Genomic DNA, 69,992 nt, shown 5'->3' with positions numbered 1-69,992 from the left:
TATGATTTATTTACTGCATTCTTGCAGAAGCGGCAGATAAAGGGTATGTGCATGGGGACATACCCCGTGTATTTTTTCAATGAGAGATGAGGACAAAAAGAGTGTGGTATTGAAGATAGCTCCCACACGAAAGCAGCTGCAAATGTGACACCGTGCTGGCTGATAGACTGCATGGGGACCTACTTATTACTGTAGCTGTGCTGAAGACGACGGGAGACAAGCCCACCCTGTAGTGCAACAAGTCTCACATTTATTTGCAAAGATACAACTCTTTTATAGATACAATAATCAGGCTCATACATATTGCAAAAGCTAAGCTCATCATTGGTTCCCAGTTAGGTGCAAACCTCGCCCTTGTTTCAACAAACTCCAGATACGTGTGGCTGCTTAACCCAAACTAAGCTCCTGCTTTCTCATCCTGTTATCATACAGCTCTCTTGCTCTCACGGCCTTGAGCAGGAGTCCAATATCTTATCGCTTAATGCTTACTGCCTAACCAGCTGTATTCTATCATGTCCTCTTTTCTCTAGCCTAGTCTCCACAAAACTCCCCACATAGGTGGGATCTGCCTTCCTGCTTTCTTGTAGCTCCCATACGCAGTGCTGTAACTTAACAGACACGTGTATTTTTTCAATGGGAGCTGAGGAGACAAAGAGTGTGGTATTGAAGATAGCTCCCACAGGAAAGCAGCTGCAAATGTGACACCGTGCTGGCTGATAGACTGCATGGGGACCTTCTTACTACTGTAGCTGGGATCTGCCTTCCTGCTTTCTTGTAGCTCCCATACTCAGTGGTATAACTTCTACCGACAGTGTGTATTTTTTCAATGGGAGTTGAGGTTAATTATGGACGGATAAAGTTGTGATGGACCGGCTTGCACCTCCTCGTCCACATCCATAGCAAGCTTGAGCAAGGGGAAAACCGAAACAGCAGATTGTAACAGAAACAAGGTCAAAGCAAGAAGATAGGACAGGACATTAAACCAAGCGTTGTTAGAGGACTGAATATAGCATTCAATTTAGCATTGTATGATTGACTCTACTTGACTAATAAATGGTAACATATGTAACTAACAATAATATAAAGGTAACTAAACATAAGGTAAGCATAACCATAGTGTGAGAGAAAACTAACTGAAGGCCGAACAGATGGGGTGATATTTTAGACACAATAAGGCTGATGTTTTAAGCACAATAAGGATGGTGTTTAAACACAGTGAGGTTGGTGTTTAAGTTGTTACCAAAATGAAACTTTGAGGCCTTATGCATAGTGCGTGATGCTCAGTATTAACTATTTGCCATATATTGTAGCACGTACAAAGCATTTGGAAAGGTATAGAAGTGATGATAATGTGACAATAAATTGGAGCTGATGCACATCAGATTGGTGTCTGGTCACTCCCGTTTCGCGCAACAAAGAAGAACCCCTGCACAAAGAAAAAGAAACCCTGCAGAACAGGCTGCCCAGAGGGCTTGTGGAGTCTCCTTCCTTGGAGGATTTCAGCACAAGCCTGGACACGTTCTTGTGCGACCTGATCTAGGTGAACTGAATTCTGGGGGAGGGGGTTGTTCTAGATGATCTCTAATGGTCCCTTCCAACCCCTACCACTCTAGGATTCTATGATGTTACACAGTCTAGATGCAGTACCCAGATGTGCTGTGATGTCACAGAGCACTGTTGAGGCATCCAGAGGTGATGTGATGTTATAGAGAACTGTTGCCATGCCCACATCTGCTGTGATGTCACAGAGTCTCATTTCAGTGCCCAGATATTGTGTGAAATCTCAGAGCACTGTGTGTCCAGTGTCCAGATGTCCTGTGATGTCACAGAGCACTATTGCAGTGCCCAGATGTGCTGTCATATCACACAGCCCTGCTGCAAAGCCCAGATGTGCTGTTGCGTTACATAGTCCTATTGCAGTGCACACATCTTATGATGTCACAGAGTACTGTTGCCTTTCCCAGATGTGCTGTGATGTCCCAGAGCACTGTTACACTGCCTAGTACTAGGACGTCGCAGAACCCCACGACAGTGTCTGGATGTGATGTGATGTCAAACACTCTTGTTGCAGTGCCCAGATTTTCTGTGATGTCCTACAGCCCCGTTCCAGTGCCTAGATATGCTGTGATGTCACGGAGCAGTGTAGCACTGCCCAGATGTGCTGTGATGCGACGCACACTGCACATCCTCTGCAATGCCCACATGTACTGCTGTGCCACACAGTCCTGTTGTAGTGCCTAGATGTTCTGTGATGTCACACACCCCCTTGTAATGCCCAGATGTGCTGTGATGTCACACGGCCCTGTTGCAGGGCCCAGATGTGCTATGATGTCACAGAGCACTGTTGCAGTGCCCAGATGTGCTGTGATGTCACAGAGTACCACTGCAGTTCCCACTTGTGCTGTGATCTCACAGGCACTGTAGCAATGTCCTCTTGTGATAGGATGTTTCGGAGCACTGTTGCAGTGCCCACGTCTGCTGTGATGACAGAGTCTCGTTTCAGTGCCAAGATACTATGTGAAGTCTCAGAGCAGTGTGTGTCCAGTGCCCAGACGTCCTGTGATGTCACAGAGCACTATTGGAGTGCCCAGATGTGCTGTAAGGTCACACAGTCCTGCTGCAAAGCCCAGATGTGCTGTTGTGTTACACAGTCCTGTTGCACTGTGCACATGTTCTGTGATGTCACAGAGCACTGCTGCCTTTCCCAGATGTGCTGTGATGTCACAGAGCACCGTGCCAGTGCCTAGTGACGCTGTTTTATATCACAGCAGTGATTGAGTGCTCAGATGTCTTGTAATGTCACAGAGCACTGTAGCAGTGTGCAGTTGAGATAGAGCACTGTTGCAGTGCCCAGATGTGCTGTGATGTCAGAGAGTCCTGTTTCAGTGCCCAGATATGATGTGAAGCCTTAGAGCACTGCCACAGTGCCCAGACGTCCTCTGATGTCACACAGCACTGTTGCTGTGCCCAAAGGTGATGTGACGTCACAGAATACTGCCGCAGTGTCCGGATGTGATGTGATGTCACAGAGCCCCATTCCAGTGCCTAGATAAGCAATGATGTCACAGAGCAGTGTAGTGGTGCCCAGATGTGCTGTGATGCAATACACACAGCACAACCTCTGCAATGCCCACATCTCCTGCAGTGTCACACAGCCATGTTGCAGTACCTAGTTGTGCTGTGATGTCACAGAGCACTGTTGCAGTGACAACGTCTGCTGTGATGCCACAGAAACCCGTTTCAGTGCCCAGATATGATGTGAAGTCTTAGAGCACTGCTACAGTGCCCAAAAGTGCTGTCATGTCACACAGCGCCACTGCAAAGCCCAGATGGGCTGTTGTATTACACACTCCTGTTGCAGTGCGCACCTGTGCTGTGATGTCACAGAGCACTCTTGCAGTGTTCAGTTGTGCTGTGATGTCAAACGTCCGCGGAAGAGGAAGACGGAGCACTGGAACAGGCTGCCCACAGGGCTTGTGGAGTCTCCTTCCTTGGAGGACTTCAGCATAAGCCTGGACACGTTCCTGTGCGACCTGATCTAGGTGAACTTGATTGTGGGGCAGAGGGTTGGTCTAGATGATATCTAATGGTCCCTTCCAATCCCTACCATTCTAGGATTTGATGATGTCACACAGCCTGGATGTAGTACCCACATGTGCTGTGATGTCACAGAGCACTGTTAGAGTGTCCAGAGGTGATGTGATGTTATAGAGCACTTTTGCCATGCCCACGTCTGCTGTGATGTCACATAGTCTCTCTGCAATTGCCACATGTGCGGCAATGTCACTGAACCCCGTTGCAGTGCCCACGTGTGCTGTGATGTCCCCATGTAGTCTATCAGCCAGCACTGTGTCACATTTGCAGATGCTTTCCTGAGGGAACTATCTCCATTCCCACTCACTGGGACTCCTCAGCTCCCATTGAAATAACACATGTTGTCGGTTAAGCTCTACCACTGAGTATGGGAGCTACAAGAATGCAGGAAGGCAGACTCCACCTATAGTGGTAAGTAGGTCCCATTGTAGTCTATCATCTTGCACTGTGTCACATTTGCAGCTGCTTTCGTGTGGGACTTATCTCCAATCCCCTGCACTTGGGCTGCTCAGTTCCCATTGAAAACACACAGGCTGCCAGTAGAAGTTATGCCACTGCATGTGGACACTACAAGAAAGCAGGTACACAGACCCCAACTACAGTGGTAAGTAGGTGTGGTAGTTTGAGCCTGGCTGGATGCCAGGTGCCCACCACACCACTCTGTCCCCCATCTCCTCAGCAAGCTAGGAAAGGAGAGAAAAATAAGATGGGAGTCTCGTGGGTTGAGATAAAAGCAGTTTAATAAAGAAGCAGCAAAGCCGCGCGTGGGAAGCAAAGCAGAAGCAGATAAAGCTGTTCCTCTCCACTTCCCATCAGCAGCGATGTCCGGCCACCTCCCGAGAAGCAGGGCTGCGGTACGCGTAGCGGTTGCTTTGGGAAGGCCAGAAATGAATCTCGCCTCCCCTTCCTGCTCCTCTCCCCCAGTATATATTACTGAGCTGATGTCATAGGGTATGGAATATCTCCTTGGTCAGCCTGGGTCAGCTGTCCTGGCCATAGTCCCTCCCAAGATCATGCCCACCCACAGCTATTGGTGAAGGTGGGGGAAGGAGTGCTGGAGGGACAGCCCTGATGCTGTGAGAGCGGTAGTCATAATATTGATATCAACAGTAAGCACAGCACTGCAGGAGCTGCTGTGGAAAGTCACTACCATCCCAGACCCACTACAGTCGGACAGGAATGCAGACATATTACAAACACTATTGTTTCTGTGTTCAAACGAAACACACAGTCAGTAATATCAATCATGAAAACATCTCCTTAATTGTAGCATTCTTTTTTCATAAAGTCTATGCTCAAAAGACCTTGTAAATTCTTACAAGGGCTCCAAGTTTGCTGCATGTCCAATATGTTCATGTGGCTGCACAGCTTCTGAAGTTGTGTTCTATGTTCTGCATTGTCAGTTCCCAGACCTGTAGGCAAAACCTCAGATTGAACGTCGTATTCGTTAACTGACATCTTCAAGTCTGGAAGCCTGGTAACATGGACCTTGGATGACAAAACACATCAAGTTGAAAACATAACTCATCAGTAGTCTCTCTCTAACTCTAAGCTACTCTAAGTGAAACTTTAAACATGTACCCGTTTATTGATACCTGTAAGTAATTGGTTTTCTCCCAATGTCCCAGCAGGCACGTTCCCATGTTTAATTCTTCTCCAGATATTGCCATCTTTTTCATCATAATAGTGTCGTAAGGAACTCATAGTTCACTCCATGGAACACAACCAAGAGAGCAACCAAGTAAACAATCTGAGCCCTGATTACACAAGTTACAGCTGAAATACACACCACACAGAATAACTTCCTAGACCAAAACATAGAAGAAAACTGCTGGGGGGACACAGTTAGAAAAACTCTAAACAAGAACAAAAGCATGGCAATCAGAAAAAGGCTGAGATGTGCCATATAGAAAAGGAAGCTGCTAAAGAGAATTACTTCCAGGAATTCCCCGTTTCCACTTTATTTTTCATCTGAAATGGACTGAATGGTCAGATGGAAAACAGCATCACACATTCCAAAACACTAACTAACTGTACTCTTGGACAGGACCAAGCAGCCACAAGAGGCACGTCACGATCCTGAGATGGAGGGGTGGCCTTTCTGATGAACTTGTCCAGACAATTAAAAAATAACCAACTCTTTAAGCAAAACTCATCTCTAAGCCAATCTCCTACCAACAAGGTTTTGGGAGAATAGGAGAATGCTGAGAGGAAACACTCATTGCATGGAGGGCTGTTACCTTCTAGTCAGTCTTACCCAGAAGAATATTTGCCAGTGCCTTTATTACAGGCCAGGGAACTGACAGAACAATACAAACATGGCACTGACTGTAATATTTTCATTTCAGGAAAACCTGAAGAGTTGACTCTGAGAAAACCAATAATTAAAACAATTTCATCCCATGCCTGAGATTATTGCCATGAGAAGTTATCTCAGTTTACCACAGAATGGCTGTGGCTGGAATGGCCCTCTGGAGATAATTTCATCCAAACTCCCTGCTCAAGCAGGGACACCTAGAATCATGTGCCCAGGACCACATGCTGGTTGCTTCTGCTGATTTCCAACGACAGAGACTCTACAGTCTCTGAGAAACCTGTTCCAGGGGTCAGATGCCACCACAGTAAATTATCCAACAGTATTACCTGAATACTGTGTGGAATCAAATTGAACTTGGAACGGACAGAAGCAAAGAAAAGAACAGGTGCTCTTGGTAAAGGAGTTTAGATACAAATATTTTGTAATGCTGCAATTCTATACCTCCCATTGGGTCAGTCCCAGTTGTGTTTCCCAAGGTCAGTACTACTTTCGCTTTGTGTAGTTCTCCTTTAACTGTTTGATGAATAGAATTAGTTACCTAAGGAAAAACAAAGTCACTGCACTTGAGGTGAATTCCAACATAACTTTACAATAACTGTAATGAAACAAATCTTCCAAGCTTAAAGATGACACGAGTATTAAACAAATAAAACCAGATTTTGTTACTCATTAAGGAAGGAGCTTCCTGAATGGGACAGTACTCAAACACAGTTTCATTTACAGAGGCTACCCTTCCCCCGTTGAATCCCCACAGATGCAAAAGCAGCAATAACGTTTTCTGGAAGAAGATACTGAATTCAGAAGAATTGAAGAAAAAAAATCACATAAATCTCACTTGATTTTGCAGGAAAACAAACCAAGAAAGCTGACTTCTCAGAATCTGGCCAATAGTAGATATTTCTTGTCAATACTAATGAGGAGTTAATTTTGAAAACTAAGTTTGCAGTTCATTACTGCTTTCTTACAGAAAATAACACACAAAGAGAAATAAAAGAACATACCATTGAAAATCTGATAAATATTACCTTTGGGTTCCACTCCAGTTCATTACCAATGGGTGTCACTCTACAAATTCCCCAGCCTGAGGTGGCAGACACTGAAACTTGGCAGGTGAGTGAAGCAGCTGGTAACTTTGGACTTGACATGTTCTGCCTTCATCTATACAGTTAATTTTGACACTACAGAACATATTTTCCTTCTCTTTTGGGGCAATATCTAGCACCTGAGCCCTTCAGAGCTGGAGAGGAAACAAAGAATTATTATAGTTGTAAAGTTTCTTCACCTACTTGTGTCTAAAAAAGATTAAACTTTCACAGCACAATGTTCAGTGGTGTGTATGTGGAGCCATTCTGGCTTCCCTTCAGCACAGGCAGCATGTGAGAGCTTTTTAAACAACAATTTGTACAGCAGAGATTTTTTTGCTAGTTTTGATGGTGGGTTAACTTTAACTTAGCAGTAAAAGTTCAAAACTACTTTGTATTAAAAAGTGCACATGAATAATTTAAACCAAAACAAATCCACATTTTTACCTGTGAACAACTGTTTTCTGACATAAACCATGAAATGCCAGCTTCTCCACACTTTTAACAGCAATCTTATTACCAGGTTCCTTAAAATACCCAATAATTCCTTCAGCAAGAATTGTATATTGGTCCTTCTGCTGATCTACTATTTGACCAAAGTAGTTTGTTGCATTTACAACGTGGAGAGGCAAAATCTGAAAGTATAAAATACGTTATAAAGACAACTGATGGTTTCTTAAGTTAATGAGACGTTTTCATATTGAAGATGACCTACCCCTTTCCAGCCTAAAGAGATGACAAATACTGCTGTACACATGCATTTCAGAAGATGATGACCTCTTATTACTCCAAAGATTAGGAATAATCCTGAATGAATGAATCCTTATGAATGCTAACTGTCCATAGCCCAGTCCAGACTGGACACAAGTTTATAGAGCAAGATCTATAGGTCTTGGTGGTATTCCACTTAAATGAACACTAGTGAACTACAGTATTACCTGTCAAGCTACTAACCACTAAGGCATTTCACATCATCCAAGCTTAATTTTAAGTGTTCTCCAACCTTACAATGAGATTTACAAGAACTGACTGGGGAAGCGTGACGCCTTCCCTCTTTTTGCACAGAAAATGCTTGACATAAGCTATCAAGAACACCAATTCACAAAATGCTGGCTGCATTTCATCCAAAGGCTCATGCTAGGCACAAGTACTGAGATACAGCTGAGCGTATGAGGCTAGACAGAAAAGAAGACCAGAAAGGTAATTTCCACTTACTAAAACCCTAAAACTCTCACAATGGAACTAGAGATTCTTAAAGGAAAGCAACATGATACCGAGTTCTAAACAAAAGAGACAGTGAACACTTATCCAATTGACAATGGATTTGTAAGACATATATCCAGGCTCTGCAGTCAGCAGAAGCAGAACTAGATGAGGAAAGAGGCCACAACTGCTGTCTTGAGTGCACAAAAGGGAAGTACAAGTTTATAACAGGAGTATTATGAAATCTGTCCAGGTTTCAAGCACTCAAACTGTATCTATAGGTTATCAACGAGTTTCAACTACCAGCTGCCAACAAAAGCTTATTTATTAGGCAGAAATGGAGTGACACCAAGGAATCCACCCAGTTTTTATTGTCTATTCTCACAACCTATGATTATTTGGGAATGGGGAACGCCCATTGATTGCATGACTTGAGCGCACCTGAATTCTAGCTAAAGACAGGACAGGAAGAAAGTGTAAGCAGCTCATCCAAAAAGGAAAGCACCCAGCAGTTCTCAGATCCAAGTACTAACCTTGAAAGGAAGCACCAGTGTCTACACACCTGCCTTCAGCAATCATTATCCAAGGTGGAGACGAGACAGACTCTACAGTACTGCTGTACAGGAAGACTATCTAGTAAAGTCGGGACTGAAAAGCCAAGTGAAGGGAGTTTTGACATACAAACTGTTACTGAGATGTGAAGAGCCACTATAGCAAAGTCAAACCAGTAACCAGGAAGGTTTCATGACTATTTAACTACTAAAAATGGCATTCTGAATGTAACAGGATTCTATCAAAACTGTTTTCAAAACCACAATGACACCTTAGTAGGAAGCAACTGCTCCATCTAGAAGAGAGAATTTATATCCCATGTCTATGGACAGTGCAAACAGAAAATATTTGGTTCAATTGACAAGGCCAGAATACACTCATTTTTCAGGAAGTCTGCATCAACGTGGCAGAGAAGGAAAAATCCTTCAACTCTTGTTAAACAGGCATGATCTTCCACTGCAATGTTTCTTCACTCCAGAGGATTGTGTTTGCTCTACTACAAAAATAATGACATTTACAGGACCTTTAATCTTTGCCTATTTTGGTTTATGTTCTAAATAGATAGAGGAAAGGAATAAACAGAACAAATGCCCTCTTCCCATAGAACATGAGGCTCCAATGCAGGAGAAAACCTAAGGTAAACTCAGAACCACCTACAAAACAATTTTAGGATTATGGGAAAATCTGACACACACCTAAGCAACGGAGAAACTAAAAAAGCTAAAAATCTCCCAAATACCCAAGAGATGTGGGATATGTACTACATTAACATGAAGGTAATATGCTAAGGAGGTATTTAAGATGTGTTCTTGGTACACCAAACCAAGGGAAAAAGCAATAACTGTAACTTACCATCAGATATCCAGGTGTTTGTGTCACTGTATCTGGGATATGCTGGGGCACGTCTATTTGTAAATTAACTTGATGACAATCCAGACACACTGTTCTGTTTCTACATATTTAAAAACTGGTTTTAAAACAAAGCCCTTTTACTTGTAAACTATTTTTGATGTGGCTTACAACATCTTTTCACACTAACATTTCATCAGCCCTCAGTATTCAATTTCTGTTTCAAGTAGCACCAATGACTGGGGATTAGACAGAAGTGGTCAAAAAGCTCCTGTTGGAAAAGTTTATACAACAAAACCAAAAACCACCAGGAAACTAGTTTCAGAATAAAACAAATACTAACACTGAATTTTGTGTTACTTGCAACAAGGGTCATCCACACGAGAAGGAATATCTGAGGGCTTCATCCAAGGCCCTGTTAGAATCCAGTTAGACACAGCTCAGAGAAGTCGTCTACTTACCTAATCTGGAGGGACAGAAGACAGAGGAGAGAAAAGGATAAGCATAAGGCAATTATGGGCTAGAATACTAATCAAAAAAGAGCCTGAAGTTCCCTCAAGAACACTTGGGCAGGAATGATAATGAATTATGATATCCTGTCAGGCTACATGAGATTGGTCTCCAGAAAATGTTGGTATTTTGATTTTCGTAGCAGTACCTAAGAAGAGTGAAACTGATGCAAAAGTAACCACAAGAAAAAGAGTCATGAGCAAAAAATGGTTTCATGAAGTATCCAACAGGAAAATTGAGCAAGAAAACAGAAGCAGCCATGATTGAGGCATATACCACCTTCCTACACCAGTATGGGTGGTAAGAAAGCTTGGCAATTCCTTACCTGCAAGCCCCAAATGTTTTAAGATGGATACACAGTGGCCTTGACAATTTCTGGTATTCTTCATCTTTTAGCACCTTGGCAGTCAAACCAGGCAGTTCTGGGGGAACTTCAGCTTCTGCCTGCTGCAAATAGCGGAGGATCCCAAGTGCATCACACTCGTTGTTTTCTGTTAACAGAACGACTGACTTTGCCTTTGTGATATCTTGGTCTACAGAAGAATCCTAAAACAAATACACACATATTTTTAACAGCTTCTGTGTATCCACTACTTTGTGATCAAATGCAGTATTAACCTGGTAACGGTTTGTCAAACCTTTATCGCATTACAGAAGTTGTCAGGCATGCTGTGTACACGATGAGCAAAGATTCTTGGAGAGGAAAACTGAAATGTGTCACACAAGTGGCATCTGTAGCTTCCAAAGACTGCATGCATTCATCTGTTAAAGCTAAGCACACGGTTTATACACACTTGTAAGTGTACTACTCGAAGCATGTGAAGTGTGACATCACTTTAACAGTGGCTGTTTCCATCTCTCCATCCACTGATTTAAGCATTAAGAAAAAAGGTCCTTCCCCAACCACTTTGTCATGGTTTGCCATGACAGCCTTTTCTGGTGAGGGGGAAGGGGCTGTAAAGATGGCTCCTGGAAGAAGCTGCTCGCAGCTCTCCCCAGCTCTGAGCCAGACCTACTGCTGGGGCTGAGCCAATGAGCCTCCATCATCACTTTTTAAGAGAAGCCTGAAGAGGAGGTTTCTTCCTCCATTCTTCTTTCTTCTGCCCTTTCTTCTTCTGGCTGGTGGTGGTGCAAGGAGTAGGAACAGTGAGAGAAACAACCACGCGGACTCCAAGGTCAGCGATGAAAGAGAGGAGGAGGTGTGCTGGAACAGAGACCTCCCTGCATTCTATGGAGAGAACTGGGGAAGCTGAGGTTTGTTTGCATTTCTTTAAAGACCCTACAGCAGTGGTAGAGACTCATTTTGCTAAAGCTGGCCCCAGTCCAGGGGCAGCGATTCACTTCATTGCTGGCCCCGAGCCAGGGGCAGTGATTTCCTTCTTTATCACTATGGCCAGAGCAGGCCGTGTCCCGAAGGAGGGACCCAATATCCACAGCTGTAACTGTGGGGAGGAACCATATTGGGATTTATCAAAATGAGACAGAACATAGTTCAAAATGTCATCATGAATGCATTCTGTGTCAGACATTCCTGTCAGCCTTTCTTCTAGCTGGCAGAAGGGCAGGGTTTGGGCTATTTTTAGCAGAAGTAGTTAAATTACAAATTCACAAACCTCCTTTATTCTTACAAGTCAAGATATTTTAGTTTGTTATATCTTAATAATTAAAAACCCCACTTACCTGTGTCAAATGATGCTCACCTGATGAACCATTTCTGCCTCATCTCCTGAATTAGTGAATGTCAGCACCTTCTGAAGATTACTGTGGGTAAAAGCCAGTATTTTGAGTAACACAGCGGTTCTTTCACTGTCCATACAAGGCTGTACAACCTAAAGGTGGATACAAACCAGAGGGCTGGTAATTCATGTAATCTAGACATGCTTTACTGTGTGTTTCTTCTTTTAAGAAGCACGAAGCATTGTTATATGCCAAAGAACATTGGTAAATCCTAAATCTTCTGTTAAACTTAGAATGTACAATATACAACTCTCACAAAGGGTGTGAATTTCTGACAGCTTCCAGAAGCAAAATTAAAACCCATCACAATCAAAATCTCACATCGGTATTTTCTTATACATGTGATTTTTGATGATTTGTCAGTGTGGAAGTTTCTCACTGAAGTACCACTGAAGAAGTTTCACACTCCATAAGCACAGTGCACTACCTCAGATAGTCTTAAAAAAAGCCCCAAAATATGGACATTTGCAGTGCTGCCAAATCACTAGACTTTTCACAAAAAGTGATGTTTTTCCAGTTTCATGTCATGCTCAGAATGTCTGGTCTTAGAGACTTCCCAACATTTTCAATCCCCAAATGATTATGTTTTGAGTCACAGAAGAATTCAGATCATACTTGGAACATTTTATACAATTCTTCAGGTCTATACCACACTGACTGGAAGTTCCATGAGAAGACACCTCAGGATATACAGTAGCTTTCTCAAAATATTAGGTCAAATTAATTTCTGCACTGTGTGGCACAGAGCAAACAAGCATTTTACTAGCTCTGTCTTTGGAAAACTCACTTGTAGTTCTGCCACTCAATCAACAACCACAAAAACATTCTGAACATTCTGGTCACAAACAACTAAGACAGCCCACATTGCATTCAAGTGTCATTCAGACGACAGAAGTAATCTTACTTCCTCAGATTTTCACACTTTTAGCTGCTTCTTTGTTCTGCCCAAGTATTAACAACATTGGATGAAGCTGTCTGGAGCATCTCTGGTATGTTTTCAGTAGCTCAAAACCAAGTTGTGCCTTCTTCCACCCAGGACACAAGATAAGTGCTAGTGGCTAGGTGTGGATGTACAAAAGAGTTACAGTATAGCATGAGACAACTGTTTAGAATCTTAGTCATTGTACTATTTCAGAATTTAGGGCAAAACTAAAATCCGCAAAACAGGCCTTTCAATGCTTCAAACAGAAGCTTTTAACACCATATCACCTCTTCAATGCAGATGGTACAGGCCCGAGGAACCGTGCACCAAGCTGGAGACAAATGGATGTGCAGCAACACACGGTGAAAGGTCCAAAAGTTTCATAGAAGCAGAAACATCTTGTCTTACTTGGAGCTGTGTGAGCCATTTTCAGTGGTCCCTTACAGCCTCAGTGAGTCTATGTTTCTGTGATCTAATGCATTAGAAAATGAATGACAATGTTTTAAAAATCAAACCAGACATTTCCATTTCACTATGTAACAGCCCCTTAAAAATCAAGCTTCATCGAGTATCAAAGTGATATGACATTAACCACTTGTTAGATATTACTTGATAAATAAGTTACAGACTCCCACACTCATGCAGTCCATCTCTGTCAATGTCTAAGCAGATGGCCTAAATAACCTGGGAAGCATCATGAAGATACTCTAAGATGACATCAGATGCACCCATTCTCAACATGCACTACCTTTTGGATCATTCATTGACATTTGCACCTTAGAACACAAAACCTGCAGTACTCTAATATATACATCCTCCACTCCTGTTTCTCAAGGTTTGTAGCAACTGCTCAACTGCAAAAGTGTAAGAATTAGTGGAATATACAAGAAAGGATTATTTCCCTGATATGAGATGGCAACTACATCACATCCTTGAGCTATTGGTGGCCAACAGTAAGATTCAGTGGAGTTAGGGCCTACAACTTTTTTTCCAAGTAACTTCCTACAGAAAGAGAAAGAAAGAGTTCTACCTGAAAATCGTGTGCTTGAAACACCAACAAGGCAACACAAAGAACTGAGCAATTTAAAAGCCTTTGACCCACTGCATAATACATTTCCTTAACACACAATATGATAAGAGTTCTTCTGGGATGAGGAGTTAAATTCTTACATCTAATTCAAATGCCATCATTTGTACCAGTGGTTGATAGATCAGATGAAACTGTACAATTCTACAGTCTCTCTGAAGCATAATTTACTCAACCGTATGAACAACCTCCTACACATTCCTCAATCAAAATTAGCTACTATAGTATTTAGTATCTGAAAGTTAAGGTATGATACTAGCCTTAAAACACTAAATGTAATGTATTACATTAGCATTACCCTTTCCAGATCTTCAAGAAGTGGTGCTGTTTCCAGAATTGATGGTGGCTTCATTTTCTTGCCAAGAAAGACAAAGTTTCTTTCTTCAAGATTTTGAAAACTCTGAAACCATATGAAATAGATGACAAAGGCAATACTTAGTAGATGGGTTTGAGCTTACATCCAACTTAAAAACTATTTTTTTTGAGAAGAATTAGCCAAAGAAATGCTGCCCTTGTGTTGGTCTGAGCAGGCTGGGAGGGGATGGGCTTGCAGGGCCCCCACCCTCTGCGACCCCTCAGGCCCCACAGGAGTGGAGGCCCCTCAGTGGCTGCTGCAGGACAGTTGGGGGGATAAGGAGAGCAAAATCCCCCTTGTGCAAACTGGTGGCCCCCGAGGGCTGGGGCTTCCCTTGAGCCCCCTGGCTGAGCCCATCTCCCTGCTCTCCCCCGGGGGAATCACCCCCCCACACTCTCCTCCCCAGAAGGGTTTTACCCCCTTTAGGAGCCCTGGCCAGCAGCCCACGCGGTGCTGCAGCGCGGGGACGGGCCCTGGCACGTGCTTCCCACGCACCCGCAGCCACTGCGGGATTTGCTGGCACTGCCCCAACACCTCTGTCCTCACACAGCGCCCAGACAGGTCTCTTTCTTTGCTGTCCCCTCGGCCTTGGGGGCGTCTCCACTGGATGGTGCTGCTGAGAAAACCCAGTGCGGGCAATGAGGAGGCTGGGGGTGGGATCCCAGGGATGCTGCAGGACTCGCCGTAGCCCACAGCCGGGGCCAGGACAGCAAACCCAGCAGCAGCAGCAGACCCCAAACTGTGTCCTGCTTCCCCCCGAACCCTCACCAAGGATATGGGGCTGGTAGACCCCAAATTAAAGATTGGATTCTGCTTTTAGCCCCATGATGACATCCCTGACACCTCCTCCCTGCCCCCTGCCATCCATTAACAGAGACCAGCGAGGAGCCCCCCTCCGCGGCCGAGGGGGCTGAGCCCCCAGGTCCTGGGGCTGGGTGTCCAGCCAGGGCTGGGCTGCTGAGGTGACCCCTTCCTGCAGGGCAGAGGGAGGGGAGCCAGGCCATGCTGCAGGGACACCAGGAGGCAACGGGGCCTTTTGCTTTTTCTTTTGTATTTAATTTTGATGAACACTGTGTCAGTAACTCTCCACTTCAAAGGTTCCAGTGCACAGGTATTGCTGCACTTCTGCAGCACCGGTGCAGAGGCCAAGGAACTGTCAAACACAACAGGAAACTCATACAATCTTACAAAGTCCAACAACACTGTGTCCAAAGACACTGCTACAGCTACAGCTTCTACTGACTACTGCCTAAGCACTACTGCTGAGAACCTCCAGGGAAGGCGAGGGGCAGGACCCAGCCGTGCTCAGAGTCCTGCTGCTTAAGCCACTTTTCCCTGCAGAGACTGCAGGAGCTGCTGGATCCAATTAACGAAATCCAGCAGCTTCTGGAGTGGGAAAGAGCAGGACTCAGTCCCTGCTGCTGTTGCCAGGGCTGAGCCTTGTGATGGCCTCTGTGGCCGGGCGAGTGTCGCAGCACTTCCTCCTGAGCGAATCCGTGACTGGACCCAGTTGAAGAAGTGCTGGGTGGAGGTGTAGACCCCAGGCTGCTTTGGTCTGGCACAGCCTTTCCCCCAGCTGGTCAGGCCCACGAGCCAGAAGAAGTTGGCATGTGGAGCTCTGCAGACGAGCGGGCCCCCGCTGTCACCCTGCAGCACAGGACAGAGGGTGAGGGGGGTGTTGGGGAGCCCCAGCAGTGTGAGGGTGATGCTGGGAAGCCCCAGCAGGGTGAGGGGGGTGTTGGGGAGCCCCAGCAGGGTGAGGGGAGTGTTGGGGAGCCCCAGCAGCCCCACGTGGGCCAGGGCTGCGGGTGCTGCCGGGGCTGGCCCGTGGCTGCTCCTACCTGGCAGGTGTCGATGCCGCCCCGCGGGTAGCCAGCACACAGGTTGTAGCTGCGCACGGCCCCTCCGTACCACTCGCTGCTGTTGCAGAGCTTGACATTGATGAGGCGGACCTTGGCCTCCTGCAGCACGTCGGATGTTTCTGCAGCTGTGAGCATGGCAAAGAATTAGCCCCCAGCAGCTCTGGGCCACTTCCCCTCCCCTGTCTGGCCAGAGCCCTTCCCTGAGCCTTGGCTTTGCACCCCCAAAGAGGCACTCGACCCTTGTCTGATTTTAGGCCATGGCTCAGAATCATAGAATCCCAGATGCTGGGGTTGGAAGGGACCTCTAAACATCATCTAGTCTGACCCCTCTGCTCAAGCAGATTCCTCTAGATCAGGTCACACGGGAACGTGTCCAGGAGGGTTTGCAAGACCTCCAAGGAAGGAGCCTCCACGCCCTCCCTGGGCAGCCAGGGCCAGGGCTCCCTCATCTAAAGAGCAAAAAACCATCCCGGGTCCTGCAGCCTTTCCTGACGGGAAAGTCCCCTCAGCATGGCGGCAGCCTGAGGTAGCTCAGGCCCCTGCCTGCAGCCTGAGCCCGGCCCTCGGGCAGCCCGAGCCGTCTCCCCAGGCTCGCCCCAGGCACACAGGCGCTTTCCCGGGGGCACTCACAGCCTTCCGCGGTGTAGCCCCAGCCAGCGACGCGGCAGTCTGTGAGCTGCGACACCACCACGTCGGAGAAGTGAGTCACACAGGCCAGCTGCACGTAGTCGCTGCACTGCACGGGCTCGTCCAGCTCCAGCAGGGCGATGTCGTTCTCGAAGGCGCCGCTGCGGTAGCTCTCGTGGATCAGCAGCCGCTTGCTCTTGCGCACTTGGGCCTCGGGGCCCAGCTCAGACAGCCGGGTGGCCCCGAACACCATGCGCCACGTCGGGACGTTCCTGGGGGGCAGATGGGGAGCAGAGGGCTCAGAGGGAGCCCTGCAGTTCCCTGCCTCCAGCTCGCCGAGGGAGAGGCCAGGTGCCCCGCGAGCCCCAGGCTGCAGGAACGGCACCAGCCCAGCCCGTGCCGAGCACGGGACGGGAACTCTGCCAGTGCTGGGGGCACGGCCCTGCCCTGCTCCTACTCACCTGTACTTGTCAAAGCAGTGTCCTGCGGTCAGGACCCACCAGGGATGGATGAGGGAGCCTCCGCAGATGTGCCCGCTGCCCGCTGCCCCGGGAAGCTGGATGCTGACGATCCAGGGCCAGGCTCCCGGGGAGGCATCGCTGCCGCCCACGACGCGCAACACCCCGTGGTGCTCAGCCAAGGGCCGGGTCCCGCAGCTTCTCCTGTCACCAGAAAGTCACGAGTGTCCTGCTGGAGGGCTGGCTGCTGCTGGGGCTGCAGGGCAGCCGTCTGCCCTCCCCACCGGGCAGCGCACGGACAGCGGGGCCGGGGAACCCTGCGCCCCGGCTTCTGCCTTTGCCCCGCAGACGAGTGGTGCCAGCAGCCCAGCTCCCAGCTCCTGGGCTTTGGGAAGCTGTGGCAGGGCCATGGGGAACCAGTGAAGCCCATCATATCATCAAATCACACAGTCACAGAATGGTGGGGGTTGGAAGGGACCTTTAGAGATCATCCGGTCCAACCCCCCTGCAGAAGCAGCTCCCACCTTGATCAGGTCACACAGGAGGGTCTTGAAGCCCTCCAAGGAAGGAGCCTCCACACCCTCCCTGGGCAGCCTGGGCCAGGGCTCCCTCACCTCACAGAAAAAACTGCTGCCCCAACCTCCTGACGCCCACCCTTTAGATGTTTGTAACTATTAAGAAGATGCCCCCTCAGCCTCCTCTTTTCTGCCCAAGCTCCCTCCCAGAGCCACTTACCCACAGCTTTGCACTGAGGCACTCACAGGCCAGCAGCACAGGCCCAGCAGGACCAGGACAATCAGAACTTTCATCACGCTGACAGCACGTGGCAGCTCCAAGAGCCAAGGGCACGTGGCAGCTCCAAGAGCCAAGGGCACGTCACCCCCAGCGCTGTGTCTGATGCCGTAGTGCTGATAGTGCCTGGAAAGCCTCGGCCGGGGCGCTGATGTCACAGAGCTGCTGCTTCCAGGGGGATTCTGTGTGGGGCACCACGAGGGGCCCGAGCTGGGGGGAGGCAGAAGCAGGGGTGGACACCTGAGGTCACACCACGCTCAAAAAGCCCCTTTTCCTCCTCTTTGCTCTTGGTCAAAATTGGTTTGGGAGCAGCATGACTTGTCAGGGAGCCGAGATCTGGGTTGTAGCCGCAACCCCAAATCTCCAGGGTGCTGTTTGGCTGCGCACAAGGGCCAAAGGCCTGTGTGTGTACTGCCTGCAGGAGGGAAATGCCACTTGGCTTTCCCTGGCTCTCGGTACCACCTCCTGTCCTCTCAGGATCCAGCATTTGGTCAGCAGAGAGCCTCAGCAAAGTTGTTTCACCTTAACTGCGGTGGGATGAGGACGAGGCACAGGAGGGGGTCCTGTTCTCAGGGACTTGTAAGGGTTACTGGGTAGCTGAGTAGTTGTCGTGTGCAGTGTTCAGCGGCTTCACCGCCCCAGAGCTCCAGTAAGTTCAGTCAGTGGTGGCTACAGACTGATGTCACTTGACTAGCCAACAGCTATGTTGGGTGACTTGGACTCTGGTCTTTTTGGATTGCAGTGGGAACTCAGGCAGCTGACACAGCCCCTGTATTTACATGCTCACTGACTCACAGCGTCAGTAAGCACCAGGGGACATCCCACTAGGCTCATCCCAAAGCAGCCTCCATTGCTCCTTCCCTTGATGAAAAGCTGAGCCTTCCTTTTCTGGTAAATAAGCCAGTCATTGCATGGTTACTGAGCCCCTCTCACTTGCTGGCAGAATTTGCAAGCCTGGGACCTAGGACTTCCCTGAGAGATGTGACAGTTTCCCTGGCTCTTTCATCACAATGGTGATGGAGAACATCTGAGGGGAGAAGGAGTCCCCTGACCTCTGACAGGAAAAGGAGATACTGGAGAGCGAGAGATGCAAACAAGGGAATAGAGAAACGTACTGATAGAAGTCAACCAGCTCGCTGAGGAACAAGAAAGGCAGCATCAGCTCTGTGAAGCAAAGGCACTGTAGAGCTTTGTGACTGGAGTGACTGATGAAAGGCACCATCAGAACTGCCATATGGCTGGTTTCTCAGTGGCAGAGGCCTGTTTTCACTTGAGGCTGCTGCAGAGCTGTGAAAGCCCCTCTTCTTCTCCAAGAGAAGGGGAGGAAGTTCCTGAGTTCTCGCTGTCATCTTTTTGAAGTTACAGCCTGCTTAGGAACAGCACGTGAGTCTCCTTCTCTGGAGACATTCCAAACCCACCTGCACGAGTTCCTGTGTGACCTACTCTAGGTGGTCCTGCTCTGGCAGAGGGGTTGAACTAGATGATCTTTTGAGGTCCCTTCCAAACCTTAAGGTGCTGTGATTGTGCTGAATGCTCCCTGCCTCTGGGCAGCCCAGAAGCCAGTAGCCTGGACCTGCGTTCCCCACAGAGGGACACACGGACGCTCACAGGCCGGGCCTTTGTTCAAACAACCGTTTACTCAACTACTTCTTCAAACAAGCAACTATGTACAAGGTCAAGCTCCCAGAGACACCTCAGGGAGCGAGAGCAATCGCTAATGGGAAGTGCTGAGTCTCTCTTGCCAGGCTCCTGGCAATGGCCCCTTCAGCTGCATCGGCTCCCACTCCCCTCAGCTCTCTGCCTCAAGACCTCTTTCATCCTCACGGAAGAGCCGTCTTGTGAGCCGATCTTGCAGCTGCTCACAGTCACGCAGTGCCTCGGCGTGGGCAGCCGTATCGTCTGTCAGGTGCTGGAAGAGGTTGATGGGTTTGGCCTCTCGGAAGGCAGGAGGCAAGACGATCTCCTCGGGCACGTTGTGGTTGCCAAAGAAGAAGTGGTTGAGGCGCTTCTCCTCCACTCTGCGGCGCAGGTACCGCATGATTTCCTTCAGGCGCGGCAGCAGATACCTCCTGCGCCAGTCTGACAGGGGAGTGGTGGTCAGGAGGTGCATCACAACCGTCTTGATGATATAGGTGGAAAAGCCCGTTCCTGGCACCATGCGAGCGCAGAGCTGCAGGCAGTTGAGGTGGTAGCTGCCAGGCGGGGCGTTCCTGGCCACGTGCCTGAAGAACTTGGCCTCTGCCACAGCGCAGGTCTCAGGCCACGTTGTGCTTGGGGTGAAGAAACCTGCTGCAGTCTGGCTGCTCACAAAGATGTCTGAGTCACCTTGCTGCACGCCAAAAAGCAGCTTGACAAAGAGAGGTCCTCGGGAGGCGTTTGACAGCTTCAGCTTGCAGGAGTGTCTGGAGAGCTGCAGCTGCATCCGGTAGCGGCGAGACTGAGGCAGCTCCCCCCAGGCTGACATCACCAAGTTCTGGAACCAGAGGGCAGTTTTATGAACATCGAGGTAAGGGCCAGTGCAGAGGGTGTCGAGGACACTGGGACCCTGATTCCTCCTCCGTGGCTCCTCAGGGTAGTGGAGGAAGCACGGCGCGTCTCCTGCCGGCTCCTCTGCGCTGCAGGTGCACTCCGGGGACACACGGACGCAGAAGTTCTTTCCCGGCAGTTCCTGTGCAAAGTCTGGCTCCAGGTGGAAGGAGTAGCCATGGGGGGCCTTCAGGGGCACGAGCATGCGGTATGTGACGTCGCTGTCGCAAGGATTCCAGCCTTCGAAGGCGCTGCCCACGCCGATGGCTGGCTGCAGCTCCGGGGAGGAACTGTTGGCCAAGTGCCCTTGCAATAAACGGAGGAGGTCATCCAGCAGCTCCTGCACCGTGCTGCTGGTGTAGCACAGACTGAGCACTGTCCACTGGATGCGCCTCTCATAAATCAAAGCGTGGTGCCTCTCTTCAACAGTTTCTCCTTCGCTTTCTACCTCCTGGCAGTGTGTGTCACTGCCTGAGCTCTCCTCACTGCTGCTGTCGTCTGTGTCAGGGCTCCTTCTCCTGGTCCACCAGTACAGTCCCAAGAGCAGGACCAGGACTGCAGCAACGATCAGGTCTTCCCAGGAAATGACGGGCTGCCTCGGCTGCCTCGGCGGCACCAGGAAACTGGAGTTGATGCCACTCAAATATTTGAGCCACTCAAATATTTCTCTCGCCTGCTGGATCAGCTGCTCTTCTGTCGGCTTCAACACGGCCTCGTTCATCCTGGCATAACACTGCTGTGCCTCTGGGATGAAGAGCGACAGCAGATTGGCGAAAAAGCGCACGAGCGCCATGATCTGCAGGGAGAGAGAGCGAATGGGTTCAGTGGGGTGGGAGGGAGGGAGCTGGCAGCGGGGAAAACAGGGGCCAGGAGCGGGGGCCGGTTGGAGAGGGGCCGAGGCAGGCGGGAGGCACAAGAGCTGTGCCAGCCCTGCCGGCGGCTGGGCCCTGGGTGCCGGGGCAGAGCGCAGCCTGCCGCCGTCCCCCTCCTCCTGCCGCCTGCGCGCTCACCGCTGTCCCAGCGCGTACTGGGCCCGTGCTGCCCCTGGTGCCCCTTTATAGCCGCCCCCCGCTGGCACGGCCTCTGATGTCACAGACACCCCACAGCTGCCCCCCACACCCACAGAGGACTGACCCATCCTGACCTCTACTCAGTACAGTCAGAGGCTGACAAACTGGGCGACCGCGAGAGGCACAAACTGGGCGACCGTGGTGTTCCTTTTGGAAGCCATAGCACCGAGGAGAAAAGAGAACCGAGGGTCTCTTGAAAGAACATTGGAACGGTCTGTGTCATAAATGCAGCCCTTCAGTACCCGTGAGTATAAGGTTGGCACTGTGACGTTAATAAACCGATGTAACTCCTGTGAACGGTGTGTCAAATGGGCCTGTTCACAGCAGCTTGTAGATTCCCCGTCACTTCACATGGATTGAATCTTTTTCAGTACAAAACCAGGGTTTCTTTTGTAGTCTGGACGTATTTCAGACACATTATTGCATGTACATGACTGGTATTGCCTAAGAGAGTGTGAGTGGTGAATCCCCAAACAAGGCATGCAGAAGAACTGCGGGGAAGGATTTCTTCCCTGTGAGGCTGCCCAGATGGGTTGTGGAGTCTCCTTCTCTGGAGACATTCAGAGCCCACCTGGGTGAGTTCCTGTGGGATGGGTAGGTCACTGTTTGACAGACACAGCTGAGCCATGTGAAAGAGAATGCTCAACATGAAGAATATGGTAAGTAAGGAATGAAGTGCCAGAGGCACGGAGTTGCTGACATTGGTGGTTGTCATGGTTTGGCCCAGCCAGCCCAGCAGCACCACGACAGTCTCTTGCTCGGAGCCTCCATCCACCCCCACCCTTGTTAGGATGGCAGAGGCCCAGCGAAATGGGAGTAAAAAGATCACCAAGGTTGTTGTGGATGGAGACAAGGGCAGGGAGGGCTCGCTGCCAGTTACAGTTCTGGGTAAAACAGACTCCAGTGCTCGACTGAGAGAGGAAAGGAGGAAAGGTTATTCTACAAGAAACAGAACGGAATAAAAGCAAAAAGGGAGCAGGATGGTGAGAAAATTACAACCAGAGCTTTAAGATCTCCCTTCCCCAGCCCTCCTTTCTTCCCAGGCCCAGCTCACTGCTCCCCAGATCTCTCCCTCCTCCCCCCTCAGCGGCTCAGGGGGGCAGGGAATGGGGGATGTGCTCACTCTCTCACAGATGGGCTCTGCCACTTCTCTCTGCTCAGATGAGTACAACTCCTGGCATTCTTTCCCTGCTCCAACACGAGGTCCCTCCCCCAGGACACAGTCCTTAATGAACTTCTCTGGGATGGGTTGCTCCCAACAGCCGCGGCTTCTGCCCATACAGGGTCCCTCACACGGGACACAGTCCTTGGTGAATGTCTCTGGTGTGGATTCTTCACCAGGGTTGCAGTTTCTGCAGTTACAGGGTCCCTCTCTCGGGACAAGGCCTCTTCTGGGCATAAGTTAAATGAGCTGCTTTGTCATGGGTTCCTCCCCACAGTTACAGCTGTGGATATTGGGTCCCTTCCTCGGGACACAGCCGGCTCCTGCCATAGTCACTGTCCCTGGCTCGGGGCCTTTAATGAAGTGAATCGCTGCCCCTGGTCCAGGGTCAGCTTTAGCAAAATGAGTCTCTGCCCCTGATGCAGGGTCTTTAAAGAAATGAAAATAAACCTCAGCTTCACCAGGTCTCTCCATAGAATACCGGGGAGTCTCTGCTGCAGCACACCTCCTCCTCTCTTTCATCGCTGACCTTGGAGTCCGCGTGGTTGTTCCTCTCACTGTTCCTACTCCTTGCACCAGCAACAGCCAGAAGAAGAAGAAAGGGCAGAAGAAGGAAGAAGATGGAGGAAGAAACTTCCTCTGCCTTCTTAAAAAGTGATGGTGGAGGCGTCTCATTGGCTCAGCCCCAGCAGTGGGTCTGGCTCAGAGCAGGGGACAGTTGTGAGCAACTTCTTACAGGAGCCACCTTTACAGCCCCTTCCCCCTTACCAGAAAAGGCTGTCATGGCAAACCATGACACCCGCTCAGCCTTTGTGCTGTGTTCCACTAAAGACAGTGTTTCCATCAAGCCAGCATGATGAGAAAGCTGTAAACCAGTACCTTAGAGTTTCTTCCTAGATGATGTGCATCTTACCTATGAAGTATTTGGTTGAGAAATAATGTTGAGCAAGTTCTTACCACAAAAGTCATTGGAGGATGTGTTTATTTACACAGCCACAGCAGGTGGGCTGGTCTTTAAAGAAAGGCAACATTGCAGGAGCTGTACCTGCTATGGCTCAGCCTGGTGTGCTGCACATTTGGTGGGAGGTAAGAGAAACCAAAACATGAACCAGTTGATGTTTAACATAGTGCAGACTCATCTGGGAGAGAAGATTTAGCGGCTTGTTATCACCAGATTGAACAGGAATTGTTTTACAAATGACCTAACCAAAAAGAGAACATGCCTAGTTCTTGGCCAGGTGTGAAATCCACTTGACCAGGCCCAGGCCACTGTTTGTGGAGCTCTATGAAATCAATGATAGCCTCATGTTGGCAGCTGGAATGCTGTGTGTGTACTTCACAGCAACACACAGAGTCACAGAAAGAATGGACGTGAAATAAGGGAATCTGTCAGTAGCTGAGCTGATGCTCTTCACATCTAAAGGAATTCTCACATTCACTTGAAAGGCAACAGTCACCTGGCAATGATGATGTCACAGTGTCATCACCCAGGAGCAATGATATCACCTGAGAATGATGATACCACAGTGCCAGCACCTGGCAACGAATGTGTCCCCTAACAGCAGTGGTGTCAGCTGAGAATGATGACATCACAGTGCCCAGGAGAGTATAAAAGGGGGGTCCTCCCAGGTCCTGCTGCCAGATCTGGCCTGGGCAGCCACCTGAGAGGAAGCTCTTGATGGGGCTGAGGGAGGAAGGCAAGCCAGAGGCTGGAGGTTCGCAGCTGCTCCTGGCTAAGCCACTTTCCAAGCTCATCTGAGGGACAAGGAATCTTCTTCAGCTGCAGAGCAGGAGCCAGAACACAGGACTGCCTTCTGGAGGGGCATTGCAGAGCTCACCATCCTCATCCCCTGTGGAGCAAGGGGCAGCAGCCGTAAGCAATAGGGGTCCTGATGCTTTGGAGTACTCACTGCCAGGCGTGGGATGGATTCTTGTCCCCAAGGTCGATCAGGCCTGGGGCATTTGGCCACTCAAGGAAGCCCCAGAGATGGCTCTAGGTTGAGGGAGAAGAGAGGCTTGTGCATCTCGTGGGAGGCATGAGCAGCCCGTGGGACCAGGAGGCAGGTCTGCTCACATGCTCAGGGAGTAGCCGATCGCCAGCACTGGGGTCAGGAAGGAATTTTCCCCTGGGGCACGTTGGCACAGGTCCCCAGGGGTTTTTTGCCTTCCTCTGCAGCATTCAGCATGACTGCTTAAGTGTCAGGGCTCCTTTGGTCCATTTGGGCTGGGCTACTGCCCGCTGTCGTGCACCACCAAGGCAGCCTCTCGTGCCCTCCAGCTGACAGGAGGAAGGCTTTTTTTCCCCAAGGTGCACTAGCAAGTGTCCCTGGAGGGTTTTTTTGCCTTCCTCTGCAGCACTGAGCATAGCCTTTAGCTCCTTTGAGCCATTTTTTGGCAAGTACCTACATCGGCTACTCCACAACAGTGGCCCTGGTGCCCACATCCAGGGGGAGGAAGCTTTCTATACACTTCTTGTGGGCCATCCTCGGGGCTTGCTTCTCATCTGCTGTGGCACTGAGCACAGCCCCTTGTCAGGGTTCCTCTGGCCCATTTTGGTTTCTTGCCTGCTGCTCTTGTACCTCCAGCCTCTTCTCCAGCCTGGAGAACACTCTTGTGCATTTTGCACTTTGTGGCCTCCATCCTAAAATCATTTGCAGCAAAACTGTGTGCTGGGCAATGTTTTCTCTCTTCTCTGTCAAACCTCCTCATTGCTTTTGGATGGGGATGGTCTCTCGGCCATGCTGGAAGCCTTCATGTTCCAGGGGCATCTGGTGGTGTTGCTCTCAGCTTCAGATGCTTTGGGCCCAAGACTTGCTGGGCTGAGTCTTGCTGGAGAGCTCCCATGCTTGCTGCTGGCAGGGGAGCAGGCTGCAAAGGGAAGCAAGCCCAGCTGGATCTCCCATTCAGAGCCTGCCCACCTGCTTGGTGGCATGCAGCACCTTGCAGCCTGGCATAACTGTGTCTGCTCTGACTTCCACCACTCCCTTTCACATCCTGGGCTCTTACCAAGCTTCTTTTGCTGTGTTTGAGGTCCTGCCCGGTGGCAGAGACCACATGGCATCAGTCAGCAGCTGGGAGGAATGTGCCTCTTAACCAGGAGATGAGATCTGAGTGTATCCCTGCTTTCTCTTTTGCTTTGGAATATTCCTTGATCACTATCATCTGACTTTCACCATCTGGAATGCACCAAGCCAAAGCAGCTCTGCTAGCAATGTGCATACCCATCTGCATGGCAGCTCTCCTCATCTGCTTGTGCTGCTTAGGGACAGAAAAGATGTGAAGGAAGATTTTTGGCGTCTCTTTCATTGCACCTGACCTGTGAGAAGTGAGATGAAGAAACATGGTGTTGATTGGAGAGAGCTGGGCTTCCTCCCCAGAAAAACTGGCCATCACTGCAGTTCGTTGGAGTCTATTAACTGACAACCTCCATCCCTTTGGTTTGGGAGTCATTGTTGAAGCTTGATGGTGGGTCTGGAACAATGACAGGATCTTCAGCCAAGCACCCAGGGAAGGGAAATGTACTGTGTGAGGAGGATTTGTTCTGTGAGTGAAGCTGCCTCATCATCCACAGACTTTTCTCATCAGTTTTTGCCTGTTTAAAAAGCTCAGGCTGGGATAAAAGTTGAACATTTAAGGTACCAGATTTCTCTGGCACTGCTGATCCTTTCCATTGGCACCATTTCCTTTCCATACCATGGACTTACACTGGGTAAGGATCTCATTGGTTTAGTTTCAGCTATATTCTGGCCATAAGTTTGTAGTGGATGGGGATTTTTGCCCTTCCTTTGGTGCTCAGTTGAGCATTTCAGAAGGTACAAGATTTCTCTGGCACAACTGATCCTTTCTTTTCATGTACCATGGGTTTATGCTGGGTAAGTATTGTATGAGTTGAGTTGCAGGTATGTTCTAGCCATAGGTTTGTAGTGGACGTGGGGACTTTTGTCCAGGTGCTCCCTGGAGTTCAGGAGTTGGTCAAGGACTGAGGTAAGTGCCTCTGCATCACAGCATTTCCCTTCTCAGGTGTCAGCTTCCTCTCTGAGAATGCTCTGCTCTACAAAAGCTGCCTGTGTTTACCAAGTCTTGGCTCCTCCTTTAGCAAGTACTTATCCTGGGCTTCATATTAAGAAGACAGAGCCTGGCTCTTCTCAGTGCTGCCAAGTGGCAGAAAAGGCGTCAGGCAGAAACTGAAACACGGGATATTTGGTCTCAACAGGACGTTTTGCTGCTGTGGTTGAACAAAAGAAAGTGCAGGGACAAAAAGGAGGCGAGTTGCTGAGCGAGGCTTTGGAGTCATCTCTTTGGAGAGTTTGAGACCTGACTGGACATGGCCCTGGGCAACCTGCTGCAGTTGGCCTTGCTTTGAGCAGGAGGGTTGGGCTACAGTCTGTGGAGGTCCCTTCCCACCTCCTCTGCTCTAGGAGTTTGTGGTTGCCATTGTGGTTTGTCATCAGGCCAACAGGAGACCTGTGCTCCATTGTGCTGGGTTTCTTTTGTCAAAAGCCACCCTGTGCTCATAGGAGATTCTTTTTGCTCTGCCTGCTGTCAAAAAGCTGCAGAGTCCAGCAGTAGCAGCTCCTCCTTCCATGCCATTAGTTTGAAGCCTCCTCAGAGAAGCAGGTGAGTATGCTCAATTACAAGCTAGCAATGTCTAAGGAAGGTCTGGTGAGCCACAGCTGTGGACTGCTGCAGAGTCCTGAACCAAAGCCTCCCACTGAAGAAGTAAAGCATAGCAAGGGAGAAGGCTCCTTCTCCCAAGACCCAGAGTTCTCAGTCTAGCTCTGAAGGAAGTAGCCAGCACCCTTGAAACCTTCATGGCACAGAGAGGAAACAATGACTTCTGGCTTCAGTGCAAGAGCCAAGGACAGACACCTGTGCAGTGCTTCACTTGGAAAGCCACTGCAGATGGTTCAGTGAAAGGCCTGCTTGAACCTGCAGAATAACCCAGGTGCCTCTTGAAATGATGCCAGCTTGTCCTAGGTGACACTGAAAAGCGTGACAGCCCGTGGATGCCAGCACAGAACTTCTTTCCAGGACACCACAGATCCCAGCACAGCTGCTGCAGCGCTGCCATCTCCCTGTGCCCATTCCCACAGCTTTGTTCCCCCTCTCTTGCTTTCCTTCCTACTTATTCCTTGGAGCCAGAGAGTAATTAACTGACCTTGACTAAGTGTTCTCCATTAGAATTCGTTTTCCAGGAAGTCTGAGCAAAGCCCAGTGAGATGGACTTTGGGTAAAAATGGACATGACCACACTGGACAAACTTTCCTGCCCTGTTTTCATGCAGTTGGAAGTGTGATGCTTTGCTGGTGAGGTGTTGGTGACAACAATGGGTCTTTCAGCACAGTAACTGATTTTCCAGTGCAAATGAGCCCAGGGCAGCAGTGTGCTCCCAGCAGGGAGGAATGCAAGGAAAACACGTGTGTGATTCACTGTTCCTACTTAAAGAAGGTTTTCTTCTGGTTTGATGGGGCACATTCTACAGAGCTTTGGAGTCTTTAAACCTTTTTGTCTTATCCTCTTGCGTAGTTCAGATACAGGACAAGAATGGCAAAGCACTGGGCAATATACTCATTTCTTTCTCTTTGCCAAGCTTTTGTTGTATGTTTCTTGGCTTTTCATATGCAAGCAAGGCTCAAGGGTAGGACTGGCTTTCATGACAATAATTCCTTGGGCAGAAAGTAAGGTTTCAACAAGAAGAGCACCTTGGTTTTCTCATTTCCCTGGCAGGATGCCATTTGTGGCAGTGGGATTTCTGACACTCATGAGTAAGGAGACTGCTGTCCTGCTGCAGTTGCATGTTTTGGAGAGAGTAAACTTCTCCCTGGGAGCCTGTCTGCAGCACAGCAGTGTTCCTCCACAGTCCTGATGGAGACAGACTTCTGTTTTGGAAAGACACAGAAATGCATCAACACCTGTGCAGCAAGGTCTTGGAGGGGGCAGCAAAATCATACTGAGTGGCTAAAACAAAGCAGAGGAGCTCTGTGCCCTCATTTTGCCTTCAAAATTCACCAAACCAGGTCTTCAGGAAAAGAAACAGACTGCAGGGATATTTCTTTAGTTTCAGACTGAAACAGAGATCTGAACACCACACTTGGAGGGTCCCAGAGTGTGTGAGAAGGTTTGGACTGAGAGTCACAGGGAACAACGAAAACTCTTGTTTTTTAAACCAGTCTGGCTGCTGTGACATCAGCTGTAGCCTGGCTTCTGTGACATCAACTGTGGCAAGCAGAAGAGGTCACCTGCCCTCCCTTGCCTAACAGGTGAGTAAAGGTGTAAAGGGCTGACAGAATGGTTGTGCTTAGTCTTAGATGCAATCTATGAACTGTAAAGCTACTGTCCAAACTCAACAAGGAGCAAAGGTAAGTTCACTTTGTTCTTTTGAAACTCTAACATGTGGATTCTTTGGGTGTTGGTGTCTATTTTCCCTTTTCACCTTTAAGTGCTCACGCCAACCCCACATTTTATGCAGTAGGAGTTAAAGACATTGGCATTCTGGGCATTCCCTTGGCAAGTACCAATCACCAGGTTCTTAACAAGAAGAAGACTCAACAGATCCATGGCCAGCTTGGATTGACAGTGCTACAGCTGCCAACAGCTGCATACAGCACAGCAACAGCTTCTGGTCAGATCAATACCTTCAGTCACTGGAAACAAACTCCAGCATCTGTTTCAGAGTGTGCCCGTCTGGTGGGGTTCCAGGAGAACTCCCAGAAAGCCTGCACAAGGCACGCTGAAATCTGGGGCATGATTCACCACCTTCCAGTTGATTTCGATGGACATCCCTTCAGATGGCCATGGCCCTTGTCCCCTCTGTGCTCTTACAGGGCATCAGTCTCCAGAACACACTTGGAGGGAAGGAGGAAATCGCCTTCAGCCAAGAGCCTTTGCATGTTTCTATTCTGGAGCTTGTACTCGCTGCCCTTCAGCTGTGTGGAAGCAGAGCAGCACCCCGCAGTGCAACCTCCCCTGCACTGTCTGTCCCTTCTTCCCCAGTAAGGGAAGGAATTCAAATGCCATTGAAACAAATGGAATGACAATTCCTTCCTTCTGGAAGAATTCCTTTCTACTACCCTTCTGATTTCATAGACCCAGGCTGTTATTTTTGACCTGCTTTCAGCCAGAAAGCTTTCTCCTCACATTTGATGTGACCCTCCATCCATTTCCAACTCTGAAGCAGTTCCTGGGGCACTCTGCCCTGCTGCTTTTTCTCTGCCTTTGAGGCTTGAAGACATTTCTCCAGCCACAGTCAAGGCTTTGCCCAGCTTCACCCCATGGATGAGCAGCTCTCCATCCCCTTCTGGCTGCAGATCCCCTTGCACAACTGCACCTTTCTGAAGATTGAAATAAAAATGCATCTTGTATTGATTGGCTGTTGTGTCAGTGTCTTTGACCTTCTTGTGGAAAGAGTTCCCTTGATAGACTGGGTCCTCTGGAGAATACCCTGTCCTGGGCTTTGTGTGCTGAAGGCTGCCCTTGGAATGCCATTCACTGTCTTCATTTTGCTTCCTCCTTCCTTCCTGACCTTAGAATAACAGACACAGGCACTATGTGATTCTTTCTATCCAGATCACTCAAAAAAAATAAACCCCATGTAGTTCCAACACAGAAACTGTCATTTGACTGGAAACCAGCAGCAGAACTGTTTGAATTCAGTGCTGCACTAGGTACATTCTGTTCTGACAAAACCGCCCTCTGGTAGGCAGAGCACTCAGGTCAGGTACAGTGTGAGATGTGTACATGACCATAGGGTTTGTGCAGATGGGAAGAGCTAAAGCAATGGGTTCTCCAGACCCTTCATTGCTGCCATCCAGTGCAGCACGTTCATTAAACTTGAAGACACAGGAGACACTGCACTCCTCAGCAGCTTACACATAACCATCCCTCATGTCCTTGTTCATTGAGATCTCTGTACTTTACTGGAGTCTTTGGAAGTGTGGTTATACAGTGGTTGAGTTACTTCAGCTTTTCCCAAGAGCTGAAGGTTTTGAGATTGTTACAGTGGTCCTTAGGAGCAAAACACAAACCCCAACAGCAAAGCAAAAGGAGTGCATCACAGTCTTGACAGAACTGCATTCATAGAGCTTTTCTGTCTTGGTTCTGGTTTCAAAGCTTGGGGCTAATATTCCATGTGAGGCATATTGGGCTTTATACCTGTGAAACACATCAATACCATCTTCCCTTAGAGACACCAGAAAAGTTCACTGTCAATGAAATTAATTAGTTTGTATCCCTCATAAAAATGCATATCCTAAGTAGAGCTCATTCAACATCGACATAAATGACTTTCAATCTATCAAGGACTGTGGTTTTACTCAGATTATGACATTCTTTCATAGAATCATGATCATTCCCTTTAAAAACAACCCAACAACCTACTACCAATTCTCTACAAGAATTATGCTTTTCCAAGCTTCAAATCTCAGCTGTAACCTTAGGAGTGTTGACATCACACTGTAAGAAGTGGAGGAGAAGTCTGTATTGAGAGCAGAATATTTTCACATCCCCATTTTTTGTGAAGGATGCAAACTCTAGTGTTGAAGACATTGTTGATGTTAAGGTTTAGAGAAACATTAAAGATGAGAGGAGTTTTTTATGTGTCTGTGGGCGAAAGGGCCAGGTTACAAATGAAGATGATGGAAGATCAGAAGCTCTTCAGTGTTGTCTGATTTACCTTTTTGTTGCACTATGATAAAGACCTGGCACATGGGCTTGCATCATGATGTGAGAGAAACAGTGTGGTATCAGATTGCAGCACATGTTGCCATTCTGGCTCTGGAGTTCATCTGTAGACAGATCCTGTGGTGGGACCTGCTCTTTGCAGGTGGCTGTGAGATGAGATGCCGAATGACTGAAGCAGGACAACAAGACAGCAGAAGTTGTCTTCTTTTCAGTTTACCTGAGACTTGTTCTGGAGGGAAATCATCTTGAGGTAAATTGATCCATGGAGGCTCCAGTGTTCTGGAATCTCCTGTGGTAGTCAGCTCATCTTCCACAAAATCTTCTTTCCTGCATGGGTGGGTGCACGCCAGAAATCTCTGCCTGTTAAAAACCAAACAAGCAGCTTTCATTGTAAACAGTGTCAGCAGAAATAAGTGCAGTTCCTTATTAGAAATGGTGCTGATCTTAAGCATGGAAAGGTGAAGTGGCCAGTCATTTTTGCTGCCGTTCCCCAGGGCTGTGGGTGCCTCTGGCATGGTGGGACCTGGCCCGTGGCAATGCCAGACTGCTCCTGGCTTAGTGGGAGGAGGAAGATGGGAACTGAGACACAATGGGGCAGGGAGGAGGCAGGGCAGGCACCGACTGAGAGTGGGCTGAGCAACCTCAGGGCCCAGGTTTGTGGTGAGAACCCGGGCTGGGTTCCTATTGCCCTTTGTCGGGACTGGAGACACCAGCAACACCAGCTGCAGCTTGGCAATGTGACCAGCCAGCCTGGACCCTGCTCTCACACACACTCATTGCTCCTGGAGGGCACAGCCAGGTCCCTTTCTGGCCTCTTACCTGAACAGCTCACCCCAGTGTCCATGCTGTGACCACAGTTGTGCTCACCCCATCCGCTGTGTGTACATTGGACAGGGCAGGCTCGGAGCCACGACACTGAATATCAATCAACCAAATGGGGCCAGATCCTGGACCGAGATTTCCGTGCCGAAAAGCTTGAACAGCAGACCCACATCCCAGCTGCTTGCAAACCACTGCAGCATCTTTCAAGTCCCAGTTGACACTACACACAGTTCCCCACTGTCCCTCGTGTTCCACCTCCACTCTCCCAGCGCAGCGGCTGCCGCCATCCACCAGCCTCAACTCTGCAGCCCTGAAACGCCAACACGGGGCTGGTCAGGAGAGCACCGAGCTCCAGACTACAGCTCTGGGGTTCCCCCCTGCCCAGGCAGAGGTAAAGGCACCTGAGGGACAGCCCTCCCCATCCTGGGCTGTCCCTGGGGCAGTCTGGGGGTCCCTTTTCTCCCCAGCTCTGCAAAGGGCTGAGGCTGCCCAGCAGCAGACCTGCTGTACCATTCACAGCCCCACAGCCTGCAGCACATCCCCACTAATTCAACCCCCCCTTTCCCATGTCCCCTCTCTCCTCCCCAGCACAGCAACCCCCGTATGGCCCCGTGCCCCAGCCCCACACCTCCCTCTCCCACCCACACAGGCACAGCATCCACTCCCTTGAGCACCTTCTGCCCCTCGTCCCAGCGGCACCCGTGAAGAAACCGAATTGCCAGAGGTATCCCGATGAGCACGCTGGTGCCCACTGGCCCTGGGCTGTGGGACAAGGGAGCCAGCACTTACCCCTGCACAGCTGCAGCCCGAGGAGCAGCCACAGCACCCGAGGCCACAGGAGTCCCTGCGTGCCCATCCTGAGCCTCCTGCCCCGCAGGCACAGCCCTGCTGCTCCCCACTCCCCGGCACGGCTCCCGCACCCTCGTGGGGCTGCTGCTGATGGGAGGGTGAGATCTCTGAGAGATGCCAACGCAGCTGCAGGAGCCAATCCAAGCAGCAGCACCTTTTGAGATGTGATCAGGAGCTCTCTCCCCTCTGACACAGCTCAGCCCGCCAATGAGCTTCTCCAGTGCCCTTCATGCCCATATATGAGGGACACCACGGTCCCAATGCAGGTGCCATGGCTGCTGCCATGGGGCAGAGTTATGGGCCGAGGCAGGCGCAGAGGGGAAATGGGTCTCCAGGCCCTCAACTGGGAGCACTGGGAGCACTGGGAGCACTGAGCATCCCGAAGGCTACACTCATCAGAGAACCCACAAGGGCAGTGTCCAGCAGCCCCGAGCTGTGGGGCTGCTCTGGCTCTGTGTCAGGGTGGAAAGGGAACAGCCCCTGCCCTGCTGCAGCCCCTGTGGGACAGCCCTGGGCTGGGGGCAGAGCTGCAGCCCCGGCCTGCAGGAACATCCCTCCTGGAGAGCCTCAGGACAGGGCCCCGGCAGGAGCCGCGCTGGGACACGTCCCCAGCCCGGCAGCAGGAGAGGCCCCAGCGTGTCCCCAACCGTCCCCGTGTCCCCCAGGGGCCGTTGTTCCCTGCAGGCAGATGCATCGGGAGCTGCAGCTGCAGCTGCACAAACCGCAGCCCCCGCGGCCTCGCAGCACTCGCTGCGCTTCCCCCACAGCGCCCGGCCAGGAAGCCTGAGGTTTCCTCCTGGCACCCAGCCCAGGCACAGCCCCACGGGCCCCGACACACCCCCAGCCCCACTGCTCCTGCCGGGGCTGCTCCTTCGGCCTCGCAGAGACGCCAATCGCAGCTCCTGGCCCCTGGGACGGCCTCGCTGCACATGGATGCTCCACACTCAGCCCCACGGCCATGGGGGGCACTGCAGGGATGTCACCTCACACCCATATACAGGCACCCCTGACATGTTCTCACTTTCTCACTCCCTTCTGCTGCAGCAACTTCTTCCCCTTCTCCAGTCCGTTCATCACAGAGGCCTTACCTCCATCACTCACTGGCCAGGCCTTGGGCAGCAGCCCGTCCAGCCCAGAGATGACTGGCCTGGCCCTGCCAGATACAGGGGAAGCTCTGGAAACACCTCCTGCTCAACAACAACCTGCAGCTGCTCAATAACTTGGGCAACTTCATCAACAGGTTGTGTGCCAGGCTGGCAGGGGGCTGCTCCTCGTGCCCAGGCTGTGCTCTCCTCACACTCTGCTCCCCCCATTTCACAGAGCGAGCGTGTTTGTGTGTAAGTTCTTTGGTGGCATCATCCCTGACACGATCCAGACTCCAGATGACAAGAGGGTCTTGGTCCGTGTCACCCTTGAACTGCACCAGTGCCACCAGCTGCTGGAAAAAGCCCAGTAGATACCCAAAAATCTTGAGGCTGGTCACAAGAGCTTGGGGAGGAGTGGTGATCCCCCAGCGTGGTGATCAATGGCACAGAGTCGAGTTGGAGGCCTGTGGCCAGTGGAGTTCCACAGGGATGGGTTCTGGGGCCAGTCTTGTTCAACAGCTTCATCAACCACCTGGATGAGGGGACAGAGGGACCCTCAGCAAGTTCCCTGCTGGCACCAAACTGGGAGCACTGGCTGATTCCCCAGAGGCTGTGCTGCCATTCAGCAGGATCTCAACCAGCTGGAGAGTTGGGCAGAGAGGAACCTCCTGAGGTTCAACAGGGACAAGGGCAGAGTCCAGCAGCTGGGGAGGAACAACCCCCTGCACCAGGACAGGCTGGGGGTGACCTGCTGGAGAGGGAGCCCTGGCCCAGGCTGCACAGGGAGGGTGTGGAGGCTCCTTCCTTGGAGCTCTTCAAGACCCACCTGGACACTGTTCCCCTGTCACCCGATCTAGGTGGGACCTGCTTCTGCAGGGGAGTTGGGCTGGATGATCTCTACAGGTCCCTTCCAACCCCACCATGCCGTGATTCTCTGATACTCATTGAATTACAGACGGTCTCATTAGCTACAAAATACATCTTTATTAAAACCAGAAACAGACTTGAACCCACAGAGGGGATGGAAGAACACAGAACCAGGCGGAAAAGAGGGCAGTGAGGAAAAGGCAGACACAGAAGAAGAGTGAAGCCTGGAAGGGAAACAAACACACAGCAAAAGCCCCAGCAGTGGCAAGACTGAGGTCTGGGCCCAAGAGGTCACGTGCTCGATGTTCTTGGTGCAAGCACAGAATGGAGCTGGATGCCTGAGCCGTGAGCAGGAGCTGCAGGCCCCAGCAGAGGCGACAGATGCTGCGCTGGTTCTCCACTGGGCCGTTCCTGGAGCACACCCCCAAGGCCATGAAGCCCCCGAGCAGCAGGTAGCCTGCGGGAAAGCAGAAGCATGGGGCAGGCAGCGCCCGGCCGGCTCAGCCGGGCTGACAGGAGCTGCTGAGCTGCACCCGCAGCGCTGCAGGGAAACCTGACGCCGGAGCCCACGTCTCTCAGAGCACCAGGGCAGTGGCTGCGGCAGCCACGGGGGCAGGAAGCCCCGGCTGCTCCGGCAGCACCTTGCAGCTCCAGGAGGAGACACACGCAGTGCAGAAACAGCCAGTCCAAAGGGCTCGGTGCCTACCTAGGAGGTACTGCCAGTAGGCTGCACATCTCCTGCAGGATCTTGAAGATCAGCTGCCGCAGGCTCTGTGAGAAACACCACCCTCGGAACAGCAACAAGGACCCGGCACTTTCCTGGCAGAGGAGATGGCAAGTTGAGGACAGGCAGTGGGCAGCCGTGGCTACCTGCCTCCAGCTGCTGAGCCCTTGCCCTGCAGAGCCAACGGGCACTGCCCACGCAGCCCTCCTTGTCCCCAGCTCACAGGGTGAAGGAGGTGACTCACCTGCTCAGCCTGTCCCCACAGAACAACAACCACAGGCCAAGGAAGTAAAGCAGGAACAGCTTAGGGTCAAAGCCTGGACACAGAGTGTGACCAGGCAGAGAGGAACCCCGGCATGGCTGGACAGGCCACATGGCCAGAGGGACAGGGAAGGGACAGAACCTGCCACAAGTGCCCCAGATTCCCCTGCTTTCTATCCCGTGGGCAAACACAGGCTTCTGTGAAAAGCTGCTGCAAGTATCCCCTGTGGGCTTTAGGAGGAGCTTCCATTTAAACATAAGGAACATATTTCCCTGTTAATGTGAGGGAGCCCTGGCCCAGGCTGCCCAGGGAGGGTGTGGAGGCTTCTTCTCAGCAGGTTTCTAAACCCACCTGCACACATTCCTGTGCCACTGACCAAGCAGAACCTGCCTTAGCAGGGGGTTGGGCTGAAGGATCTCTAAAGGTTCCTGACAAGCCCCATCATTCTGTGACTCTGTGGGGGGCAGCCAGGCCCTGCCTCCAGCTGCCACAGTCACGGCTGGACACGGCCTTCTCTGCAGAGCCCCACACAGCCCAACACAGCCACATCACTTCACAGGCATCACACAGTCACAGCATCATTTCAGCTGGGAGAGACCTTTCAGCTCCTGGAGTGCAGCCTCTGTCCCAGCCCCATCACCCACCAGCCCATTGCCCTCCATGCAACACCCACCCGGCTCTGAAACCCCTCCAGGGACGGTGACTCCAGCAGCTCCCTGGGCACCTGTTCCAAGGCCTACCAGCCCTATCAGCAAAGAAATTCCTCCTCACATCCAGCCTGAACCGCCCCTGGCACAACTTGAGGCTGTTTCCTCTTCCTCTATTGCTTGTTATCAGGGAGAATAGACTGACCCCCACCTCGCTGCAGCTTCCTTTCAGGTAGATGTAGAGAGTGAGAAGGTCTCCCCTGAGCCTTCTTTTCTCCAGGCTAAACAGCCCCAGTCCCCCCAGCCCTTCCTCATCTGAGACGTGCTCCAATTCCTTTCCTAGCTTGGTAGCTGCTTCTGGATCCTCTCCAGCACCTCCATGTCCTTCTTGTAGAGAGAGACCCTGAGCTGAGCACAGTATTGGAGGTGCAGCCTCTCCAAAGCCAAGCCCAGGGCAACGATCAGCTCCTTGCTCCTGCTGACAACATTGTTCCTGATCCAGGCCAGGATGCCCTTGGCCTTCTTGCCCACCCTGGATGACTGAATGCATCCAGCTGGGAAGCTGAAGCTCATTAGTGATGCTTCAGCAGCAGGATTTGGGTTAAAATTGGGCTTTCTGGGAAGAATGAAGCATTTCTTACACCAGCCACAGCCCTGCTCTCTGTGCCCTTGCCCATTCACACCAGCTGCTCAACGGGAGACAGAAACACAACAGTGGATGAAAAGGAAACAATCTCTTTGGGGATGGGTCTCACCTGTTTTCATTTCTTTTTCCTTCTTGGAGATCTTGCCTGTCTCTTCCGTGACCTTGGCATCTCCCTTCTCACACAGGCAGAGAACCGAGGCGCCGGCGCTGGCCGCTTCCACCACTGCCCACAGGGCCCCTGAAACACAAACACAGAGCACGTCAACAACCAGCAACCTGCAGGATCTGGCTGTCTCCTAAAAGAGGACAAGGCTTTCAACTCAGCTCATCAAGAGAAAGGCGCTGGGGACAGTCAGACACCCCACTGGAATGGGGCTTGGAGAAGGTTTTCACAGCTCCAGCTGGAACACTGCACAGGGACTCACAAAGTTCACCCCCAGATGTTTCCAAACCCTCCTGGCTTCTCCTCTTTCTGTGAGCACCTTGGTTTTTGCAAGAGGCTGGTTTGGGAAGTGCCTCTGCTGGGGGCTGTTTCTGTGACTGGTGGTGTGTGGTTTAGGGGAAGGGGATGGCTCTGAGCAGGAGGGTGCTGACAACACCCAGTGCGAGCCCAAAGCCTTGCACCTACCCGACAAATCACCAACACAACTCCTTTTGTCACCTTCCTGCCTGCCACAAGCATTCACAAGGGAGGATTAGACTTGCAAGTACAGATAAAACCCCAATGGAGGGAGTTCAGAGGGACACACAGAGGTGAGGGCAGGACACGTTCAACCACACCCAGTGGGAAGAGGAGCAAAGAGCTGTGCCCACCACATGAACCCAAGGAGCAGACAGCACTGACCAAGAGCCCCCTCCCACTGATGGCCCTCACAGGGCTTCCTGCTGGGAATTCAAAGCCCTTTATATCACTTTAAAACACCTGACTCAGATGAGAACATGTGGGGCAACCAACTGTTCACCACAGCTCTGTGTTTGCTTCTCCCAAACGTGCTCACACACCCGCGAGGGAGAAGCAGCAGCAGAGAGACTGAGCCAAAGTTGCAACCTCCCACCCCAAAAAGAACCCAGGCCAGAGGAGCCACCCCACAGCCCCGTGGCTCCCTCCTGAGCTGCAGCCACCGTCCCCTCCAGAGAGGTGGCTTCAGCAGCAATGCTCAAGTCAGCTGCTGGAGAGAGGGACCCGGCACTACCGATGCGATTCCAGGGGGGCTCCAGGAGCCCTTTGAGCTGTTGTCACCCCTCTCTGGGGCTGAACTTCCCTCCCCCTCCCCCGCCATGGGACCGCATCAAGCAGCGTTTAAACACAACAGCACGAAGGAAATAACGCGGGGCGGGGGAAGAGCGGGACACAAAGTGTTTGCGGTGAGCGAAGCGTGTCCCAGGCCGCTGCCAGCGCCGGGGCCGCCTCCCCCGGGACTCCCCGCCGCAGAACAGGGCCCAGCCCGGTCGTTCCCGGCTGCCCGGGGCTCGTCCCGCTCCGCCGCGGCTGCCCGGCTGCAGCGGGAGGCGGCGGCGGGGAAGCGGGAGCGGGTCAAACCCCGAACAGAAGAGCGGAGCGGGGCAGCGCCGGGGCGGGCCGCGGGCGGCAGCCCCCGCCGGGCCCGGGCCCCGCTCCCGCTTTCCCCCGCGGCACGGAGGGACGGCGCGGCCCCGCCTCCCCCCGCCCCGCTCCGCGCCGCCGCCGGGGCCCGAGGAGCCGCCGCGGAGCCGCGTTCGGCCGCCTCCCCCCGACCGGCGCCCGCGGGCGGCTCTCGGGCTCCCGGGGCCTCGCCGCCCGCCCCGGGCCCGCCGCCGCCTCCGCCCGGCCCCGCCTCACCGGACACCCCCGGCCCGCCGCGGAGCCCCCTCCCCGCCGCCCTCCCGCCGCCCCCCGGCCCGCCCGCGGCCCGCGCTCACCGCCGGCCACGCGCCCCCCATCCTGCGCTCGCTCGCCGCCCGGCGCTCAGCCGTGGGGAGCTCGGCCGCCTCCTCCTCGCCCGACACGGCCGGAGCCGCCTCCGCCGGGACCCCCGGGAGCAGCCGCCGGCGCCGCCCCCGCGCTGAGAGACCCCCGGCAGCGCGAGCGGCGGCGCGAGCGGGGCGGCGGCGCGGGCTCCGCGCGGGGCACGCTGGGACTACGACTCCCGGCAGGCACCGCGGCTGCCGCCGGCGGCTTTGCGCGACAGCGAGGCGCGGGCGCTGACGGGAAATGGAGTCCGCGGGGCGGCCGCGGGGAAGCGGCGCCTGTCCCGCGGCTGCCGCTGCTCCCGCTCCCGCTCCCGCCCCGCAGCATCATCACCTCTGGGCACAGGCGTAAGAATCGCCCGAGGGTGGCGGCTGGAAGGGCCGTCACTAAAAAGAGTCACAGAACGGTGGCAGTTGGAAGCGACCCCTAAAGCTCATCCAGCCCAACCCCCATCTCAGGCGGGTCCCACCTAGATCAGGTCACACAGGAGCGTGTCCAGCTGGGCTTGGAAACCTGCCGAGAAGGAGCCTCCGCAGCCTCCCTGGGCAGCCCGGGCCAGGGCTCCCTCACCTCAGCAGGGAAATAGCTTTTGCTCATGTTTCAATGGGACATTTTGTGTTGCAGCTTCTTTCCATCAGCCCTTGTCCTGTCACTGGATACAACAGAACAAAAGTGCTGCCCCAGCCCCCTGACACCCACCACTGACATATTTGTCAGTATTAATGAGAACCCCCTGCAGTCTCCTCTTTCCTAAACAGCCCCAGGGCCCGCAGCCTTTCCTCCTCACACACATGTTCCATCCCCTCAGCATCTCAGTAGCCCTGTGTTGCCTCTCTCCAGCCGTTCCCTGTCTCTCGAGCTGGGGACTCTGCCCTTACTCCTGGTGACCCTCAGCAAGTTCCTCTCTGCCCAACTCTCAGCCTGTCCAGCTCTCACTGACTGGCAGCACAGCCTCTGGGGAGTCAGCCAGTGCTCCCAGTTTGGTGCCATCAGGGAGCTCACTGAGGGTCCCTCTGTCCCCGCATGGGGTGTCTGTATGTGGGTGTGAGGTGACATCCCTGCAGTGCCCCCCATGGCCGTGGGGCTGAGTGTGGAGCATCCATGTGCAGCGAGGCCGTCCCAGGGGCCAGGAGCTGCGATTGGCGTCTCTGCGAGGCCGAAGGAGCAGCCCCGGCAGGAGCAGTGGGGCTGGGGGTGTGTCGGGGCCCCGCGGGGCTGTGCCTGGGCTGGGTGCCAGGAGGAAACCTCAGGCTTCCTGGCCGGGCGCTGTGGGGGAAGCACAGCGAGTGCTGCGAGGCCGCGGGGGCTGCGGTTTGTGCAGCTGCAGCTGCAGCTCCCGATGCATCTGCCTGCAGGGAACAACGGCCCCTGGGGGACACGGGAACGGTTGGGGACACGCTGGGGCCTGTCCTGCTGCCGGGCTGGGGACGTGTCCCAGCGCGGCTCCTGCCGGGGCCCTGTCCTGAGGCTCTCCAGGAGGGATGTTCCTGCAGGCCGGGGCTGCAGCTCTGCCCCCAGCCCAGGGCTGTCCCACAGGGGCTGCAGCAGGGCAGGGGCTGTTCCCTTTCCACCCCGACACAGAGCCAGAGCAGCCCCACAGCTCGGGGCTGGAGGACACTGCCCTCGTGGGTTCTCTGATGAGTGTAGCCCTGGGGATGCTCAGTGCTCCCAGTGCTCCCAGTTGAGGGCCTGGAGACCCATTTCCCCTCTGCGCCTGCCTCGGCCCATAACTCTGCCCCGTGGCAGCAGCCGTGGCACCTGCATTGGGACCGTGGTGTCCCTCATATATGGGCATGAAGGGCACTGGAGAAGCTCATTGGCGGGCTGAGCTGTGTCAGAGGGGAGAGAGCTCCTGATCTCATCTCAAAAGGTGCTGCTGCTTGGATTGGCTCCTGCAGCTGCGTTGGCATCTCTCAGAGATCTCACCCTGCCATCAGCAGCAGCCCCACGAGGGTGCGGGAGCCGTGCCGGGGAGTGGGGAGCAGCAGGGCTGTGCCCGCGGGGCAGGAGGCTCAGGATGGGCACGGAGGGACTCCTGTGGCCTCGGGTGCTGTGGCTGCTCCTCGGGCTGCAGCTGTGCAGGGGAAGTGCTGGCTCCCTTGTCCCACAGCCCAGGGCCAGTGGGCACCAGCGTACTCATCGGGATACCTCTGGCAATTCGGTTTCTTCACGGGTGCCGCTGGGACGAGGGGCAGAAGGTGCTCAAGGGAGTGGATGCTGTGCCTGTGTGGGTGGGAGAGGGAGGTGTGGGGCTGGGGCACGGGGCCATACGGGGGTTGCTGTGCTGGGGAGGAGAGAGGGGACATGGGAAAGGGGTGGTTGAATTAGTGGGGATGTGCTGCAGGCTGTGGGGCTGTGAATGGTACAGCAGGTCTGCTGCTGGGCAGCCTCAGCCCTTTGCAGAGCTGGGGAGAAAAGAGACCCCCAGACTGCCCCAGGGACAGCCCAGGATGGGGAGGGCTGTCCCTCAGGTGCCTTTACCTCTGGCTGGGCAGAGGGGACCTCAGAGCTGTAGTCTGGAGCTCAGTGCTCTCCTGACCAGCCCCGTGTTGGCGTTTCAGGGGCTGCAGAGTTGAGGCTGGTGGATGACGGCAGCCGCTGCGCTGGGAGAGTGGAGGTGGAACACGAGGCACAGTGGGGCACTGTGTGTGGTGTCATCTGGAACTTGAAAGATGCAGCAGTGGTTTGCAAGCAGCTGGGATGTGGGTCTTCTGTTCAAGCTTTTCGTCACGGAAATTTCGGTCCAGGATCTGGCCCCATTTGGTTGATTGATATTCAGTGTCGTGGCTCCGAGCCTGCCCTGTCCAATGTACACACAGCGGATGGGGTGAGAACACTGTGTTCACAGCATGGACGCTGGGGTGAGCTGTTCAGGTAAGAGGCCAGAAAGGGACCTGGCTGTGCCCTCCAGGAGCAATGAGTGTGTGTGAGAGCAGGGTCCAGGCTGGCTGGTCACATTGCCAAGCTGCAGCTGGTGTTGCTGGTGTCTCCAGTCCTGAGAAAGGACAAAAGGAACCCAGCCCGGGTTCTCACCACAAACCTGGGCCCTGAGGTTGCTCAGCCCACTCTCAGTCGGTGCCTGCCCTGCCTCCTCCCTGCCCCATTGTGTCTCAGTTCCCATCTTCCTCCTCCCACTAAGCCAGGAGCAGTCTGGCATTGCCACGGGCCAGGTCCCACCATGCCAGAGGCACCCACAGCCCTGGGGAACGGCAGCAAAAATGACTGGCCACTTCACCTTTCCATGCTTATGATCAGCACCATTTCTAATAAGGAACTGCACTTATTTCTGCTGACACTGTTTACAATGAAAGCTGCTTGTTTGGTTTTTAACAGGCAGAGATTTCTGGCGTGCACCCACCCATGCAGGAAAGAAGATTTTGTGGAAGATGAGCTGACTACCACAGGAGATTCCAGAACACTGGAGCCTCCATGGATCAATTTACCTCAAGATGATTTCCCTCCAGAACAAGTCTCAGGTAAACTGAAAAGAAGACAACTTCTGCTGTCTTGTTGTCCTGCTTCAGTCATTTGGCATCTCATCTCACAGCCACCTGCAAAAAGCAGGTCCCACCACAGGATCTGTCTACAGATGAACTCCAGAGCCAGAATGGCAACATGTGCTGCAATCTGATACCACACTGTTTCTGTCACATCATGATGCAAGCCCATGTGCCAGGTGTTTATCATAGTGCAACAAAAAGGTAAATCAGACAATACTGAACAGCTTCTGATCTTCCATCATCTTCATTTGTAACCTGGCCCTTTCGCCCACAGACACATAAAAAACTCCTCTCATCTTTAACGTTTCTCTAAACCTTAACATCAACAATGTCTTCAACACTAGAGTTTGCGTCCTTCACAAAAAATGGGGATGTGAAAATATTCTGCTCTCAATACAGACTTCTCCTCCACTTCTTACAGTGTGATGTCAACACTCCTAAGGTTACAGCTGAGATTTGAAGCTTGGAAAAGCATAATTCTCTTAGAGAATTGGTAGTAGGTTGTTGGGTTGTTTTTAAAGAGAATGATGATGATTCTATGAAAGAATGTCATAATCTGAGTAAAAGCACAGTCCTTGATAGATTGAAAGTCATTTATGTCGATGTTGAATGAGCTCTACTTAGGATATGCATTTTTATGAGGGATACAAACTAATTAATTTCATTGACAGTGAACTTTTCTGGTGTCTCTAAGGGAAGATGGTATTGATGTGTTTCACAGGTATAAAGCCCAATATGCCCCACATGGAATATTAGCCCCAAGCTTTGAAACCAGAACCAAGACAGAAAAGCTCTATGAATGCAGTTCTGTCAAGACTGTGATGCACTCCTTTTGCTTTGCTGTTGGGGTTTGTGTTTTGCTCCTAAGGACCACTGTAACAATCTCAAAACCTTCAGCTCTTGGGAAAAGCTGAAGTAACTCAACCATTGTATAACCACACTTCCAAAGACTCCAGTAAAGTACAGAGATCTCAATGAACAAGGACATGAGGGATGGTTATGTGTAAGCTGCTGAGGAGTGCAGTGTCTCCTGTGTCTTCAAGTTTAATGAACATGCTGCACTGGATGGCAGCAATGAAGGGTCTGGAGAACCCATTGCTTTAGCTCTTCCCATCTGCACAAACCCTATGGTCATGTACACATCTCACACTGTACCTGACCTGAGTGCTCTGCCTACCAGAGGGCGGTTTTGTCAGAACAGAATGTACCTAGTGCAGCACTGAATTCAAACAGTTCTGCTGCTGGTTTCCAGTCAAATGACAGTTTCTGTGTTGGAACTACATGGGGTTTATTTTTTTTGAGTGATCTGGATAGAAAGAATCACATAGTGCCTGTGTCTGTTATTCTAAGGTCAGGAAGGAAGGAGGAAGCAAAATGAAGACAGTGAATGGCATTCCAAGGGCAGCCTTCAGCACACAAAGCCCAGGACAGGGTATTCTCCAGAGGACCCAGTCTATCAAGGGAACTCTTTCCACAAGAAGGTCAAAGACACTGACACAACAGCCAATCAATACAAGATGCATTTTTATTTCAATCTTCAGAAAGGTGCAGTTGTGCAAGGGGATCTGCAGCCAGAAGGGGATGGAGAGCTGCTCATCCATGGGGTGAAGCTGGGCAAAGCCTTGACTGTGGCTGGAGAAATGTCTTCAAGCCTCAAAGGCAGAGAAAAAGCAGCAGGGCAGAGTGCCCCAGGAACTGCTTCAGAGTTGGAAATGGATGGAGGGTCACATCAAATGTGAGGAGAAAGCTTTCTGGCTGAAAGCAGGTCAAAAATAACAGCCTGGGTCTATGAAATCAGAAGGGTAGTAGAAAGGAATTCTTCCAGAAGGAAGGAATTGTCATTCCATTTGTTTCAATGGCATTTGAATTCCTTCCCTTACTGGGGAAGAAGGGACAGACAGTGCAGGGGAGGTTGCACTGCGGGGTGCTGCTCTGCTTCCACACAGCTGAAGGGCAGCGAGTACAAGCTCCAGAATAGAAACGTGCAAAGGCTCTTGGCTGAAGGCGATTTCCTCCTTCCCTCCAAGTGTGTTCTGGAGACTGATGCCCTGTAAGAGCACAGAGGGGACAAGGGCCATGGCCATCTGAAGGGATGTCCATCGAAATCAACTGGAAGGTGGTGAATCATGCCCCAGATTTCAGCGTGCCTTGTGCAGGCTTTCTGGGAGTTCTCCTGGAACCCCACCAGACGGGCACACTCTGAAACAGATGCTGGAGTTTGTTTCCAGTGACTGAAGGTATTGATCTGACCAGAAGCTGTTGCTGTGCTGTATGCAGCTGTTGGCAGCTGTAGCACTGTCAATCCAAGCTGGCCATGGATCTGTTGAGTCTTCTTCTTGTTAAGAACCTGGTGATTGGTACTTGCCAAGGGAATGCCCAGAATGCCAATGTCTTTAACTCCTACTGCATAAAATGTGGGGTTGGCGTGAGCACTTAAAGGTGAAAAGGGAAAATAGACACCAACACCCAAAGAATCCACATGTTAGAGTTTCAAAAGAACAAAGTGAACTTACCTTTGCTCCTTGTTGAGTTTGGACAGTAGCTTTACAGTGCATAGATTGCATCTAAGACTAAGCACAACCATTCTCACTGTCAGCCCTTTACACCTTTACTCACCTGTTAGGCAAGGGAGGGCAGGTGACCTCTTCTGCTTGCCACAGTTGATGTCACAGAAGCCAGGCTACAGCTGATGTCATAGCAGCCAGACTGGTTTAAAAAACAAGAGTTTTCGTTGCTCCCTGTGACTCTCAGTCCAAACCTTCTCACACACTCTGGGACCCTCCAAGTGTGGTGTTCAGATCTCTGTTTCAGTCTGAAACTAAAGAAATATCCCTGCAGTCTGTTTCTTTTCCTGAAGAGCTGGTTTGGTGAATTTTGAAGGCAAAATGAGGGCACAGAGCACCTCTGCTTTGTTTTAGCCACCCAGTATGATTTTGCTGCCCCCTCCAAGACCTTGCTGCACAGGTGTTGATGCATTTCTGTGTCTTTCCAAAACAGAAGTCTGTCTCCATCAGGACTGTGGAGGAACACTGCTGTGCTGCAGACAGGCTCCCAGGGAGAAGTTTACTCTCTCCAAAACGTGCAACTGCAGCAGGACAGCAGTCTCCTTACTCATGAGTGTCAGAAATCCCACTGCCACAAATGGCATCCTGCCAGGGAAATGAGAAAACCAAGGTGCTCTTCTTGTTGAAACCTTACTTTCTGTCCAAGGAATTATTGTCATGAAAGCCAGTCCTACCCTTGAGCCTTGCTTGCATATGAAAAGCCAAGAAACATACAACAAAAGCTTGGCAAAGAGAAAGAAATGAGTATATTGCCCAGCGCTTTGCCATTCTTGTCCCGTATCTGAACTATGCAAGAGGATAAGACAAAAAGGTTTAAAGACTCCAAAGCTCTGTAGAATGTGCCCCATCAAACCAGAAGAAAACCTTCTTTAAGTAGGAACAGTGAATCACACACATGTTTTCCTTGCATTCCTCCCTGCTGGGAGCACACTGCTGCCCTGGGCTCATTTGCACTGGAAAATCAGTTACTGTGCTGAAAGACCCATTGTTGTCACCAACACCTCACCAGCAAAGCATCACACTTCCAACTGCATGAAAACAGGGCAGGAAAGTTTGTCCAGTGTGGTCATGTCCATTTTTACCCAAAGTCCATCTCACTGGGCTTTGCTCAGACTTCCTGGAAAACGAATTCTAATGGAGAACACTTAGTCAAGGTCAGTTAATTACTCTCTGGCTCCAAGGAATAAGTAGGAAGGAAAGCAAGAGAGGGGGAACAAAGCTGTGGGAATGGGCACAGGGAGATGGCAGCGCTGCAGCAGCTGTGCTGGGATCTGTGGTGTCCTGGAAAGAAGTTCTGTGCTGGCATCCACGGGCTGTCACGCTTTTCAGTGTCACCTAGGACAAGCTGGCATCATTTCAAGTGGCACCTGGGTTATTCTGCAGGTTCAAGCAGGCCTTTCACTGAACCATCTGCAGTGGCTTTCCAAGTGAAGCACTGCACAGGTGTCTGTCCTTGGCTCTTGCACTGAAGCCAGAAGTCATTGTTTCCTCTCTGTGCCATGAAGGTTTCAAGGGTGCTGGCTACTTCCTTCAGTGCTAGACTGAGAACTCTGTGTCTTGGGAGAAGGAGCCTTCTCCCTTGCTATGCTTTACTTCTTCAGTGGGAGGCTTTGGTTCAGGACTCTGCAGCAGTCCACAGCTGTGGCTCACCAGACCTTCCTTAGACATTGCTAGCTTGTAATTGAGCATACTCACCTGCTTCTCTGGGGAGGCTTCAAACTAATGGCATGGAAGGAGGAGCTGCTACTGCTGGACTCTGCAGCTTTTTGACAGCAGTCAGAGCAAAAAGAATCTCCTATGAGCACAGGGTGGCTTTTGACAAAAGAAACCCAGCACAATGGAGCACAGGTCTCCTGTTGGCCTGATGACAAACCACAATGGCAACCACAAACTCCTAGAGCAGAGGAGGTGGGAAGGGACCTCCACAGACTGGAGCCCAACCCTCCTGCTCAAAGCAAGGCCAACTACAGCAGGTTGCCCAGGGCCATGTCCAGTCAGGTCTCAAACCTCTCCAAAGAGATGACTCCAAAGCCTCGCTCAGCAACTCGCCTCCTTTTTGTCCCTGCACTTTCTTTTGTTCAACCACAGCAGCAAAACGTTCTGTTGAGACCAAATATCCCGTGTTTCAGTTTCTGCCTGACGCCTTTTCTGTCACTTGGCAGCACTGAGAAGAGCCAGGCTCTGTCTTCTTAATATGAAGCCCAGGATAAGGACTTGCTAAAGGAGGAGCCAAGACTTGGTAAACACAGGCAGCTTTTGTAGAGCAGAGCATTCTCAGAGAGGAAGCTGACACCTGAGAAGCGAAATGCTGTGATGCAGAGGCACTTACCTCAGTCCTTGACCAACTCCTGAACTCCAGGGAGCACCTGGACAAAAGTCCCCACGTCCACTACAAACCTATGGCTAGAACATACCTGCAACTCAACTCATACAATACTTACCCAGCATAAATCCATGGTACATGGAAAGAAAGGATCAGCTGTGCCAGAGAAATCTTGTACCTTCTGAAATGCTCAACTGAGCACCAGAGGAAGGGCAAAAATCCCCATCCACTACAAACTTATGGCCAGAATATAGCTGAAACTAAACCAATGAGATCCTTATCCAGTGTAAGTCCATGGTATGGAAAGGAAATGGTGCCACTGGAAAGGATCAGCAGTGCCAGAGAAATCTGGTACCTTAAATGTTCAACTTTTATCCCAGCCTGAGCTTTTTAAACAGGCAAAAACTGATGAGAAAAGTCTGTGGATGATGAGGCAGCTTCACTCACAGAACAAATCCTCCTCACACAGTACATTTCCCTTCCCTGGGTGCTTGGCTGAAGATCCTGTCATTGTTCCAGACCCACCATCAAGCCAGGCTTCAACAATGACTCCCAAACCAAAGGGATGGAGGTTGTCAGTTAATAGACTCCAAAGAACTGCAGTGATGGCCAGTTTTTCTGGGGAGGAAGCCCAGCTCTCTCCAATTAACACCATGTTTCTTCATCTCACTTCTCACAGGTCAGGTGCAATGAAAGAGACACCAAAAATCTTCCTTCACATCTTTTCTGACCCTAAGCAGCACAAGCAGATGAGGAGAGCTGCCATGCAGATGGGTATGCACATTGCTAGCAGAGCTGCTTTGGCTTGGTGCATTCCAGATGGTGAAAGTCAGATGATAGTGATCAAGGAATATTCCAAAGCAAAAGAGAAAGTGGGGATACACTCAGATCTCATCTCCTGGTTAAGAGGCACATTCCTCCCAGCTGCTGACTGATGCCATGTGGTCTCTGCCACCGAGCAGGACCTCAAACACAGCAAAAAAAGCTTGGTAAGAGCCCAGGATGTGAAAGGGAGTGGTGGAACTCAGAGCAGACACAGTTATGCCAGGCTGCAAGGTGCTGCATGCCACCAAGCAGGTGGGCAGGCTCTGAATGGGAGATCCAGCTGGGCTTGCTTCCCTTTGCAGTCTGCTCCCCTGCCAGCAGCAAGCATGGGAGCTCTCCAGCAAGACTCAGCCCAGCAAGTCTTGGGCCCAAAGCATCTGAAGCTGAGAGCAACACCACCAGATGCCCCTGGAACATGAAGGCTTCCAGCATGGCCGAGAGACCATCACCATCCAAAAGCAATGAGGAGGTTTGACAGAGAAGAGAGAAAACATTGCCCAGCACACAGTTTTGCTGCAAATGATTTTAGGATGGAGGCCAGAAAGTGCAAAATGCACAAGAGTGTTCTCCAGGCTGGAGGTGCAAGAGCAGCAGGCAAGAAACCAAAATGGGCCAGAGTAGCCCTGACAAGGGGCTGTGCTCAATGCCACAGCAGATGAGAAGCAAGCCCTGAGGATGGCCCACAAGAAGTGTATAGAAAGCTTCCTCCCCCTGGATGTGGGCACCAGGGCCACTGTTGTGGAGCAGCAGATGTAGGTACTTGCCAAAAAATGGCTCAAAGGAGCTAAAGGCTATGCTCAGTGCTGCAGAGGAAGGCAAAAAAAACCCTCCAGGGACACTTGCTAGTCCACCTTGGGGAAAAAAAGCCTTCCTCCTGTCAGCTGGAGGGCACGAGAGGCCGCCTTGGTGGTGCACGACAGCAGGCAGTAGCCCAGCCCAAATGGACCAAAGGAGCCCTGACACTTAAGCAGTCATGCTGAATGCTGCAGAGGAAGGCAAAAAACCCCTGGGGACCTGTGCCAACGTGCCCCAGGGGAAGATTCCTTCCTGATCCCAGTGCTGGCGATCGGCTACTCCCTGAGCATGTGAGCAGACCTGCCTCCTGGTCCCACGGGCTGCTCATGCCTCCCACGAGATGCACAAGCCTCTCTTCTCCCTCAACCTAGAGCCATCTCTGGGGCTTCCCTGAGTGGCCAAATGCCCCAGGCCTGATCGACCTTGGGGACAAGAATCCATCCCACGCCTGGCAGTGAGTGCTCCAAAGCATCAGGACCCCTATTGCTTACGGCTGCTGCCCCTTGCTCCACAGGGGATGAGGATGGTGAGCTCTGCAATGCCCCTCCAGAAGGCAGTCCTGTGTTCTGGCTCCTGCTCTGCAGCTGAAGAAGATTCCTTGTCCCTCAGATGAGCTTGGAAAGTGGCTTAGCCAGGAGCAGCTGCAAACCTCCAGCCTCTGGCTTGCCTTCCTCCCTCAGCCCCATCAAGAGCTTCCTCTCAGGTGGCTGCCCAGGCCAGATCTGGCAGCAGGACCTGGGAGGACCCCCCTTTTATACTCTCCTGGGCACTGTGATGTCATCATTCTCAGCTGACACCACTGCTGTTAGGGGACACATTCGTTGCCAGGTGCTGGCACTGTGGTATCATCATTCTCAGGTGATATCATTGCTCCTGGGTGATGACACTGTGACATCATCATTGCCAGGTGACTGTTGCCTTTCAAGTGAATGTGAGAATTCCTTTAGATGTGAAGAGCATCAGCTCAGCTACTGACAGATTCCCTTATTTCACGTCCATTCTTTCTGTGACTCTGTGTGTTGCTGTGAAGTACACACACAGCATTCCAGCTGCCAACATGAGGCTGTCACTGATGTCACAGAGCTCCACAAACAGTGGCCTGGGCCTGGTCAAGTGGATTTCACACCTGGCCAAGAACTAGGCATGTTCTCTTTTTGGTTAGGTCATTTGTAAAACAATTCCTGTTCAATCTGGTGATAACAAGCCGCTAAATCTTCTCTCCCAGATGAGTCTGCACTATGTTAAACATCAACTGGTTCATGTTTTGGTTTCTCTTACCTCCCACCAAATGTGCAGCACACCAGGCTGAGCCATAGCAGGTACAGCTCCTGCAATGTTGCCTTTCTTTAAAGACCAGCCCACCTGCTGTGGCTGTGTAAATAAACACATCCTCCAATGACTTTTGTGGTAAGAACTTGCTCAACATTATTTCTCAACCAAATACTTCCTAGGTAAGATGTACATCATCTAGGAAGAAGCTCTAAGGTACTGGCTTACAGCTTTCTCATCATGCTGGCTTGATGGAAACACTGTCTTTAGTGGAACACAGCACAAAGGCTGAGCGGGTGTCATGGTTTGCCATGACAGCCTTTTCTGGTAAGGGGGAAGGGGCTGTAAAGGTGGCTCCTGTAAGAAGTTGCTCACAACTCTCCCCTGCTCTGAGCCAGGCCCACTGCTGGGGCTGAGCCAATGAGACGCCTCCACCATCACTTTTTAAGAAGGCAGAGGAAGTTTCTTCCTCCATCTTCTTCCTTCTTCTGCCCTTTGTTCTTCTTCTGGCTGGTGGAACTGCTGCAAGGAGTAGGAACAGTGAGAGGAACAACCATATGGACTCCAAGGTCAGTGATGAAAGAGAGGAGGAGGTGTGCTGCAGCAGACACTCCCCGGCATTCTATGGAGAGACCTGGTGACGCTGAGGTTTATTTTCATTTCTTTAAAGACCCTGCATCAGGGGCAGAGACTCATTTTGCTAAAGCTGACCCTGGACCAGGGGCAGCGATTCACTTCATTAAAGGCCCCGAGCCAGGGACAGTGACTATGGCAGGAGCCGGCTGTGTCCCGAGGAAGGGACCCAATATCCACAGCTGTAACTGTGGGGAGGAACCCATGACAAAGCAGCTCATTCAACTTATGCCCAGAAGAGGCCTTGTCCCGAGAGAGGGACCCTGTAACTGCAGAAACTGCAACCGTGGTGAAGAATCCACACCAGAGACATTCCCCAAGGACTGTGTCCCATGTGAGGGACCCTGTATGGGCAGAAGCCGCGGCTGTTGGGAACAACCCACCCCAGAGAAGTTGGATAAGGACTGTGTCCCGGGGGAGGGACCCCGTGTTAGAGCAGGGAAGAATGCCAGGAGTTGTCCTCATCTGAGCAGAGAGAAGTGGCAGAGCCCATCTGTGAGAGAGTGAGCACATCCCCCATTCCCTGCCCCCCTGAGCCGCTGAGGGGGGAGGAGGGAGAGATCTGGGGAGCAGTGAGCTGGGCCTGGGAAGAAAGGAGGGCTGGGGGAGGGAGATCTTAAAGCTCTGGTTGTAATTTTCTCACCATCCTGCTCCCTTTTTGCTTTTATTCCGTTCTGTTTCTTGTAGAATAACCTTTCCTCCTTTCCTCTCTCAGTCGAGCACTGGAGTCTGTTTTACCCAGAACTGTAACTGGCAGCGAGCCCTCCCTGCCCTTGTCTCCATCCACAACAACCTTGGTGATCTTTTTACTCCCATTTCGCTGGGTCTCTGCCATCCTAACAAGGGTGGGGGTGGATGGGGGCACCGAGCAAGAGACTGTCGTGGTGCTGCTGGGCTGGCTGGGCCAAACCACGACAACCACCAATGTCAGCAACCCCGTGCCTCTGGCACTTCATTCCTTACTTACCATATTCTTCATGTTGAGCATTCTCTTTCACATGGCTCAGCTGTGTCTGTCAAACAGTGACCTACCCATCCCACAGGAACTCACCCAGGTGGGCCCTGAATGTCTCCAGAGAAGGAGACTCCACAACCCATCTGGGCAGCCTCACAGGGAAGAAATCCTTCCCCGCAGTTCTTCTGCATGCCTTGTTTGGGGATTCACCACTCACACTCTCTTAGGCAATACCAGTCATGTACATGCAATAATGTGTCTGAAATACGTCCAGACTACAAAAGAAACCCTGGTTTTGTACTGAAAAAGATTCAATCCATGTGAAGTGACGGGGAATCTACAAGCTGCTGTGAACAGGCCCATTTGACACACCGTTCACAGGAGTTACATCGCTTTATTAACGTCACAGTGCCAACCTTATACTCACGGGTACTGAAGGGCTGCATTTATGACACAGACCATTCCAATGTTCTTTCAAGAGACCCTCGGTTCTCTTTTCTCCTCGGTGCTATGGCTTCCAAAAGGAACACCACGGTCGCCCAGTTTGTGCCTCTCGCGGTCGCCCAGTTTGTCAGCCTCTGACTGTACTGAGTAGAGGTCAGGATGGGTCAGTCCTTTGCGGGTGTGGGGGGCAGCTGTGGGGTGTCTGTGACATCAGAGGCCGTGCCAGCGGGGGGCGGCTATAAAGGGGCACCAGGGGCAGCACGGGCCCAGTACGCGCTGGGACAGCGGTGAGCGCGCAGGCGGCAGGAGGAGGGGGACGGCGGCAGGCTGCGCTCTGCCCCGGCACCCAGGGCCCAGCCGCCGGCAGGGCTGGCACAGCCCTTGTGCCTCCCACCTGCCTCGGCCCCTCTCCAACCGGCCCCCGCTCCTGGCCCCTGTTTTCCCCGCTGCCAGCTCCCTCCCTCCCACCCCACTGAACCCATTCGCTCTCTCTCCCTGCAGATCATGGCGCTCGTGCGCTTCTTCACCAATCTGCTGTCGCTCTTCATCCCAGAGGCACAGCAGTGTTACGCCAGGATGAACGAGGCCGTGTTGAAGCCGACAGAAGAGCAGCTGATCCAGCAGGCGAGAGAAATACATGAGATGCTGCTCATCAGCTCCAGTTTCCTGGTGCCGCTGAGGCAGCCGAGGCAGCCCGTCATTTCCTGGGAAGACCTGATCGTTGCTGCAGTCCTGGTCCTGCTCTTGGGACTGTACTGGTGGACCAGGAGAAGGAGCCCTGACACAGACGACAGCAGCAGTGAGGGGAGCTCAGGCAGTGACACACACTGCCAGGAGGTAGAAAGCGAAGGAGAAACTGTTGAAGAGAGGCACCACGCTTTGATTTATGAGAGGCGCATCCAGTGGACAGTGCTCAGTCTGTGCTACACCAGCAGCACGGTGCAGGAGCTGCTGGGTGACCTCCTCCGTTTATTGCAAGGGCGCTTGGCCAACAGTTCCTCCCCGGAGCTGCAGCCAGCCATCGGCGTGGGCAGCGCCTTCGAAGGCTGGAATCCTTGCGACAGCGACGTCACATACCGCATGCTCGTGCCCCTGAAGGCCCCCCATGGCTACTCCTTCCACCTGGAGCCAGACTTTGCACAGGAACTGCCGGGAAAGAACTTCTGCGTCCGTGTGTCCCCGGAGTGCACCTGCAGCGCAGAGGAGCCGGCAGGAGACGCGCCGTGCTTCCTCCACTACCCTGAGGAGCCACGGAGGAGGAATCAGGGTCCCAGTGTCCTCGACACCCTCTGCACTGGCCCTTACCTCGATGTTCATAAAACTGCCCTCTGGTTCCAGAACTTGGTGACGTCAGCCTGGGGGGAGCTGCCTCAGTCTCGCCGCTACCGGATGCAGCTGCAGCTCTCCAGACACTCCTGCAAGCTGAAGCTGTCAAACGCCGCCCGAGCACCTCTCTTTGTCGAGCTGCTTTTTGGCGTGCAGCAAGGTGACTCAGACATCTTTGTGAGCAGCCAAACTGCAGCAGGTTTCTTCACCCCACGCACGACGTGGCCTGAGACCTGCGCTGTGGCAGAGGCCAAGTTCTTCAGGCACGTGGCCAGGAACGCCCCGCCTGGCAGCTACCACCTCAACTGCCTGCAGCTCTGCGCTCGCATGGTGCCAGGAACGGGCTTTTCCACCTATATCATCAAGACGGTTGTGATGCACCTCCTGACCACCACTCCCCTGTCAGACTGGCGCAGGAGGTATCTGCTGCCGCGCCTGAAGGAAATCATGCGGTACCTGCGCCGCAGAGTGGAGGAGAAGCGCCTCAACCACTTCTTCTTTGGCAACCACAACGTGCCCGAGGAGATCGTCTTGCCTCCTGCCTTCCGAGAGGCCGAACCCATCAACCTCTTCCAGCACCTGACAGACGATACGGCTGCCCACGCCGAGGCACTGCGTGACTGTGAGCAGCTGCAAGATCGGCTCACAGGACGGCTCATCCGTGAGGATGAAAGAGGTCTTGAGGCAGAGAGCTGAGGGGAGTGGGAGCCGATGTAGCTGAAGGGGCCATTGCCAGGAGCCTGGCAAGAGAGACTCAGCACTGCCCATTAGCGATTGCTCTCGCTCCCTGAGGTGTCTCTGGGAGCTTGACCTTGTACATAGTTTCTTGTTTGAAGAAGTAGTTGAGTAAACGGTCGTTTGAAGAAACGCCCGGCCTGTGAGCGTCCGTGTGTCCCTCTGTGGGGAACGCAGGTCCAGGCTACTGGCTTCTGGGCTGCCCAGAGGCAGGGAGCATTCAGCACAATCACAGCACCTTAAGGTTTGGAAGGGACCTCAAAAGATCATCTAGTTCAACCCCTCTGCCAGAGCAGGACCACCTAGAGTAGGTCACACAGGAACTCGTCCAGGTGGGTTTGGAATGTCTCCAGAGAAGGAGACTCACGTGCTGTTCCTAAGCAGGCTGTGACTCCATGGGAAGCCCACGATGGAGCTGCACATTGAAGAGCTGCAGCCTGTAGAAGGGCTCCCACGCTGGACCACTTTGCGAGGAGCTGCAGCCCATGGGAAGGGCTCACTTCAGAGAGTTCATTGCAGGGGTACAGCTGCATTCTTGCCACAGCTTGCAGAGGGGTCTCTGGTCTGGTGCTCCTCCTTCCTTCCTCCTTCTCTGACTGTGGGGTGCGTGTGGTCGCCTCCATCGTGTATCACTCACACCTCCTGCCAGCACTTCAAACTCCCGTCCCTAAATACTCTGGCAGAGGCACCAGATTGGCCCAGCCGGGCCGGAGGTGGGTGTGAGCCCAGGAGCTGGGGGAGAGGCTGAGAACTCTTTACTGGGTCTTCACTGCAACCCCCTCCTCCTGTTACCAAGCAAAAGCTGATCCTTGCTAAGCCATGACAGAAGGCCAGAGCCCTTCTAGAATTAAATGTAGCCAGGGATGTTAAGGACAGGAATGAGGCATTTGTCAAGTACCTCAGCAGCAGAAGGATGGTGAGGGGGAATGTGGGCCCTCTGCTAAATGCTGATGGTGCTCTGGTGTCTGAGGATGCAGAGAAGGCTGAAGTACTGAATGCCTGAAAACACTGAAAGTACTGAAAACAGGGAGCAGCTGAGAAGAAGTAAAAGCAGGATATGTTTAACCACAGCTGTGCTGAGATTTGGCTTAAACTAAGTGTGAGCTTTAGCAATTAACCAATGAGCTCGTGCCGAGCAGCACATTGCTTTGCAGATGTAACCAGTAAACGTTATGTTACTGTCACCTGAATTCTGTACTATTGTATAAATATCAGTGTGTATGACTAATAAATGGGCTTTGAGCATTGAGCTTTGGACATTGACTCTACCTCCTTGAGGATATGTCTCTGACTCTGGAAGCTCCCATGCATCATCCAGCAGGTCAATCCTCAGCCTCTACTGATGCTCCTTCCCAGCTGCAGGACTCTGCCCTTGTCCTTATTGAACCTCGTGAGGTTCCTCTCTGCCCAACTCTCCAGCTGGATGAGATCCCACTGAATGGCAGCACAGCCTCTGGGGAATCAGCCAGTGCTCCCAGTTTGGTGCCAGCAGGGAACTTGCTGAGGGTCCCTCTGTGCCCTCACCCAGGTGGTTGATGAAGACGTTGAACCAGACAGACCCCAGAACCCATCCCTGTGGAACTCCACTGACCCCAGCCTCCAACTCGACTCTGTGCCATCGATCCCCACCCTCTGGGCTCTGTCATTCAGCAGCTCTCCATCCACCTCACTGTCCACCCATCCAAGCTTTTTTTTTGCTTCCAAACCCTCCTCTGGGGGCCCAAACCCTCCCTTTTAGCTTCCAGTGCCTTGAGGCCTAAGCCCCCATGTAAATCTTTCAAACCTCACTTGGTGACCCAAACCCTAATTTTTCCTCCCAAAGCCCAGTTTTCACCTTCCAAACCTTGGGATTAGATTTCAAATCGTCCTCTTCTAGGTCCAAACCATCACCTTTCTTTTCAAAGTCTCATTTTTGTGCACAAACCCACATTCCTTTGCTTCCAAACACTCAATTTTAACCTCAAAAGGCTCATTTTGAGGCCCAAATGCTCATTTTGAGCTTCCAAAGCCTGCTTTTTGCTTTTTCTAACCTTATTGCTTGGAGCACAGTCCTCCAGTTTTTAATTCCAAAGTCTCACTTTGTGCCCCAAGTTGTTCTTTTTAGCTTTAACCTGTTCCTTTTCAGCTTTCAATCGCTCATTTTCGGGTCTCAACCTCAGTTATCAGCATCCAAAGCCTCGTTTTAGCTTTCTAACACACCTTGTTGTGTAAACCCCCTCCTTTTGAGCTGCCAAGGCCTCCCCTGGGAGGGCACAAGCAGGAGCTGGGCAGATGCTGCCCTTGTGTGTCTCTGTGCCCGTGCGGCCGCTGCGTGCCGCGTCCCCTCACACCCCAGGCTGCACATGGGTAGTGCCTGGGGGTACCCAGGGAGGGCCTTGGGTGGCCGCCCCTGTGTCAGCGTGTGCCCGGCACCCCGTGTCCCGTCCCTGCCCACCACACAGCACACACCGGCCCCAGCCTCTCGCCCCCCACCCTGCAGGGAGCCCTCAGCGCTGAGAAGGGCCCCTGAGCTCAGCCTTCTCCTCTGCAGGGCCGCAGCCTCTGCTGCCCACAGCCATGTGCCGGCCCCTCAGCACTCGGCCCCTCGGGGCCTGTGTCCAGCAGCTCCCGTCTCTCTGGCCCTGCCTCTGCCTCTGCCTGTGGCTCAGGGGCTTTGCAGCACAGGGTGGGAGGGGCCAGAGCCCGCCCTGAGGCGCCGCCGCCTCTGATTGGCTGCAGGGCTGTCACTGCCCTGCCTGGTCCCGCCCTCCCTGAGGCGCCGCCGCCTCTGATTGGCTGCGGGGCTGTCACTGCCCTGCCTGGTCCCGCCCTCCCTGAGGCGCCGCCGCCTCTGATTGGCTGCGGGGCTGTCACTGCCCTGCCTGGTCCCGCCCGCCCTGAGGCGCCGCCGCCTCTGATTGGCCGCCGCTCACACGTCAATCAGGGCTGTGCCCGCCTGCTGCGCTGCCATTGGCTGCCCCGGGGCTGGGCGCTGAGGGAGCCTCTGGCTCAGGCACAGCAGCTCTGACTGGGATCTGTGTGCTGTGTCAGTGCCCCACAGAGAGCACAGACACACTGAGGCACAGACAGTGCTGCTGCGCGGGGAAATGAGCCGTCAGTGCCCTTGGCTGGCCCAGCAATGAACAGGGACGGCTGCCAGCCCCTGCCCAGGGCTACAGCTCCCACATGGCCCAGGAGCCAACATGGCTGGCTGGTAGCCAGTGCCCCAGGCCTACAGCTCCCACACGCCCCGGGGCCTCCTTCCTGCTGCCTGACCCTGCAGGGACACCAGCCCCTGGCCAGGCCCCCCTGACCCTGCAGCCCCATGGCCGCCTCCCCGGGGCTGCACAGGCCCAGCCCCAGGAGAAGCCAGAGGAGGAGGAGGAGGAGATATGGGGGAGGAGCAGGGCAGAGGGACAGAGCAGGAAAGGGATGGAGCTTAAGGAGACAGGGAGTGCAGGAGGAAAAAGAGCAACAAGCAGCAGCAGAGAGGGACAGAGAGAGGATTGGAAGGGCAGAAAGGAGGATGGGGAATACACAGTCACAGGCTGGAAGAGGGACAGGGGGGCAGAGAGACAGAAAAGGCAGCAGAACAGTGGAGTGACAGAGAAATGGGACAGGGATTAGGACAGAAGGGAATAGGGAAGGAGAGAGAAAGGGAGAGACAGGGACAGAAGGCAGGGGCAGAGAAGAGAAGGAAGGGAAAGCATCCAGAGAGAGCAAGGAGCAGAGGGATGTGGATCAGCAGAAGGAGGCGCAGGAGGGTGGAACAGCGATGGGCTGAGAGAGTCAGAGGAAGAGATAAAAGGGGGTGAGGAGCAGGATGGAGGCCTGGAGAGAAGAGAGAAGAGAGAAGCTCCAACCAGCTGAGCAAGAGAGTTGGGCAGGAAAGTGGGGACAGGCTGTGGGGGAGAGGGAAAATAAGGCCAGGAATCACAACATGGTGATAGAAAAAGGCAAAGGACAGGGAGCAGGAGAGGAGAAAAAATAGCAACAGGATGTAGGACACACAGGGAGGGGTTAGAAAATACAGACAAGGAGTCTACAGAGAAAGAGGAAAAAAAAACAGTGGTGGGGTAAAGACAAAGGGTGGAAGTAACAGATGAGGGCAGGGAGCCAGAACCGATGGGGAGGGACCAAAGCCAGCAATTCTGGACAACTGCCCTCATTCCTTGAGCAGTGCCCAGGAGCTGCATTAGCAGGAGCCTCCAGAAATGTGGTGCCTGCAAAAGGCCTGTCCTGGGCCCAGCCCTGCACCCTGAGAGTGCTGCCGACCAGCACCTTGTCCAGTGGCCAGCCCTGGGGAAGGGAAATCACCCAGCCAGGCTTTGCTTTTGTGTGATGGTTTTGCTTTCAAAAAGCAACTGTCTATCCACGACTTCAATAACATTTGCTCTTGCTTCCTGGGGAAAGGGCAGTGTCCACAAAGCCTTCCAATAGGGCTAACATTGCATTTCAAAGAGAGCACAGCAGAATGAGAAAGAACTGGAATCCAATCCAAGACAGAAGAAGAGACACATCTTCTACCTACTGACCTTGAGACACTTGATCAGATCCCAGTGTGCAAGGAGTTCAGAGCAAAGGAGTTTCAGTGCGTGATCCCCACGGGCATCGTTGTGTGCAAACACATCAGGTGACCACTCCTCTACATTCTGCAAGAGGGGGAAGGAAAGAGAGTGAATGTGCTCATCCCTTGGACAATGACAGTTCCATCTCTGACACATCCACAAGGGCAGAATTAGAGTGCTGACACAGCTCCATCCCTTGGGCTACTTTTAACTTCTTCCAATCCACGTCACCAATGCAGAGTCCAAGTTACTCATCAGTGTTTGACAATTCACGCTGAAGAAGTTCCCATTGCAAACAAACAGCAGGGACTGACCCTGACAGCCTTGTTCCTTGCCCAGTGCTGACGACACAGAGCTCAGGATGCCTCTGGTGGAAGCACAGACTTCACCGAACCCTAACCAAGCCCAAACCTCCAGAGGTCCCTCCAGAGGTCCCTTCCCACCCCCACCATTCTGGCATTCTGGGACTCCTTGGAGCAGCTCTCTCGTCACGGTTCGGCACTCCCTGCCTTTCCTGTCAGGAGGAGCAGGCAGACAGGGCTGGGGCGCCCCAAGAACCCACCAAAGCTACAGACACGGCAGGGGCAGCCATCACCTTTGCAGCAGAGTGCTCTACGGCCAGTGGCTTGGGCCAGAGAATTACAGTAGCAAAGGCCACAGGGAAATGCTTTGGATGAGCAACACAGGGTGTGTGGACACTCTCTGTGGACACTCTGTGTGCACTGGCTGTGCAGGATCTGAGCAGGGTCACGGCAATACGAGGTGGCAGCCACGTGCATGTCTCACCCATTCCAGCACCACAGGATGACAGCCTCCAAAGTCTTGACAAGCTCCTGCCTACACTTCCCATGCCCCACAGAACAGGGCTCATCTATTCATTTAGCACTCATGCTCTGTGTTAAAGAGCACCCTGACACAGGTCCCATTCCAGCACTCATTCCATGAAAGCCTGGTGGGGAGCAGACTTTGCTGAGCAGACAAAAGCTGAGAGCAGAAACACTGAGGCCATATGAAAATGAGAGGGCAGCTGTCCCAGCCAGGGCAGCAGGACAAGCTGCAGACTGGCAAATACCACTCAGCCTCACCATCTTCTCCCTGCTTTTTCACACAAGGCACTCAGAGAGAAAATGGGGAGCTCTGCCAGAGACACATCAGTTCTCTGCACTTGGACAGAGAGGCTGAGTTTGGCAGCTGCAGTGCAGGAAGAATTAAGTACTCTATGGGCAGCCTATGTGACTTGCACAAGTATTTGCGTCCTTTGGTGTATTGCAGCTGTGCTCTTGTACAAGCACCTTGAAACATGGGCTTTGGCTGCTGCCCTGCTGCCTCCCTTCTGTGTCACCGTCTGTGTCCTACGATTGGGACTTTGATCACTACATTCTTCCAGTTCTAAAAGCATTTCTCTCTCCCCTGTTGCTGAGCCAAACATCCTGCCTGCACTAACAACAGCAGCCAAATGGCCAGCTCACACTTCAGCAAGCTCAAGGACATCTCCTGCTTTCCATCCACACAAATGTGCACTTGCTTTTGGGGAGGCACAATCCTCAGCTGGAGAAAACCAGGCAGTGACACTGCAAGACAGTGTATGGTTTTAGGCAATCTGAACACCCCAAGCACAACACGTGGGTTACACTGGCCAAAGCAATCAATCAGTCTACAAAACGTTCATCAGTGGCCACTCCAGATAATCCTTTTCCTCCCTGTTTGGTGGGAGTTCCATCAGCTGTGGCACAATGGCCTGTACCAAATGCATTAAAAACAAATCCCTTAGTTCAGGGTAATGGCAAAGCTGACAGCGGGGATTTTCTCATTTCACGGTTGCCAACAATGGCAGCAGAGTCACACAAAAGCTGCGAGCAGGGGCTGGTTGCCCAGAGACTGAGCTGAGGGGCTGCAACGTGTGTGTGAGGAGGAAAGGCTGCAGGCCCTGGGGCTGCTGAGGCTGGAGAAGAGAAGGCTGAGCTCAGGGGCACCTCAGCAATGCTGCTCAGTCCCTGCAGGGTGGGTGTCAGGAGGCTGGGGCCAGTGTTTGGTGTGTGGGGGGCAGTGGCAGGACAAGGGGCAGCTGGCACACAGGCCGTGCCCCTGGCCCAGGAGGAGCAAGTCCTTCGGTGCTGAGCGGAGGGAGCCCTGGCCCAGGCTGCCCGGGAAGGGTGTGCAGGCTCCTTCTCGGGAGGTTTCCAACCCCAGCTGGACACGTTCCTGTGCCCCCTGAGCCAGGGGAAACTGCTTTGGCAGGGGGCTGGGCTGGATGATCTCAACAGGTCCCTTCCAGCCCCTGCCACTCTGTGTGATTCTGTGTCTAGCACTCTCCTCCCCTTCAACACCTTCAGCATGTGCTTTAGACACGACAGGCCAGAAATGGGCAGCACTGGTTGAATTGTGGTGACTGAGCTTTATTGTTTAAAGCAAAGCACTTTGCATCCATAAAAGAACACAGAACAGACCCAGTTGAGTTCACACAAAGGAGAACTGAGAGCTGCCAGCCACAGAAAATGGTTTTCACGTGGTGAACAACAGAAAGTCAAACGCACACCAAAGGGAAACAAATCCGAGCGTCAAGCCCGGTGCCTGAACCACTGCAGTGACACAAAAGAAACGGCTGGTGGGTTATGGATTTGCCACAGAGCACAGGGAGGATGGCACTGAAAGCTCCCTGGGATGGGCTCTGCTCAGGGCTCCCGCTGCACAGTCAGCCACGGGCCCAGAGACAAGATCGTCTCCTCCAGGCCCTGCGCAGCCGCTCCCGCAGGCTGGGTCTGGAGGAAGCTGCTTCCTCTGCAGCTCTCTGCAGGGAGAGATGGGTCTGAGCTGCCAGGTTGGACAACGACGAGCTGATGTCACTTGGCAGGTTTTGAAGGGCTGCAACAGAGAGGAACAGAGCTGAGATCAGAGCCTGGGTTCACCCCAGGAACCCCTCCTGCCAGGGCCAACCCCCAGCTCTTCCCAAAGCCCGGAGGGAGCCGGGGCTGGAAGGTGCTGCCCACCAACTCCCCCCGTGCCCCTTACACCTCTCTCTGCTCTCCCTGGCTGGGGCAGGGGCTGCAGCCTCTGCCCAGGGCCTTTCCTCCCCTCTGCCACCCCCCACTGACACCCCCTGCCCTCACTCACCCTCATGGATGACCTGCAGCTGCTCCTCCTGACCCTTCAGGTGCTGCCCGGCGAGCCCTGGGAACACACAGAGAGTCAGAGCTGCCCCACACCGGCCCCTCCGGCCCGGCCACACGCCCCCCTCCCCTTGGCAGGGCTGAGCCCAGGCTCTCCCCACAGCACTGGGCACTGGGGGCTGCACAGCCATGGGGCTGGGGCCGAGCTGCGATGGGGCAGGGAAGGACAGGGGCTGCGTCTCACCCAGGAACACGATGGCCGCCTCTTGTGTGGACTTGCGCCGGCTCCAGAGGCACCACACTCCCTGACGCACGTAGTCACTGGCTCTGCTGCTGCTGCACTTGGAGAGCTGCAGGGGGAGAGGAGACAAAGGGATGGGTTGGTGCCGACTGTGCCCCTGGCTGAGCGGTGTCTGTGCCCAGCGTGGGCTGCAGCAGTGGGCAGGGACACAGCGTGCCTGGGCTGGGGCTGGGCCTTGGGGCCATCCTTACCAGGCACTCGCCCACCGCCTCTGTCTTACCGCTCTCCAGCAGCCAGCTGAGCCTCCTCTTCTTGAGGAAGGTGGCAGCTCGCAGCAGGGTGTCCCGAGAGGCCTGCAGGGACACAGAGAAGGGAGCTGGTACCGCTGCCCAGGGCGCAGGATCCGTGTCCCCTCGCCTGGGCAAAGCTCAGGGCTGTTCCTGGGCACGGGGACGTCCTGTGGGCGCAGACACAGGTCGGAGAGCCTCACCTCTGCCACCACCTTTCTCTCATCATGCAGGAGGCAGAGCAGTTGGATCAGGCTCTGCCGCACCTCTGCCTTCAGCTGCTTTCTTCCATCTTTGTTGACACAGTCCATCACGTGTTGGAAGAGCTCAAGGGAGAGCAGCTGCACATGGCTGGTGTCCTGGTGGGAAGGAAGAGGATAAGACCTCAGTCCTGGCTGCTGCAGGCCCACGTGGGCATGGGCCTGAAAACACACACAGCACAAAGTTTCCTGGCAGCAGCCAGTGCCCGTGGTCACAGAATCTCAAGGGCTGGAAGGACCTGCAAAGCTCATCCAGGGCAATCCCCTGCCAGAGCAGCACCACCTAGAGCAGGGCACACAGAACTCATCACGCTGGGTTTGGGATGTCTCCAGAGAAGGAGCCTCCACAACCCATCTGGGCAGCCCCTGCCAGTGCTCCCTCACCTCAACAGGGAACAAGTTCTGCCTTGTGTTACTTTGGAACCTCTTCTATTCCAGTTTGTCCCTGTTGCCCCTTGTCCTGTCATTGGCCATCTCTGAGCACAGCCTGGCCTCAGCCTCCTCACACCCACCCTTGATGGATTTGTAACATCAATGAGGTCACCCCTCAGTCCAAGCTGCAGAGCCCCAGCTCCCTCAGCCTTTCATCACAAGGCAGATGCTCCACTCCAGCATCTCTGTGGCCCTGCACTGAACTCTCTCCAGCAGCTCCCTGTCCTTCTGCAACTGAGGGGCCCAGAACTGGACACACTATTCCAGATGTGGTCTCATGAGGACAGATGGTGGGGGACACAAAGCCTTACGTGTTCAAAAAGTGGCCGGAGCCTCTCAGCCAGCTCCAGAGCAATGGCGCTGCAAAGTGGGCTGTTGGTAGCCTGGAGCATCTTTCTGAGCAGGAGCAGAGTCGTCTCAACCACTTCATCTGCATCCTCCAGTAGCTCCACGAGCTTTCTCTGCAGGATCCACATTCTCTTGGCCTGTGTGGAAAAACGATGCTTGAGGTGAAGCCGTGAAAAGCTGCACAGCCCAAACTGCTGCAGCACTTGGACCCCACGCTGCTGCCTCGGGACCCAGAAGGCAAAGACCCGCCCCAAGGGACTTGAGGAAGCCACTGGGGAGGCAGGAGGGCTGACAGCAGCTGCCTGAGCTCCCAAAGCCCAGCCAAGCCCCAGCTGTGTGTCCCCCAGCACCCCTCACCCAGCCCCAGGCCCCCAGCACGGCTGCAGCCGCCTGCTCACCATCATGGCCCTGTTGCAGAGGGTGAGGAGGCCTCTGAGCACCAGGCACCGCATTGCGCTGCTCTCGCTCCCCAGGTACCTCAGGGCCAGCTGCAGGAAGCGTTCATCCAATGCCTTCACTCCAGGGCAGGGCAGGAGCTGAAACACAGCCAGCAGTGATAAGGGTGCCCGGCTCTGACCGGTCTCCCCCCCGCACCTCAGCCCAGCTGTCAGTCTCACCTCGACCAGGAACACCATGGCAGGGAACTCCCAGTACCGCTCCTCTCTGTCCAGCACCTCCAGCAGGCACAGAGCCATTTGATAAGTCACTGTACTCGAGATCTTGCGCATCTCTCTGGAGAGAAGGGGCAGGAAGACACCAGTAACCATGAGCAGGGTGGGCAAATCGCTCCCAGGACTGACTCCCCAGGGCTGGTCTTTTTTAATCCGGGGATTACGGGGGGTCCTCCATCTGCAGGGGGGAAAAGGGGGGAGAGCAGGGAGAGGGGGGCTCTCACCTGGCCAGTGACCCCATGGCATGCTGCCGGGACTCAGCACAGAGAAGAAATTCCCAGCCACACTTCTGCTGAAATTTCAACACCATGTCCTCATGGCCCAGGCGGCACAGCAGCTCTTGCACAGTGTGCAGCACAAACCTGTGTGCAGAGCAAAGCCCAGGTCACGCTGGGAGCCCTGGACACAGCTCCAGGGCCGCGGCAGGGATGGCAGGACTGGCGTGGGGCACCTGCTGGGGCTGAGGGGATTGCGGTCTTCCTGCTGGCATCCCTGCCAGAAGGCATCAACCTCCTTGGGCAGCTCCTCCGTGCAGGAGAAAATCTGGAAGACCAGAACCAGGAAGGTGGCAGGAAAATACAGCGACAAGGTTGGTGGGCACTCGGGCATGTGCAGGATCTCGTGCAGCACTCTGGTTGCCTGCAGGAAAGGAAACACCCCGAGACAGAGCTCAGTGCTGAGATGTCCCCGTGGCAGGGCCTGAGCCTGGGGGTGAGCTGAGGAGCGGGACAGAAACTCACAGCCAGGGCACAGATGTGGATGCTGTCCCCGTTGGACGTGGATGTTGTGTGCAGGGGCCAGTCCCGCAGCACGCAGAGCAGCTCCCACAGCACCTTATCTGATCTTTGGCTGGTGGAGATCATCTGCTTCCAGATGGCTGCAGCAGCTCTGCAGGCACAGAGATCAGAGTCAGAAGGGGCTTGGCCACAGCACCATGGCCTGGGCAGCCGTGGGGGCTGGGGCTGGCTGCTAGCCCTGCCTCTGCCCGCTGCCCCCAGCGAGGGGCAGAGAGGGAGCAGGGCAGGGGGCCAATGCAGGGGTCAGAGGGTCCTGAAAAGCCCTGTCTGCCTGGCAGCTCCACGGGCCGGGCTCTACAGCTGCTGAGCCCGGGACTGTCAGGGCCCCGTTACCTGTCACACGACGGGACACAGCGCAGGAGGGTCACCACCATATCATGGGGGTCATCCAAGATCATCTTCAGAGGACACTTGTCCACTTGCTCAGCAGACACGTGGCTGGGCCTCTCCTCTCCTGTCAGGTCCCTGCCTGGAAGGGGCAAAGAGCGAGCTGAGGCAGAGCTGAGGGGAACACAGCCGAGCCCTGCGCTCCCCGGGCAGGGCCAGCCCCGGCACAGGGCTGCCCAGAGACGGCTGCAGTCTGGGGGTGTCCAGGGGATGGAGCCCGGCCCTGGGGAACAGCCCCAGCCCCTCTCTCCCTGGGGATGCCCAGCGGGGCTGGGACAGGGCACAGGCGGCTCCAGCGGCTGGATCTCCTGCAGCTCATCGGGCTGCCCTGCTGCAGCAGCCCCAGAGGCTTTCTCCTGCTCTTGCTCCTCTCCCTGCCAGGCCAGCCTGGGCACGCTGGGGCGTCTCTCCTCCATCCTGCTGAGGCCTGGCCTCGAGGGCTGGGGAGACACTGCGCAAAGCACGGCGGCCACGGGTCCGGAACAACGAGGGGTCTGCACAGGGCTCCTGGCAGCCGCGCTCTGTCCTGTCCTGTCCCAGCGCCTCCTCCGGGCGCTGTGGGGTGGCCACGGCAGCGCCAGCGCTACATCATGCCCGGGAGCCAAGGGCTCTGTGACATCATTGTGACGTGTTGCCACGGCCCTCTGGGGCCCCGTTTCCCCCTCACACCGGGCCCAGCCCCGAAGCAGCTCCCTGGGCCGGCACCTCGGAGCCCTCCACGGCCCAGCAACAGCTCCCAGGCAGCAGAGGAACGGCGGGTCACGGCTGGGGGAGGCTTTGGGGGCAGCTCCAGGGACAGGTTTCTCAGGCATCCCCACGCTTTGGGCATCTCCAAGTGCCGTCTCACAATCCAGGCCTATGCCACAAGCAGTCTTTTCAGTTGTGTCAGAAAAATCCCCTGGTGTTTCCCAAACTAATGTCCAGGCAAATGTGAAGAGGAACTTCAAAAAGATGACAGCGAGAACTCAGGAACTTCCTCCCCTTCTCTTGGAGAAGAAGAGGGGCTTTCACAGCTCTGCAGCAGCCTCAAGTGAAAACAGGCCTCTGCCACTGAGAAACCAGCCATATGGCAGTTCTGATGGTGCCTTTCATCGGTCACTCCAGTCACACAGCTCTACAGTGCCTTTGCTTCACAGAGCTGATGCTGCCTTTCTTGTTCCTCAGCGAGCTGGTTGACTTCTATCAGTACGTTTCTCTAGTCCCTTGTTTGCATCTCTCACTCTCCAGTATCTCCTTTTCCTGTCAGAGGTCAGGGGACTCCTTCTCCCCTCAGATGTTCTCCATCACCCTTGTGATGAGAGAGCCAGGGAAACTGTCACATCTCTCAGGCAAGTCCTAGGTCCCAGGCTTGCAAATTCTGCCAGCAAGTGAGAGGGGCTCAGTAACCATGCAATGACTGGCTTCTTTACCAGAAAAGGAAGGCTCAGCTTTTCATCAAGGGAAGGAGCAATGGAGGCTGCTTTGGGATGAGCCTAGTGGGATGTCCCCTGGTGCTTACTGACGCTGTGAGTCAGTGAGCATGTAAATACAGGGGCTGTGTCAGCTGCCTGAGTTCCCACTGCAATCCAAAAAGACCAGAGTCCAAGTCACCCAACATAGCTGTTGGCTAGTCAAGTGACATCAGTCTGTAGCCACCACTGACTGAACTTACTGGAGCTCTGGGGCGGTGAAGCCGCTGAACACTGCACACGACAACTACTCAGCTACCCAGTAACCCTTACAAGTCCCTGAGAACAGGACCCCCTCCTGTGCCTCGTCCTCATCCCACCGCAGTTAAGGTGAAACAACTTTGCTGAGGCTCTCTGCTGACCAAATGCTGGATCCTGAGAGGACAGGAGGTGGTACCGAGAGCCAGGGAAAGCCAAGTGGCATTTCCCTCCTGCAGGCAGTACACACACAGGCCTTTGGCCCTTGTGCGCAGCCAAACAGCACCCTGGAGATTTGGGGTTGCGGCTACAACCCAGATCTCGGCTCTCTGACAAGTCATGCTGCTCCCAAACCAATTTTGACCAAGAGCAAAGAGGAGGAAAAGGGGCTTTTTGAGCGTGGTGTGACCTCAGGTGTCCACCCCTGCTTCTGCCTCCCCCCAGCTCGGGCCCCTCGTGGTGCCCCACACAGAATCCCCCTGGAAGCAGCAGCTCTGTGACATCAGCGCCCCGGCCGAGGCTTTCCAGGCACTATCAGCACTACGGCATCAGACACAGCGCTGGGGGTGACGTGCCCTTGGCTCTTGGAGCTGCCACGTGCCCTTGGCTCTTGGAGCTGCCACGTGCTGTCAGCGTGATGAAAGTTCTGATTGTCCTGGTCCTGCTGGGCCTGTGCTGCTGGCCTGTGAGTGCCTCAGTGCAAAGCTGTGGGTAAGTGGCTCTGGGAGGGAGCTTGGGCAGAAAAGAGGAGGCTGAGGGGGCATCTTCTTAATAGTTACAAACATCTAAAGGGTGGGCGTCAGGAGGTTGGGGCAGCAGTTTTTTCTGTGAGGTGAGGGAGCCCTGGCCCAGGCTGCCCAGGGAGGGTGTGGAGGCTCCTTCCTTGGAGGGCTTCAAGACCCTCCTGTGTGACCTGATCAAGGTGGGAGCTGCTTCTGCAGGGGGGGTTGGACCGGATGATCTCTAAAGGTCCCTTCCAGCCCCCACCATTCTGTGACTGTGTGATTCGATGATATGATGGGCTTCACTGGTTCCCCATGGCCCTGCCACAGCTTCCCAAAGCCCAGGAGCTGGGAGCCGGGCTGCTGGCACCACTCGTCTGCGGGGCAAAGGCAGAAGCCGGGGCGCAGGGTTCCCCGGCCCCGCTGTCCGTGCGCTGCCCGGTGGGGAGGGCAGACGGCTGCCCTGCAGCCCCAGCAGCAGCCAGCCCTCCAGCAGGACACTCGTGACTTTCTGGTGACAGGAGAAGCTGCGGGACCCGGCCCTTGGCTGAGCACCACGGGGTGTTGCGCGTCGTGGGCGGCAGCGATGCCTCCCCGGGAGCCTGGCCCTGGATCGTCAGCATCCAGCTTCCCGGGGCAGCGGGCAGCGGGCACATCTGCGGAGGCTCCCTCATCCATCCCCGGTGGGTCCTGACCGCAGGACACTGCTTTGACAAGTACAGGTGAGTAGGAGCAGGGCAGGGCCGTGCCCCCAGCACTGGCAGAGTTCCCGTCCCGTGCTCGGCACGGGCTGGGCTGGTGCCGTTCCTGCAGCCCGGGGCTCGCGGGGCACCTGGCCTCTCCCTCGGCGAGCTGGAGGCAGGGAACTGCTGGGCTCCCTCTGAGCCCTCTGCTCCCCATCTGCCCCCCAGGAACGTCCCGACGTGGCGCATGGTGTTCGGGGCCACCCGGCTGTCTGAGCTGGGCCCCGAGGCCCAAGTGCGCAAGAGCAAGCGGCTGCTGATCCACGAGAGCTACCGCAGCGGCGCCTTCGAGAACGACATCGCCCTGCTGGAGCTGGACGAGCCCGTGCAGTGCAGCGACTACGTGCAGCTGGCCTGTGTGACTCACTTCTCCGACGTGGTGGTGTCGCAGCTCACAGACTGCCGCGTCGCTGGCTGGGGCTACACCGCGGAAGGCTGTGAGTGCCCCCGGGAAAGCGCCTGTGTGCCTGGGGCGAGCCTGGGGAGACGGCTCGGGCTGCCCGAGGGCCGGGCTCAGGCTGCAGGCAGGGGCCTGAGCTACCTCAGGCTGCCGCCATGCTGAGGGGACTTTCCCGTCAGGAAAGGCTGCAGGACCCGGGATGGTTTTTTGCTCTTTAGATGAGGGAGCCCTGGCCCTGGCTGCCCAGGGAGGGCGTGGAGGCTCCTTCCTTGGAGGTCTTGCAAACCCTCCTGGACACGTTCCCGTGTGACCTGATCTAGAGGAATCTGCTTGAGCAGAGGGGTCAGACTAGATGATGTTTAGAGGTCCCTTCCAACCCCAGCATCTGGGATTCTATGATTCTGAGCCATGGCCTAAAATCAGACAAGGGTCGAGTGCCTCTTTGGGGGTGCAAAGCCAAGGCTCAGGGAAGGGCTCTGGCCAGACAGGGGAGGGGAAGTGGCCCAGAGCTGCTGGGGGCTAATTCTTTGCCATGCTCACAGCTGCAGAAACATCCGACGTGCTGCAGGAGGCCAAGGTCCGCCTCATCAATGTCAAGCTCTGCAACAGCAGCGAGTGGTACGGAGGGGCCGTGCGCAGCTACAACCTGTGTGCTGGCTACCCGCGGGGCGGCATCGACACCTGCCAGGTAGGAGCAGCCACGGGCCAGCCCCGGCAGCACCCGCAGCCCTGGCCCACGTGGGGCTGCTGGGGCTCCCCAACACTCCCCTCACCCTGCTGGGGCTCCCCAACACCCCCCTC

At 53.5% G+C, this 69,992-nt stretch overlaps 3 protein-coding genes and 1 long non-coding RNA gene across 4 annotated transcripts in view; 2 read left to right on the top strand and 2 right to left on the bottom strand.

Moving 5' to 3' along the window:
• Positions 1-19,544: 19,544 nt before the first annotated feature.
• Positions 19,545-21,266, bottom strand: LOC133629372 (inositol 1,4,5-trisphosphate receptor-interacting protein-like 1). Its single transcript, XM_062020027.1, has one exon. The coding sequence runs from the start codon at positions 21,264-21,266 to the stop codon at positions 19,737-19,739; it is 1,530 nt and encodes a 509-aa protein (XP_061876011.1). The 3' UTR covers positions 19,545-19,736.
• A 13,838-nt stretch (positions 21,267-35,104) lies between these two features.
• LOC133629390 (uncharacterized) lies at positions 35,105-39,363 on the bottom strand. Its single transcript, XR_009821012.1, has 4 exons — positions 39,186-39,363; positions 37,396-37,524; positions 35,714-35,826; positions 35,105-35,464 (listed from the first exon to the last, which is right to left on the bottom strand). It is a non-coding gene; the product is annotated as an uncharacterized LOC133629390 (long non-coding RNA).
• A 972-nt stretch (positions 39,364-40,335) lies between these two features.
• On the top strand, positions 40,336-54,564 carry LOC133629371 (inositol 1,4,5-trisphosphate receptor-interacting protein-like 1). The gene is made up of 2 exons (XM_062020025.1): positions 40,336-40,545; positions 53,044-54,564. Exons 1-2 carry the CDS (start codon positions 40,336-40,338, stop codon positions 54,562-54,564), a joined length of 1,731 nt encoding a protein of 576 aa, XP_061876009.1.
• A 14,414-nt stretch (positions 54,565-68,978) lies between these two features.
• Positions 68,979-69,992, top strand: part of LOC133629370 (acrosin-like) — a 15,223-nt gene continuing 14,209 nt past the window's right edge. The window contains exons 1-2 of the mRNA XM_062020024.1: positions 68,979-69,263; positions 69,760-69,879. Of these exons, the coding sequence (XP_061876008.1) occupies positions 68,979-69,263; positions 69,760-69,879 (405 nt within the window). The remainder of the gene's footprint in view (positions 69,264-69,759; positions 69,880-69,992) is intronic.

Source organism: Colius striatus, unplaced genomic scaffold (genome assembly GCF_028858725.1).
Source record: "Colius striatus isolate bColStr4 unplaced genomic scaffold, bColStr4.1.hap1 scaffold_40, whole genome shotgun sequence".
NCBI lineage: Eukaryota > Metazoa > Chordata > Aves > Coliiformes > Coliidae > Colius > Colius striatus.
This window is presented reverse-complemented; position numbering and strand designations above follow the sequence as displayed.

What these genes read in the sequence shown, in the direction of transcription:
- LOC133629372 (XM_062020027.1), bottom strand. Translation starts at nt 21,266, where the DNA reads ATGGCGCTCGTGCGCTTTTTCGCCAATCTGCTGTCGCTCTTCATCCCA.
- LOC133629371 (XM_062020025.1), top strand. Translation starts at nt 40,336, where the DNA reads ATGTGCAGCGAGGCCGTCCCAGGGGCCAGGAGCTGCGATTGGCGTCTC. An exon ending in GCGAGGCCGCGGGGGCTGCG is followed by an intron (nt 40,546 to 53,043) that starts GTTTGTGCAGCT and finishes CTCTCCCTGCAG; the next exon opens with ATCATGGCGCTCGTGCGCTT.